At 40.2% G+C, this 64,453-nt stretch overlaps 1 protein-coding gene across 1 annotated transcript; it reads left to right on the top strand.

Moving 5' to 3' along the window:
• Positions 1-6,921: 6,921 nt before the first annotated feature.
• OLFML2B (olfactomedin like 2B) lies at positions 6,922-45,267 on the top strand. Its single transcript, XM_053470184.1, has 8 exons — positions 6,922-7,148; positions 23,276-23,539; positions 25,229-25,336; positions 26,011-26,184; positions 32,533-32,743; positions 35,012-35,539; positions 40,894-41,070; positions 44,183-45,267. The coding sequence occupies exons 1-8, from the start codon at positions 6,954-6,956 to the stop codon at positions 44,782-44,784; spliced, it is 2,259 nt and encodes a 752-aa protein (XP_053326159.1). The 5' UTR covers positions 6,922-6,953; the 3' UTR covers positions 44,785-45,267.
• The last annotated feature ends 19,186 nt before the right edge of the window (positions 45,268-64,453 follow it).

Here is a 64,453-nt window from a genome sequence, read left to right as displayed (position 1 = left end):
AAATATCTTATATTTCTCATACCTAGGATCGGACGGTAGGGTAAATATAGTACTTTCAGTGTTTATCTAAAGTTCTTTGATTTAAAAAAACACATGGAAAACATGAGATCCCTCTGCATTGCACCTTAAAAAGGAAGGTTCTTTACAAAATTATTTAATCAGATGAAAGCCCTCATGGAAAAACCTCTACAGCAAATACTTAAAGTTCGCTTCATTTGCCACTAATCATTATATTACCTGGGGAATGGTAGCTTAAAACAACATGTTTAATGCATTCCCCAAATGTAAAACAGATCCTGATTCTCTGATCTAGAAAAATAACATATTCAGTTTAAATAAAAGCTATTAATAAGCTTGCCTACATTTTGCTGTAAATAATAATTAGATTAAATTACATTGAGATTAGATTACATTTTGATGTTCCTCCATAGATGAAAAAGACCACCAGACTTTTCTATGAAAGGACTTAAAAACAAACACAAGCAACAAGGATTAATGATTCGTATAGGTAATTACACTTGCTCCATATTTTCAAAGAGTACAGTGTTGAATGGTAATAGAGTCACCTAAAATAACATATTGGTTTTAAATTTAAGTAATTTCCTTGTGCTGTAGGGGCTGCACGTGTGAGGTAACAACCCATGCCCAGGCTGTTCTGGCAAATGTTCTATGTATTGGGACTGCCAGTGCCTTAGCATGATGAAAATTGTGCATGCTGAAAAAATGAAGGAGACAGAATGACCCATCGCACACCCAAGCAAGTGTAAGACCAGCAGACTGTCAATTCTATATTTGTCATACCATTTGAATATATCACCTGTAAGAAGTGCTGCCTATATTGTTGGTGCTGTATAAATAAAAGATAATAATAATATTAGAAGACTTCAAATGACCTATTATGTGACTCTTAATATGGCCTAAAGACCATAGGGGCAGTACTTTAAATACTTTGTATAACAGCCAGGAGTCTCTGTTACCAGCCGGAGCCATTATTAATAGACCTGTGTAGACAGATTAATTGAAACGGTTCTCTGTGAAAACACCTGTTACTCAGCAGCTTGAATACCACAACATTTTTTTCAGCTGTTTCATACTCAACAACATTTCCTTCCTGGATCCTGGGATAAAGTTGTCACGGCCTAAAAGAGCAGGGCCATGCACTCTGCATGACCTTGCAGCATTTAGCTCTAGGCTACCCAGTACAGATATAAACTGGGCCAAAATGGAGAAAGAGCAAGGTCCAATAGCGCAACTAAAGGGGGATGGGGGGTGGCGGTCCGCCTCGTGTGCCACTCATCATGATGGCTGCCTAACACAGAGCTGCAGCTTACTGCCGCACACAAAAAAACTCTTGTTGGCACAGATGGGCTGCCTTAGGGGCACAGTTCGCACAGGCAGGCTGCTTCAAAGGCTGAGGTGGCACAGGCAGGTTGCTTTAAGGGCAGAGGTGGCACATGCAGGCTGCTATAGGGGCACAATTGGCACAGGCAGGCTGCTAAAGGGGCAGAGGCCTACCACGTCAATGTGTGGCTAAGCGTATAGTAATAGGGGTTATGCTGCACTACCGCCAATGTCTGGCTCAGTGTATAATAATGGGAGTTATGCTGTACCACCATCAAGGTTGGGCTCAGTATACAGTAATAGGAGTTGCTGTACCATTTTTGTTAAAAAATGTTATTTAATCAAACTAATTTATTCTTAAGTTAATAATGTATTTTTTCAGATTCCCAGTTTTTCCATTTGACATACAGTTTACAAATTTGTAAATTAAATATTCTTGCCAACATTACCGGTATTTTTTTTTTTGGGGGGGGGCACATGCAGAATATGCCTTGAGTGCCAAAACTCAAGGTACGCCCTGGCAATGTCTGTTCCTAGAGACCTCTGTTCTAGGGCTACCTCGCACTTTGCACAAGCTGATGATGTTGTCAAAGCTTTTTGCAACACGAGGAAGCAATGAAGTGAAGGTATATAAGAACAGAAGAACAGACCTCATGCTTCTACCCCTAGGAGTTTTCGGTATAAAACCAATACCCACAGCAGTAGCGTACCTAGCGCGGGGCAGGGGGCGGTCCGCCCCGGGTGCTGATCGTCAGGGGGGTGCCACGGGCTAGGGTGACCACATGTCCGGATCCCCGGCAGCATCGTCATTTATTTATTTTTTACACGGAGGAGAGAGAGGGGTGCCTAGCAACCGCTCGGCGCCCCTCAGTCTCCTTTGTGAGGCCTCTAACTCTGTCACGATGCCAGCATGTCATGTTGAGCGCCGAAATATGACATCATATTTCGGCGCTCAGCAGTGAAGCAGCGCAGCGGCAGAGCAGGAAAATGGAGGCGTTGTGCTCCCACCGCAGGGTGGTAAGTAAAAAAACTTTAATTACAAAGGGGGAGGGGGGTAGATAGGGGGGAGGGGGTAGATAGTGCGGAGGGGGGAGGTAGATAGTGAGAAGGGAGGGAGAGGGGGTAGATAGTGAGAAGGGGTAGAAAAGGGGGAAAGGTAGATAGTGAGAATGAGTGAGAGAATGAATGTGTGGATGAATTGTCTGAATGAGGGAGATAATTAATGAGTTTGTGAGAATGCATTAATGAATGTGTAAATTTGTGTGAATGAGAGAGAATAAATGATTGTGTGAATTAATGTGAATGAAAGTGTGAACTAGTGCTGGTCAGGTTCTATGTGGGCAGTGTGGGCGCCAGGGCTGGATTTGGGTTGTGCAACTATATGCCTGTAGTTTTATCTCTTGCTATGTTTCCATACATTATTATTGTATACCTGCAAATACGGGATTTGTATGTCTGATTCTATGCCTCCAGTGCTGAGTTTACATGTGAACAATAATAATAACAATATATATATAATTGCTAACAGCAATCACACTCCTCTCATGCCAAGTCAGCTAGTACATGCTGGAATCTGGGCATGCCTGGGCATTATAGGAGTGTGATTGCTGTTAACAATCATATATATATATATATATATATATATATTGCTGCGTTACTTGCTTTAAATAAAAGTGTGAGATTTTTTTTATGGTGGGGGGTCATATTTGGTTTCGGACAGGTAAATGCTGGATGTTCGGTTTCAGTCCGGAATTTTCGTTTCGGTTCATCCTTAAGCCAGACAATGAAGTGGTAGGCCTACACCACATCAATGTTTGGCTTAGTATATAGTGATAGGAGTTATGCTGCACTATTATCAGTGTCTGGCTCAATGCATAGTGATAGGGATTACGCTGTACCACCGTCAATGTCTGCCTCAGTATATAGTGTTAGGTGTTATGCTTTACCACCGTCAATGTCTGCCTCAGTATATAGTGGTAGGTGTTATGCTGTACCACCGTCAATGTCTGCCTCAGTATATAATGATAACAGTAATGCTGTACCACCTTCAATGTCTGCGCCAGTATATAACGATAGAAGCTATGCAGTTTTAAAGTGTTTGGGGGGGCCACATACAGGATCCGCCCCAGGTGCCAAATACTCTGGGTACGCCCCTGACCCATAGCCAGCAGCACGGAGGGCAGGGATATGCTGGCCGCTCCAAAACTATTGAAAAAGAACTGGTCCACTCACGGAACCTGGAGCATGAGTGTGTATGTGTAAGTACGTATGTTAGAATGAGCGTGTGTTGTGAACTTGCACATCAATGGACTGCTCCTTCCATTGCCAGAAAGCACAGTCCTCTATGGTATGGTATAGGACAACAATGCGGCTTTATTGGAATTGTGCATAGGTTCCAAACAGCAAGCAGTTACCTCTTGAACCAACCAAGACAGAAAAGAACCTCTACTTAAATATTGGCCCTTTTTTATTCCAGGGTAGTAAACTAACAGACTCACAGGTTTGTGTGCGTCTACTACTGAGAGCTAAGCTCTGTCTGTGTGGCATCTATGCTGATGCTGTGGAGCAGTGAGCACTTGGTGATATGCTAACTGCCAATGAAATTACATACTAAGCGTGTCTTTCAAGTGCACTGGGGGTACCAAATATAGAATCCTACCCCAGATGTCATATACTCTTGGTATACCCTTTTCATATTTATGTAATCTAAAGTCTGCCATGCCAAACAGTTCTGTTTTTCTTGAGAGGTAGCCATATTTGCTTGCATCTTTACCAAAAGGGAAGTCTATGACATGGCTGTGCTGCAAAAAGAAACTAAAACCATGCCTGGGAATTTACCAAGGTTGGATGCCTTGAGCTCCCCATCTCCTGGTGGTGTGGCTATGGTCAGTATGCAGGGCCAGCTGTGTGTGAGGCTGGGTTAGTCCCACGTAAGCTTAAAGGAGACAAGACACAGGAGAGAGTAGACAGAAGCGGGCAGAAATTGGGCAGAACCTGTTTGGGGAGTGGTTGTGACCAAATCCCACTCCCCATTCAGAGATTGAAAATACTAATTAGGAGCCCCAGGAAATCAGATATTCATACTGGGGCTCTGCTAGTTCCCATGTGTGATAAGCCATCATAAATGTATGTGTCTGACTGTGGCTGATGTGTGAATCTGTATGCTTCATGTCATTTTGTTGAGAACACTCAATGTCATTTTGTTGTTTGGCTGTTTTCATTGCCAGTACGGCCCTAAGACACAGACACAAAGACCACTTGCACCCCCATACACAAAAACAAAGTAAAAAGGCTGAGGCAGATAATAGGGAAGGTATTCGAGCGTACATGAAATCGAACAAGAAGGGTGTGTTTTTGTTATTCAGCTTGAATACCGAAGAGACGAACATGGCGGCAGCAAAACGTACACAAAGATGAAGACGCACAACACAAAGAATCTTCGTGTTCATCTTCCCTAATATCTCCTAATTAATCTCCCTGGTGCCTTTTCCCTCTAGCCTACCATGTCTACATAGCATCGCAGGGGCAGGAATCCATAGTATTGCGCAAGGAGTTAAAAGTCCATGCAGGAGACTCTATTGTTCGCCTGCGGTGATGGCCTCCTCTGCCATCACGTTGATAAGGGCGTTTGTTCACGCCGAAACCGGTCAGTGTTTCCAGATATAATGAAAACAAATGCTTTGACTAATATCCTGGCTGATGTTTCTATTTTCTTCTCATTTATGATTGAGGGTGATACATTTGTATCCAGTGAGCTTTTTTTGTATGTTCATTGTTGCTACCTACAGAGAGTGGAGTTCACATTTATAAGCAGGGAGCTCCTCAGGCATCAACTAATGCAGTGCAGCTGCCCTTTATTGGCTGATGCCAAAGGAGGCCCCTGCAGACGACCAATAGAGTCACTTGCACGGACCTTTAACCCCTGGGTCCTTCGCCCTCAGGAGTTAAAGGTCCGTACGAAAGACCAATAGGGGACCTTTAACTCCTGGAGCAGGGAGACCCCAGGCCGAGTTTCGTTGCCAGGAGTTAAAGGTCTGTATGAACTACTCTATTGGTCGCCAGCAGGGAGCTCCTTTGCCAGAAAATCCTGGCGCCCAAGCTGCTGCATACCGTTACCGCAATAACCCTGTATTAACCACTAAAATCCTAAAAAAAACGGCAAAAATGAAGAATGTACACGAATATTCGCCCGAACCGAACACAGGAACGGGGGTATGTTCGTGGTATACAAAGATTTTTTCCCCATGAAGACGAACAAGAGTGTGCCCAAGTCTAGGAATTATTACCTGTGCATGTTATGTGTACATAAAAGTATGCATTACCACCATCAGTCCCACCAGTTTGCCCTTTCACCAGGATCCATAAAAAGAGATTTGGAGATCTGCGCATTACCATCTGCCAAAATCTTTAGTGACTTTTTTTGAAAAATTGCATTGCTTTTAAACCTCTCAGATTATGTGATATGTGGTTGGCTATCAGATGCATTAAAATCCATATATAACCGGCATCTCCCTTTAATATTTATGCCTTCAAGTACTGAAAGAATAAATATATGGCTGCTAAAAGGGCGCTTGGAACTAACTTGGCAGATGTTTCTACAGTATCAACAGGGTCCAAATATTGTCTAAAGCCCTTGTTACCCATAACACCAAATGGTTATACAGAACTGCAAATAAAGCCACACTTAAAAAGAAACCATTTATAATATATCCGAATAAACACACGAAGGAACTTGTACCCACTTCCCAACCCAAAAATTTCTACTTTATTTCTGCTTGTAATCCAATAGTCCACACCAGACTTCTATTGCAAGCAAAAAATTAGTAGAGATCTATTTGGGCTTTTTTTCAGTAAATAGTAGAAACCTAAAGCTCAATGTTTTTTTTTTATTATTTTCTTATACCACTAGTCTAATTAGTGCAATTTGTACTGGAAGGCATTTTGTGGAAAAAATCATGGTATAGAAAAAACACACATGATTTGAAGAGTGATGTTGGCAATCATAATATAGCTGTGTCATATATTGACAAGAGTATCCATTTCTCAGCTGGAAAAGCAGCCAATTTCCTCTAAAACTTCAGTTGAGGATTTGTAAAACCCCTCCCCTACCTTCTACAATTCAAGGCAGTGAACTCTCAGCTGTTCAGAGCTCCTAACCCTCTTCTCCTCAGCACTTTCCCCTTGTCTTTCTGCTGTAATCTGAGAAGGATAAGGGCAGATCTAAAGAAAGAGACCCCTGCCTCTCTTGTCTGGCGTCTTTCATATTAAAGCACTTCAGCAGTCAGTGCAAGCAGAGAACTACAGAGAGGTAGAAGCTCTCTAACAAAGCAACACACATTTGTCATCTAGATGCTGCGTTATACAATATAGAGACAAGAGCAATGGCCCATGTGAACAACAATAATCAGATTTAATGACGTTTGCCTGATGTCAAAACATTTGTGTATTCAATTGCCTTGGATAGCGCCTTTTGTCTGATTGGTGTGAATAAATCAAAGAAGTGGCTTTGGATCTTTACTTCCAGGATTGTCTTCAAACTGGCTTGCGTAGGCTTCCTTCATTCAAGACTCAGGATTTAACTGTATTAATCTCTGCAATAGCAAGCTCCTGCTATGGATGGAAGGATTTCAATATGCATCATCTTCGTTTGCTATGCTCATCTGTTTGAAGGGTCTACTTCTCCTGGAGACACCACGAAAGCTCATAGCAATCCCTTAACAGAGCCAACGGAGCCTCCCTCCCAGAATCCAACATATTCAAGCATCTTGGAAGATGAGGCTGACAATCAGGAAAATATCTTGTCACAGGTACTGTAATATCTCATATACTAAATAGATTGGCATTTATAGTTTTTAAAGAGTTATTGATAAATTGTTATATCATCTATTTAAAATAAAATGTATGTCCTGATGTCAAAGTATGCTTTTATATTATCTTAATATATGATGATATAAGATAAAATACTTGGAAAATGTTAAACAGTGATTCCCCAATGTTTTTTTTATTTGGAAACACATTATGTTTTATGCATCCATACATATTTGATAAAATAACTCACACTCCTTGTCCTATGTGGTTTTTAAGTGTCTTGGAGAAAACTGGAAGCCCATGCTGAAGTTCTTTGTGCAGACAGTTGTAAAATTAGGGGTAGACTGAATATTTACTTTGTAGTATCCTATCTGGTAACAAATTGGGGAGAGAACAGGTACTATATAATAGTCAAGTGGACTTTTGTGTGATTTACAACGTACAAATTATGGGAGTTCTTACCTTGAGTAATTAAGAATTACATAATTCAAAACATGGAAGGTTTGTGTTTATACATCTTGTGTTATTCTACTGTACAGCTGTAAAGAAATAAATTGCAACCAGATCTTCTCAGGGGAATACTGTAGTTTATTTCACTTCTGTTCTCTCCTATGAAGTTTCCACTGACTGGAAAACCTGTGAGCAATCTGGGATATTTGGTAGCACTAGATCTGAGTGCATTGCTAGTAAATTAAAGAATGTTGGTGGTTTGGAAGCTGGTGAGGTCAAACCTTTAAGCAGAAACAGGAATTGGGAAAACAATGACATTCCAGTGTCAGGAACACCTGATGGAAACCTAATAAAATTTAAATTGTGCAGAAGATCTGTCACATAATTCATATTCATTCATTTACAAATCAATTCCGTTTGATGTTTGAATCAGCAGTGCTTTGGGTATCTAGAATTTTGCAAAACTTTGTTCTTCATGATTGACATTTCCTAAATTTTACAGAATTTACATTGAACTGATTTGAAAATATATAGAGGAATAAAGAAGACAAAAAAGAATGAATATAAGCAAATAGATCTTACCTAAATGGTGATATATCTTAAGTGATGGCAGACTTGCTTAAATGCATATTTTATAGACAAAATTGAGTAATAGTGTAAGATAACTTTTTAAGTGGCCATGAAGTGAACTATTCTGAAATCTGAGGAGGAGCTCCAGGTGTGCATGTGTATGGTGTGAACATAGCTACTAACAGTCCCCACTCAGGGATCCTGCATGCTATAAAAGGGAAACGACATGATGTCATGTGAGCCACAATGTTCTGTGCAGGGCATTGCAACACATGTCATTAGAGTGTTTCAATAGAGGAAATAATAGCAAATATATAAAATGATGGTATCTCTAATGTAAAAGTGTAATGGAAGAGTTTCCAGCAGGAACAAGAATGGTCTTAAGAACAATAGTAGATCTTTGTGCATCTGTATATTTACAGGTCTCATGTAAAATTTTCTGCATGCTCTTTAATGTGATGTCATAACTATTCTCTAGTTTTGCCACTGGAGGGGACTATTCATGCAAATTTGATTGTGATTTGTGATTTTGTTTTTATCACAATGGTATTCCTTGTCATTTGCATTAGAGTTTGCTCTCTGTAGGATTTAACTAGAGCTATAAAACTCACATATCCGTTGACCTCTGTCAATGCCTGTTTTCACTTTGGTTTTAATTTCTACTCACATGTGCTTATCTATATTCTTGCATGTAAAGTGATCCTAAATCTTTTTTATGGTATAATAAATAGGGTATAATAAAAACCTTGCTACCAAAGCTGAGGGGTGCCTTTAAAATTTTTGTGGCATTCCTCTTGTAATTGCATCTTGAGGATCAAAATCCCTCCTTATTCAATTAAACCTTTTTTTCTGTGCAGCCAATCATTTACATTAATAGTCAGACCAAGGTTGGGAGGGGAGCTGCATTTTAATGTATTTTTTGTCTTTTTGTTTAACTGAAGCGGTATACAATGTCTGGAATTAAACCTTTATTTTTCCGTGCAGCCAATCAGTTACATTAATAGTCAGACCAAGGACAGAAGGGGAGCTGCCTTTTATTGTATTTTTTTTTTGTCTTTTTGATTCACTGAAGGGGGTAAACAATGTCTGGAATACTATCAAAGCTGATGCTGCTCAATAAATCCAGAGACCCTACACAAGTTATATGTAAAGTGCCACCTCCCCCTTCCCCCTAAGTATACCTCTAGCTATACAAAGTGGTATTCTGCTGACATTTCCCAACATTTTGCACCCCTCCCCAAAAAAAATGGTGGCATGCTACGGGAGTGGGGAAAAAGTGGTAAGTTCTGAGTCCTGGACTTACATTTTTATTTCCCTAATTTGAAGAAAGAGGCAGGTTGAGTGGGGTCACATCATGCTGCATTACCCTGGGGTAGTAGCACAGTTGAACTAAAGACAGAATGAGGCTTTACAGGGTAAGTGAGTTGTGTGAAGTGCGGGTCTGGTTATGTTAGTGTGTGTGGGTATGTGTATGTGTCTGGGTATGTTAGTGTATATCTGGGTATCTTGTGTGTGGGGGGGTATGTTAGTGTGTGTATGTGTATGAGTCAGGGTATGTTAGTGCGAGTGTCTGTGCTTGTGTGTTAGCATATCCAGTATTTTTAACGTTAGTGTCTGGAAGTGTATGTTATGATGCGTGCCTGGGCATGTTGTGTGTATGTAGGTGTTAGTGTGTGTTAGTATTGAATGTCTATTTGTGTTAGTGAGTGTCTGGATGTGAATTAGTGTGAATGTGTGAGCATGTTAGCATGCAAGTCTGGGTTTGTGTATGTGCACGTTTTTTAGTTCAGGGTCTAGATGTGGATGTGTTAAAGTCTGGTTGCATTAGTGTGATTGTCTGGATGTGTTTGTGTTAAAGTGAGTGCCCCTTCCAAGGTCAGGCTCTGGATCTGCCCATGTGATCAGACATATTTACTCTTATATTCCCTTTCTCTGTTGTGCACTGTGCAATACCATACATTCTATATGTTGCTTTATTTTTTACATGACAAGTGCATTGTTTGACATTCATAAATATTAAGCTGCAGCTGTTATACCCTTGCCTTTTCTTTACCTAGGTCACATTTGTCATTTGGCTTATTCCCCTGGGACTGGCCACTCCGTTGTTGATCTTACTGTGATTAAACCATCATTCCAAGACATTTTATAAAAGTATTTCCTAAACTAGTAGAGATCACTGAGACGCACTACTTGAAACTTTAGTATTCTCCATTGCTACCAGGTATTCAGCCACTAACTGGTAAGCCTTCCATATACATTCATTATTGCGGCTGTATGGGGCTTTAGACCCATAAAGGGTCTATTTTATGTCCCAGTCCTGCTTATGAATTTATGGGAATATAAACACTGGTAATGTGCAATGTAGGCTGTGATTAAATGCACAACCAAAAGTATGGACATTTATTAAAAACAGGGGACCTTTCCTTTTTTACTCACACCCTATACTTTGTTGGACAGAGTTACTAGTTACTAGTTGTCACAAACACTTTACATTTCACTATGTATGAATCAGTAGTTTGACTTTCTAGTAGATAACTATTTCTACATATTTGAAATGTGTATCCAAGTAACAAGCAATACCAAAATTACAGTAATTATAGGTATTGTCTGGAACACAAAAATAAACCAAGAGGCTGATGGAAATGATCTCAGATGAGAAATAACTATAATAAGTACATGCTAGGAATTATTGAATTACCAAACTGTAAATCAAAAAATGGAGATGTCATATAAGGAGTTTCTTTAAAAAAACACCAATCCCAAAGTAAAACCAAATGTACTTTTTACATGTTAACAAGAGACTGTAAAATGGATGTATATAAATTTCCTGTGTGGTCATGAAAGAATTGTTAATGTAACTGAACATGCAAGATTTTGAAAAGATATTTAAAATAGAATGTGTTTGTGCTGGAATTATCTCCATATGTGGCTTAAGGTAGTGATCTTTGATAACTGTCTTCATTAGCTGCATGGAAAATAAATATACCACCATATATGGAAATACAGACTAGTTTCATATACATTTCTGAACTCCCAACAGAGACTTAACCCAAAGCATCTGTATCTTATGTTAAAATTTTCAATTATGCATGCAAATTCAGTAATGATTAAGTTCACACTTAAAATCGTGAGTGTATTTTATCAGTAAATGCAAAATACCATAATAAATAATAGTCTACAATACATCGAATTGATGGTTTCATGGAGGATTATAAAATGTATAAAACAGAGAAATCAGAAAATTGAATGTGGGGGAAAACATAGAACTTGTTTTCAAATTTACTATATAAACAAATCTAGATGAGTTATCTTTAGTTTTTTAGCTACATGTTTAAGAATTACTTAGTAGCCAGGCCCAATTCCTGTGAAGGAACATATTCATCAATTACTGGGATATATGAAGATAAGTATAAAACATCAGATGACAACAGTTAAATTAGTTAAATAGTATTTCCCTGGCTCCAGAAATGTATTCACCCATATATCACTCAGAAACATTGTCTTATTGAATTGGACAATAATAAATGCACAGTTTAATACAAGAGAATCTATGAGTTCATATGGACTGGAGCCATACATAAATGGAATCTTAATGTCTACTTTATGGTCCATGTGATTTAATTACTGGCAAAACAGAAAGTAGAGTATCAATTATCATATGGTTCCTGCAGACTGTTTCTTGTGGCTAAAGAAGGTTGTTGTCAGTATGCCACATATGGAACTTCCCCTATGGAATTCTCATGGGATCTGAGGTCTGCTTGGACTTGGTTTTAGGGAAACTGTTTAGTGTTCACAGTGGACTTAAGATTGCCTATTTGCAACTTGATGTCTGTTATTTCAGTGTTGCTGTAGGGTGCTTGAAGGATATCACCAGGTTCTGTTTTGTTCTGGACAACATCCGCTGCTATGCCAGGGCCCTGGTATATGGCTGCAAAACCCTAGGTGCTCAACACACGGGGGAGTGTGGTTACCCAGCACCAGGCCCTGTCCAACTCCACTACTGCGCAATATCTCCTGAACACCATCATTGGGCGCTCTGGGTCTTTATAGTTGTCTGTATTACAAAAATAACAAGTCAACAGACAGATAAATCTGATGTTAAAATAAGGATTCAATGTCTAGATGTTTCAGGTATGCTCATTTATGATTTTGGTTTAGATTGCATGGAAGCTTTTCTCTTTTTAATTAGTAATATATTGCAGTTTAGAAATTATGTAATAAAGTCAAATAACGATGATAGACTGGGGTCGAATGAATCAGTTCATGCAGATTACCGTATTTGCTCGATTATAAGACGAGGTTTTTTCCAGAGCAAGTGTTCTGAAAAATACCCCTCGTCTTTTAATCGGGGTCGTCTTATAATCAGACCTCAAATAGGTCTGACTATGAGACTAAGATCCAGATCCCCCCGCAGCGATGCAGGGGACCTGGATCCTCCTGCCCCCCCCAACTTACCGACGCTTCTGAGTACCGGTAAGTTTGGAGGAGGGAGGGGGAGGGAGTGTTAAATGGGGGGGCATAAGCCATTTCTGGAGGCAGAGTGCTCTGTGAAATGCCTTGTATCCCCCTTAATGCCACTCTGCCTCCAGAAATGCCTTTTAACCCTCTATATGCCACTCTGTCTCCTGAAATGCCTTATACCTCCCTATATGCCACTCTGCCCCATAATATGCCTTTTAACCCCCTAAATGCCAGTGGCATATAGGGGTATAAGGCAATTCTGGAGGCAGAGTGGCACATAGGGGGGTTTAAAAGGCATATCATGGGGCACAGTTGGCATATAGGGGAATAGGGGGTTAAAAGGCTTATCATGGGGCACAGTAGCATTTGGAGGGTTAAAAGGCATATCATGGGGCACAGTGGCATATAGGGGGTATAAGGGATTTCTGGGGCAGAGTTGCAAGCCAGGGGGCAGATGTGCAAAACTGGGGGGCAGGTTGAAAAAAAAGGAAATAAAAACAAAATATTTTTCTCAATCATAGCTTTTAGTAACAAACAATTGTTCACATAGTTTACATGAATTAACATTTACTGGTAAAACCTTTTTCCTATAGGGTCGTCTTATATTCAGGCTTTTTCTTTTTTTCATAAATTAAAATTCAGATTTTGGGGGGTCGTCTTATAATCAGGGTCATCTTATAATCGAGCAAATACGGTATATTGTCGCTATTAATTTCCTCTAATTCCTCTACTTTTCCATTATTTAAGCCCTTAAGGACAGAGCTGTTTTTTAAAATTTTTGTACCCTTTGTAGCTGTAGCAAGTTTGTTTTTTTCAGGACAAGAAGGGCTTTCTTCATGTACCATTATTTTGATCATATGATCTAATCTACTTTAAAACAAAAAAAAATGTGAAGGGACTTTTTCTGGCTATTATTTTGAAAAATCTTTTACCCATCTACAAAAGCTAATGAAAAAACCTGCTGAATAGTTTCTAATACTGTTCCGTTTACAAATACCCAATGTTTTTATGTTTTTTTGCATGTTATAGGGCAATAAATACAAGTAGAATATTGTTATGTCAAAACCTTTTTCAAATCTGGTCATATTGCCCTTATGTCCTATGTAGGACATATTTGAAGCTGGCCAGTTCAATTTATCCCCATCAAACCATATGTTTGAATACTAGACACCCAAGTGTATTTCAAATGCTAGTATTTTAACTTGTTCTATGCACTAATTCCACTGCCAGCTTTTGTCAAAATTTGCAGTAGTATTTTTGGTGTATGAAAAGCATCGCTGGAAACATTTGGACACCAGCCCCATATATTTTATCTCGTGTTTGAGCTCTTCTACCCACACTCACCCCTCATACATACTACGTGCCATCCAAATAACTAAATGATTCTTTTTTATCACATTATTTGTATTAAAATCCCAGAAATTAAAAGTCTTAAAAGAACCAACTAGATTAAGGAGATTAGACATAATGGAATCAAAACATTTGCCACTGCAAAAACCTTTTAGATTAAAAAATTCCAGTTCTGTGTGTGTAAAAGGTTATCCCTTAAGGGGAAAGGACTGTGAACCCAAAGGGAATTGTCCCCTGTGGAGCATAATGAAATCAGGCCTTATAATTAAATTGAGTTTCACATACTCTGAAGATCCCAACCACCATCCAAGTTTCTGCGACTATATCTTTGTGATAAGATCTGCTTACTGAAATTACACAATTTTCTTCTCACTGATTTCTGGGCCTAGAAAGTTTTGTCCTCTGAAGTGACTACACATTCAGGAGGGTGTTTTATCTCTGTAAAGTAAAAATTACATAGTTCAATTTAGTGCCAGGAAACAGATGACCAAACACATACATCAGGACAGGCTCTGCCACACCGACACCCAAACACACATACTAGGACAGTCTGCCACACCAACACCCAAACACACATACACCAGGACAGGCTCTGCCATATCAACAGCCAAACACACACACCAGCACAGGCTGTGCCACATGGACAGCCAAACATATACACCAGGACAAGCTCTGCCACACCCAACACACACCAGGACAGGCTCTGCCACACGGAAAGCCAAACACGCACATACCAGTGCTGTTAGCAATCACACTCCTATCATGCCAAGTCATATTGTTGATTTGTTTTGTCCAATTATGGTGTGTGACTTACTTTTAATAAAAGTGTGGTTAACACACCAAAATTGGACAAAAAATACAATAACAATATTAATTTATATATGATTGTTGACAGCAATCACACTCCTATCATGCCCAGCAAACCAGTACATGCTGTTAACAATCATAATATACAGTATATCGATATATTAACGTTGTTATTAATTTTTTTTTACAATTTGGTGTGCTACTTACTTTTATTAAAATTGTGGGATTTTATTAAAGGCCATATTTTCTCACAGTGAAAAATGAGTGCGGCTCTCGCACATATACAATTCTGATGAAGTGACCCACTGCAGAAAAAACTTGGACACCCCTGCTTTTATATATTAAAAAAAAAAATCAGAGTAGCGGCAGTTCTCAAAATCATGGCGTCCCGCGTTCATCCACTGTGCAGCTGAACATATATCCACAAATAGCAATCACGTCCTCCTTCTCCTCCGCCACCACGTACAACGCGTTTCTATTATTATTATTAGCTTTTCTTGAGATGTTGAAATACATTTTTGAGAGAAACTAGCATATTTGTGAATCTGTTGCCAATTATTTAAACGGACACATGTAAAGAAAGCATTTTTTTGCAACTAGCTGAAAGTTTGGCAAACGTGATCACGTTCTAAGAGAGAACATATGCTTGTCTACAGGAAATATCTGTAGGTTTTATGCAGCTGGCAAAAGGAGCATTTTATGAAAAAAATCAAAAACTATTATGCCTTAAATCTATGATCTTAGAAAATTCAAACATTTATATGCAATGTCTGTTTTCATAGACAGGAAGGTCTGGCAGTCTTTCATTGCAATGAAAAAGATATAATGGCTGAGGTTTTTTTTCAGTTTTATTTTTCCATGTTGCATCTATGAAAACTTTTTGGGTCCAGTACATTAAAGAACACAGTCAGTTGTGCGAGCAGCCTCTCTTTTACCGCCCAGGGGAAGCAGGAACACACCAGGAAGCAGGAACACACCAGGAAGCAGGAAAGCATTCCAGCTTTCCTTGGTCATAAAAAAGAGGTTTCTGTCACAGCGTGTGACCACCACAGAAAAAGCTGCAGGTTAGGTAAAAGCATGAGGAAGTATGAATGAGTGAATGAATGACTGAACGAACGAATAGGTAAATGTATAAGTGTGTGTTAGAATGTATGTATGTGTTTGAGGGAAAATGGTGGCACAGACAGGCTGCTTGGGGGACAGAAATGGTATAGGTAGGCTGTTTGGGGGCGAAATGGCAAAAATATTTCCAGGCCTGACTTTCATTCCCAATTTGACCCAGTACACAGTGGACGATTTAGAAAAAGTTGGGGCAGATCTTTCACAAGTTGCCATCTTTGATAGATTGCTTATATACTGCTGGTAAAAATGAGAAATCCTGGATTGCTTCCTTTCTGGGTATGGTGATTTCTTGGTAGATTTGTTTGGGTTATGTGAGAAAATGGACTCTCTATACCAGCTATTAACCCAGAACTGTGCCTTCTCTTTGGCCTCAAAGAAAGCTAACTACTAAACATTAATGTTAGTGGCCTTTTGAGGCACAGTGTAGTGAGATGGGCAAAACAGCACAATAAAATTCATGGAAACCCATGTGGTTTAAGTTAAAGAGAAATTATGTGGATACATACATCCACAATTTTCATACCATGTGTCATTAGCTGTTAATTTTGTAATGGATATGAAATCGAAATCATACCAATATTTTTATTTTAGTGGTTAGTGAAACAAATTTAGAAGAATTTCTGGATATATTCATGCATTCGAAGCACACATTCATGCATTCCCCGCTCATTTATCCTAACAGACAAATTCATTAATGCTAATAAAAGATTAAGTGGCACTCAAGCCGTAATATCCACTTTATGAGCCTCAATTACATCTATACTAGAATTTGTTTTTACAACACTTTACATTGAGGGTTATCATGTGTAATTGGGTGGGATTGCCTTAAAAGAGTTTGATTGACTAGGGGCCATTAGAGTGTTTAGGTCATGGCAAGGAGACCATGCAGGTGGTGGAGGGTGCTGCTTTGGTATTTGAGGGAGGCACATGGTTGCAAGGGAGGATGGCGACAAAATTCTCTGTCGCCATGGCGACCTGGCGCCTGGGATTCGTCGAGCCCTGAAAGGGAATGAAAAGGACGGTGAAAGGTGTATTTGGAAAGGAGAATAGAGATATAGGTGGAGTTGTTAAGGTCTCTGTAGGTTTGAGTCAAAAGTGAAATTTGATTCTGAAGAGTATGGGGAACCAATGGAGTGAGTGATTGGCATAGTGTTGTTACAGGGTCACTGTACCCAAGGCTGGGCACCCCTGTTTGAGGGCTGAGAAATCACGAGTCAGTCCCTCATACGGAGCTCCTGCTATCCACGGAGCAGTCAGACCACCATTCGTAGTAAAACAAGAACTTCTTTTATTTACAAAAACACAGAATTTATATATCCCCCTAATTCAATGTGCACCGAACCCAACCCCCAATCCCATCAGCCACATCCCATCACAAATCCGATCATTATACAGGGGATGTATCAGGTGCGGGGATTAAGGAATACAATGGCTTTCCCCACCTGTGTTATCCCCCCTGTAGTGCGGGTGCTATCTGGGCAGACAGGGCAGACAGAGCCACAGCCAGGTTACAGGATTGTCTTTTTGAAGGCTGGAGCTGCAGCCACGTTCAGTCTCTGGGCCGGTTATACAATAAAATGTCTTATAAAATATTACCGGGTCACGGTATCACGAACTGGACACAAAAGCCCTCCATGACCCGGCTAAACTTCATATGAACATATGAGCCAACTAGCCTGGCCCTGTCACAAGTGGACCACCAAATGAGGAATGGTGACAGAGAAAGATTAAACTAGCTGCAGTGCTGAGGATGGATTGGAGCGCTAATAGGCGGGAGAGTGGGGGAGACCAGTTAGTAGTGAGTTGCAATAGTCCAGACGGGAGTGGATTAATATTTTTATTGTGTGAGGAATGGACAGATCTGGGAGATGTTTTTCAGGTGAAGTAAATGCTTAAGTAAACTGGATGCATCTCCAGAATTTTGGGTTAAGCCAGCTCAAAATTTTGTACATTCAACACACCATGTGCCAGATACAGATTCTTGGGGTTACCATTTGGCATTGCATCTGCCCCAAAACAAATCACATGCTATACGAACCCATTGAATGTGTGGACATATCTATGGAAGACATATGGGGAACTTATAAAGAACAACATGTTTTTAAATTCTAGCTACTTGAAAAGCAAACTTGAAGCTAAATAAACAAAAATGATAATTAAGAGTAAAAGAGGTAAAATTTGTTGGAGGCATCATCAGTAATGAAGATATCTACAACTGAAAACATGCAAAGACCACATAAAAAGGATGTGCAGAGGTTTATGGACATGGTCAACTACACGGGGAACATTTTTTTGTATAATATTTTATTGTCTTCACAGTACAAAAGAGGAATACAGTGGTACACAATGGTACATATTACAGTTCACATGACCTGAGCCCCGTCAATCAATACCAAAGTTGAATAGCATAATGTAGGTTAAAACTTCAATATGAGGGTCGCCACCTGACAAACAAAGAGCCTGTCATTATGTACAGGCACTCAAAGAGGGCCTCTTATAATAATATATAATAGTTGTTGACAACTCTGTATGTTGGTTATGCTGGTTATGACAATGTGACTGTATAAACAATAAACATTTTAAACAGTAAAAGTTGCATGCCTCTCTGGGTATTGAATAGTTGTACATGGCAAGCAGACACATTTAGGTACCCCCAGAATTGTGTTAAGAGATAGTATATAAGTCTGTGGAAGTTGTCCAGTCTTGGCTGGATCACAATAGGATAATTAAGAACAGTTGAAGAAAAAAGCCACGTCAGTTAATTTGTATAATGCAGATGTTGGAGCTAAAACGTGCAGGAAATTAGAAACATTCTTGAATATCCTGATGGGACGTGTAGGTTATTTCCTGTGATTGGAAAGTCGGTTATGAAGGGCTGTACTTTTTAATAGTTAAAAAGGTTTTATTCATGATGGATGAATTGATCCACTCTTGAAATATAATTACTGTGTGTGTCATATGGCCTTTCCTATTGTCAAAATGATGAGTTTGTAATAGAAACCAGGGAGCGTCCAGGAGGTGGAGCCACTCCTCCAGGGCAAAAGTCTCCCAAAAACCACCAATCATGACACCACACCGGTAAGGATACAACTGACACAACCAAAGAGTGGGCATGGTTTATAAAGCCATATTATCAGGGAAGGGTGTTGACATACAACAGGAAACTGGAACAGATTAACACAATTACACATAACACAATGGCAATAGGTTACACAGGCAGCAGCGACATTGGACTTATCTCCTTACACAAACCATAATGGCGAATACAGAGCAGAGGAAACAGGGTTAGGGAAATGGCACTTAATGCAGACTGCAAAAGTCCTGCGTCTGTTACAGTTGTTTAATGGTGATGTGGCAGTCCTGTGTCCAACAATACCAGCTCCCTGCTCATGGCTTTTTTGATACATATATTTGAAGCTACTTTGCCACTGAGCTGTACAAAGCTGTCAAGCCTATACAGCTTTACTATTTGTACAGTAATACCAGATTTTATTCATGTCTTTTGTAAAGTCCTGACTGGTCATGTGTAATTCAACTTTCAAATTATTTTTTGACTTTGCATTCCGTCAAAATGCACAACATCTGTTACTCTATAGGAATTCCACTTAATATGTTACATAAAAACATACCAGTATGTAATACACTTGAAAGCTAGTGTTTCTGTTGAGTAATATAGAATATGAAACTAGTAGCTAAAAACTAATCCCATCTGAGTATTGTTACTTCACTGCAGAGTTATGCAATGTCTGCCAATAAGATGCAGAACACTACTAACAGTAAACACTTGCTTATGTGAGCATTCTCTGTAAATGGTCCAAATGTAGCATTTGTAATGCATGACGGTCCAAAATAATATTTACACGTTAGCAGGAGGACAACTTTACATGTTCAAAGGATTCTAGGTTGATTGGGTGCCAGTGAATAAGACATTTCCTTGGTGACTCAACCCAGGTCAACATTTGAATGTTGAAATCCAGTTAAAAAAGTAAAACCATATATAATTATGAGGAAGAAGGACTAAAATCAAACCCTACCCACTTTGTGACCCATAATTCCCCTAAGTACCACCACAGAGCTTCAGGACCGACATGGGATGTAAACTGGGCCCTAGAACTTTAAAGCCAGCAGACTGTAAATCAATGCTCCCTGGTAACTCATGCACAAGCATGCACATTTACATGCACACTCACACATTCATGCTAACACATGTACAAACTTACACACACACATACTTACAGAGTCATACACACTAACATACACTCACACATACACATTCATGCAAACACACACATCCATGTTCTTACACACTCACACATACACATTTATGCTAACACACATATAATACACATACATATTCATGCTAAGACACAATTATTCATACACATTCATGCACGCACACACTTACACATATACATTCATGTTAACACACAAGCTATTTTACAGTAACATTTAGTCTCACACACACATTCATGCTAACACACAAACATACAAAGTAATGTTTGCACACACATATACAAATACATTCATATTATCACACACTTATACATTCACTCATTAATACATACATGTATACTCTCTGTTCTAACTTTACCCGTTGCTTTTTGGCTGCTCGCACACTGTTTACAGCCTCACTTTTTTTAACTTTTTTCTCTGGCTCAGTCCAAAATTCTTGAGCAAAGCCCAGCAATTGCTCCCCTGCCACTGGGCCAGCCTAGCCCTGGGTGTGCGGCTGTCTGATAGATACCTGGTGTGGCAGGTGGCTGCATATTGGATGATTACATTGGCTGCCTGAGCAGCCTTGACAGTGGGGCTGGGTTATGGGTCACTGGCTTATGTAGAATGGCTGTTTAGATGCACAGTTTTTTACTTAAGTATGAGATTTATGATATACAGCTTAAGCCTGTAAAATTCAGTGCGACGTGTTTTATATCTGATATGCTGACTTCAGCACTTTTATTTCTTTTGGTTCAGTTAGTTCAGCTCCACAATTAAGCACAATGTGTGGTTAACCACTTTTTCAGCTTTGTCAAGTCTCCAAATAGACAGTCCAATACAAGGAGACTCTGATTTATTGGAGCCAGTGATTATTTTTGGCTAGTACATCTATAAAAATAGTCTGGGAAAAATATTCATTACATTATTGAAAGGGAATTTATGTATGTGATCTTTTTTATCCTGTGAGTGTATGAAAAGATGACTCAAGTTATTTCAAGACAAAGAGTATCCACTAACCAAAATAAAATGTGTGGGTACTACCATTAAGTTAGGATATGGAGTCACAGAAAACATGAGTGGGGCAAGGAATTCTGCCTTTAGTGTGCCATTTCGTGCAAGGTTTCTTAGTGTGTTTATTGCTAAAGTGGCATGTTTAGGACAAGCAGAGGATATTGTCATGTTACAGCAATTAGAATTTAATTTACATGTCATCTTCAAGGAATTTGCACCTAAGGTCATCAATTAACTGTCACAGAGATGGAGAACTATTCTATGCTCATAATGGGTCTAATGGAATTCTTATTGTCAGCACTAGTTAAAATACCATTCCAAAAATACAGAAGCATAAAAATGTTTTTGAGCCAGATAGCTAACATTAACCAACATATTGTCAATCAACAGCAAAGAGACAGTAAAATTACAATTTCATGTGGGGTCCTATTTGACAGACACATAAACAAGCCAATCCAGATTTGCTCATAACAGAAAGATCCATGCGGCTTAATAAAGGGCATGTGCAGTCATTGTGGTAGGTATACATACATAATGATAGGAGAAGCTGTAGGTGTGTTTGTCATTTAGATAGGTGATTCATATAAAATCATATAATCAAAGTATGTTTTTCAAAAAATCAAGATTTTTTCAGATTTTAAGAAATGTTGGTCATTGAAAACTATTTTAAACTTTTGTGTATATAAAAGTTTCTATTACAAAGCATGTACTACTTTTTACAGGAAGCTTTTCCATTATGACAAAGCTTTATGTAGCATATATTGTGCTTTAAAAAAAGTTATTCTTTGTCATATGAAATTCATGAATTCCAACACTGGTAAATTGACTTAATAGAAAATATGAGGCTTGGTCTATCTCATAACCCTACTCTGTATCCTATTCCAAAAGAAAATACCTTGTTTAATGCTGGAGATCCAGCAAATATTTAGGTTTTTTGTATGAAAATGAAACATTGTATGTTGGCATTGACTTTCCTATAAACCAATAAACAGATCTCCCTGCAGACACTAGAGAAGAACCTTTGGGGTTTTCTGTAGCTGTGTTAAAGAAAGTGCTAAGTGTACTTTCTTCACGTCTTTTACATGACTATGGTAAATTAAAAATATATATTAAAAAGACTCTGTAGAAAGAAAGCACATGAAAAAGCATGAATGGATGGGCTACATTTTAAAATTGGCAACGTTCCTTTGTGCAGTCTTTGCCATCATTCCACTTTAGAAACTGTGACATGCTTTGCTATATGCAATTATTGAGCTTTGTTTGGTCACATCATGTTGAGCAACATATCCTGGGACCTCTTTCCTTCTTTTAATAAACATGTACCAATACTAAAGGGGTTTATATATCATATGTATGAGCATGGATTGGCAAGAAATAGGGTTGCCACATCTAAAGCAAGAATTAGGGTTGCTTACAAGAAGCAGCCTTTTAAAATCCTTCCTACGTAGTGCACCATTTCTACCTAACATTCCCTAATGCATCTTAAGTCTTCAGATTTGTGTTGGACAGGTTGCGGACGTAAAGACTCCTTCCTTCAGACATGAGCGTCTTGGATACAGAATCCTCTGTTGAACACAATGGAAAAGATATTTCTATGCTTGCTCCTTGGGAGTCCTTCTAGTGCATCTTGATGTTTAAGCACTGCTACTGTCATGAAATCTAATAGTATCTCCCTGCATTTAAAAAAATATATGATATTAACACAGTATCTGCACAAAAAGGAAAGAAAAAAAAAAAGCAATTGTGATCTCATCCAACACCAGATTAATATCACAAATTTGTAACTAATTTTTAATGTATGTAGATGTGAGCCACACATGGTTTTTTTTCCCCACTAGAGACACTACACATTGGTACATGGAAAGATAGGGTTTCAATGCTATCTTAAAAAATAAAATCAAAAATGTTTGGTGTCATAAGCCCTCTCCTCTAGCAACACCTCTAAACAAATGCCCAAAACAAAAGCATCCCATATGGGGGATGTGAAATGTTAGGAATCACGTTCACAGAAAAGTATATAGAATACAAAAAAAGGTACTATTTGTCCTATATTTGGATTTGGTTTAACCTTTGTTTGGTGCAAGTTAGCTTTTGTTTGTTACTAAATTTCCTAATTACTTTTTTCCATGTTTCTAAATAGTTACTGGGGGACTATGACAAGGTGAAGGCCATATCAGAGGGAACTAACTGCAAGTGCAAATGTGTAGTGAAACCGTTGAATAGAGACTCATGTGAAAGAGCCAGAAATAGCCACTTACCAGCAGATGACTACTATACAGTGGAAACCATCACATCAGGACCAGACTGCAAGTGTGCTTGTGTTGCACCACCATCTGCGCTAAACCCTTGTGAGGGTGATTTCCGCCTGAAGAAACTTAGAGAAACAGAGAATAATGACTTTAAGGTAAGATACACAATAACTTGACCTATTAAAACTTATATGTCAGGGAATTATAACACTTAGGCTGTTATTGACCGAGGAGAACGTGGTTTGGCCAAGAAATGCAACAGAGATGATCATTTCTGAATATGTCAAGTATTTAAATGGGTCTTGTAAAGGAATAAAAATGAGTATGAGTCTCATTTGCTAAATTCAAAGCCACCCTGAAAGCATGGTATGCCGTTACCTGTGCTCCTAAGTTGGCTCTCCAATGAATTTGGTTGATACTTTACCTCAAGGGAACTCATCAAATCTGTTCTGCAAATAGAGAATTCACTGAGCATGCAGTTTGGGAGTTGTTAAAAGCAAAGGTTATATAGTGGCGCAAAGTACTTTTGGGAGATGCAGAGCTTGCAAGTGGTGTAACCCCAAACTGTGTTGATGATGCCTTTTACCTGTATGTGTGCCATGGTGAGGAGTTTAAGTGTTTATCACACAGAACATGACCATGTGTGTGAATTTGGAAATCAAGTTTATTTAAATGACAAATAGTGCCAACTTCAAGTTTTAAAAATCAGTAGCGCCAGCATCACAGAGCACATTGCTGGAAACAAAAACCATCATAAGTGCAGTCCAGCTTTACATCTACATTACATATGACACCAGAGTTTCCAGCTCTAGTACAGTAGCTTTGCACCATGCCACTTAATAAGGGGAAAGCAAATGGCTTTTCAGTTTCCAACAGATGGTGTAAAATTTTCAAAGTTTTCATTGCACTGTTTAGAGGTAGTTAAAGAGAAATATTAAGTTATTCGGCTATAAATTATAATTATAGATGATGTCTGCAGATATTTACAGAGCCCATCAATGTGGCCATATTCCATTTAGGAGCAAATTATGATTTGTATCACAAAAACAAAGACATGTCATGAAACACAAACCTCAATAAAAGGGTAAATATAAACAAACAAAAAAAACCAAATACATAACTACAGGTTCCATCTTTCAGTGCTCTTCAGAACCCAACTTGTACGGCCATTCTTTCTTACAACTTTTTTGTGTTTAACTCATCAACACTTTTTTCAAACTTTTCTGTAAATATATTTAGCATTAGCATTATTTTTGGTGTGTAATAATAGCTCTAGCATAAAATGTAACCAATTATGCCAACTACACTGCTCAAAAAATTAAGTATGAAACATTAAATGGGTAGGAGGATAAGAGGATGCTTGAAACCTAGTTTAAATTGTTAATGTTTATGGTATATGTTTACATTTAAATAGTAGAGTATTGAGTAGCACATTTGACCAATGGGTGGACAATATATGTTGCAATACTTTAGATATATTATAGAAAATGATCATTAATGTAAATTCTGAATGGCATTGTAAATGTAAAACCCTCTAAACCAGTATGGTATACAGCTGAATTAAGTCACATTGATGATAACCCCATCACTGAAATAAGGAGTTGACCTGCACAATATGTAAATAAACTACTTATATTAAAACTAAAAGAATGAACCAATTCAGCTGTATGTCCTTGTAGCAACTTACAAGCATTGGTCCTGCCTAACAATTAAGAAGATTAGATTCAAATTGCCGCTTTTCCCTAACCTGCAACGTACACCACGTATTAGTTGCAAGCAGAATTGTGTTCAATTGTTTTGCAGTCCCCAATATATAACTGGAACACTTTTTTGATTTGTTACAGCTTTCGACCATTATAGAAATGTTGGAAGGAGCTTTTTACGGATTAGATCTCTTGAAGTTGCACACAGTTACAACCAAAATTGTTGGCCGTGTTGAGAAGCTTGAAGAGGTAAGTGGCTAATCTATTAGAAAATTTGTGTTGTGTCTACCGACATACAAAAACTGAGTTTATTTGCATACACCTCATGAGTAAGCAACTATTCTTTATTGAACTAGCCCAAGTTGCACAATAAACCTTATCTTATTCTCAGTTCATCAGAAAAGGTGTTCAATGAGGTTGAGGTCAGGGCTCTGTGTGCGTCAGTCAAGTTCTTTGACACCAAACTCATCCAACCATGTCCTTATAGACCTTGCTTTATGCGCTGGGGCACAGTCATTCTAGAATAGGAAAGAACCTTCCCCACACTGTTCCCACAAAGTTGGAAGCATAGCATTGGCCAAAATGTCTTGGTATGCTGATGGTGACATAACTAGACATTTGGGCTAATGCCTCAACATGTAGCAGTTCTTCATGCAGTTAGACAATCTAATGCAATTCCTAGCCCACAACTACCTTACAATAACTAGCCTATTGTAGAAATGTTTCTTTAAAACAAAAGCCCAATAGGGCATATTTCATGTTTATTGCTTACACAGGAGTGACAATATTGAATTGATAAACCATGAAAGGCTGTCAGCGAAGTTAAACTTCTAAACTAAATGATTCCTTTAAAATAAAAAGAGGACCCTACTGTAAGTATTAGACACGTTGCATTTGATGTTTTTATTGTTTCTGTAATGCAGGTGATTTCAAAGAATCTCACCAAAGAACAAGAGCAAATCAAAGATAGTGTGGATGAAATACTGACTGAGATGAATAAAAAAGAAAAGAATTGCACAAAAACATCCAATGATAACCTTTCTGATCTGGGCAAGATCTTGCAGAGAGATGCAGCGGCAGCCTACGCTCATAAACATGTAAGTTTAAACAGATGGAAATTCCAGTCACACTTTATCTTTATGGTATATTTTTACTATCTTTCCTTAATACTGTGTAAGATCATGACCAAATATCACACACATAGAGATAATTGGATTATATTAGAGTGTTATTGTATCCTAAGCAACCAGCTGTAATTTTTACTGACCGCATGTTTTAACTACCACTTACACACTTTCATGTGTGACGTGTTCCTGCCTAGGCCCAATCCTAGGGTGGCAGCCCCTCTGCCACTAAACCAGGGCAGGTTGCCCTTTTAGGTGATCAGGCTCAGTGGACAGGTTACAGTGGAGACAGACTGTACTATTCAGTACCAGTCTCTGTATGATGTTATATCCTGGCACTAAGCAGTAAGGAAGTTACCAAGGCAGCAGTTGGGGTCTCTTCCTTGGGTCAGGCCTAGGGAACTGCCTTACTTAAATATGTTGCTGACTATGATCCATAGTAAATTAGCAGATACATCTACAAAATATTTTTCCAAGGTTTCATTAGTCCAATCTGGTCCAATCAGTATGCAGCCCTCATTTGAAAGCTGATGATATTGTTATTGTTTGACTTAGGCAGCTGATTTGAATTGTTGGGGTGGATTATGAACATATACTAATGAATGGCCCCATTATCAAATGTATGCATATTTGCTCACAGACATAACAAGCCTACACGTATTGAAGTCCCTGGGACCCATGTGGGGAACAGGCTGTTGCCAGAATTGACTCCTCAGACCAAGAGGCAAGAGGTCACTTTGTCTTTCCCCTGACTTATTTTATGGTGGCTATGATAAAACTGTTGTTCAGTTATCCTTTTCTGTTTAGGACTAGGCTTGTTTTGAACAGTTCAGCAAATGCCTTTTCATGGATAATGGTTTTTATGTACAGATGACTTTGCCACTTTTTCAGCATCCATTAGGAATTCATAAATACCATTTGACTGCTATGAGTAGTCATTACATAAAATCTGTGATTTTTTTTTATCCAGCATAGCTTTACTTACTAATGGTTGGTGAAACTACTGAAACTGCACAATATAAAGATAATTTAAAAAAAAAAATGTATTTCAAGTGTATATAAAGTCCTGTAATATATATGTTTAGAACATTCTCACCTGGAAGCCAGCTGTTCTTTCTATTTTTTTTCAATTATGAAAGCTGGAAGTATAAAATGCAGTAAAATAAGAGGCAAAAATTAATCTCTGTAAATTAAGTGGAAATGGATCTGGGTGCTAAAGTATATGTTAAATACAACTGTTTGGCCTTTTCTACAATCTGGAACTGTTAAGGACTGAATCCAGTCTGGATTAATGAGACAGACTGGTGGCGGCTGGATTCAGTCCCTTACACTACTGGGCCAAATGCTCATGACAAGCCAGTGCTGAAATTATTATCACCTTTAATTTATAGCACCAACAATTTACATAGAGCGTTATACAAGTACATGTATTCATTGGGTATGACAAAACTAGAATTGACAGACTATTAAAGACAAGCCGTTACATTAGGTAATGAGGGCCCAGAAGTAAGCTCTAGGAAAAACATGTTTTATGGGAAATGGAAAGACCAGTTTCTGTGAAGCAAAAACAGATACTAGATACAGATGAGACTAGTGTACCTATATAACGTCCTGATCCAGGTCAGTTGAGGCTCCTGTGGCACACTATATGCATTTATTTGTAAGGATCTTATTTACAGATCACATTATTACAAAACCAACCAAATGTATTGAATTTCCAAAGTACATTGGCAATAATTATTGTAGATTCAAAACAACTTCTATTCCTTAAAACACAAATTAACATCAATGGCCAACAGATGTCGAATCTGACATTTTCATGACTATAACAAATATGGTGTAGATGGCCAAACTGCCTTGCAGTAACAAAATAGCCTCATAAAACATGTGCTTTCTGAAAGAAGAAACCCTAATGAATCTGTAAACTACAATTCTGGCAACAGTTACTAACTTAGTGCATAGTTGTGAGTAGTTTTTTAGCAGTTCCCAGAATTTTACACAATAATCACAGACTAATATGTTAGGGTCTTATGTAACCTTTATTAGATGCAAAGCATATCTGTATAATCAAAGAATAACTGTAAATACTAACACAGCTTTAACCATTTAGTACCATCTAGCCACATTAATTATGTATCAGAAGCTAACACTTTGTCATGCCTATTAGGATGGAGATACTTCACATTCCCACACATGTTACTACTGTTACTATTGCTGCTACTTTTTTGTTTATTCAACAAATGTTTTTTTCTGGTTCCTGGTCCCTAACATCTTTAGAGTCTGAGATGTAGCTCTTGTTTTTTATGTGATTCCTCTGAGCATTGCACGGTCTGACCTTGGGGTGAATTTGCTAGGAAGATTGGCAACTGTCTTGAATGTTTTCCACTTTTGAATAATCATTCTCACTGTAGAATGATTGACTTTAAATTGTTTTGAAATTACCTTATAACCCTTCCCAGATTAATGGGCAGAAATAGTTGTTTTTCTAAGATCATTGCTGATGTCTTTCCTCCTTGGCATTGTGGTAACGCACACCTGAATGCTTTAGACCAGCAAACGGCTAAAACATTAGCTTTTGTAGAATTGGTCACAATTGCTGATGATCAATTAATCAAGAGAATTCCTTCCTATGGAAGCAGTAAGAGTGTTCATAGTTTTTCACACATGGCTTCACTATTTTGGGTTTATTTTGTTAAATCATGTAATATGTCATGTGCTGTTGTTTATCTGAAATTGTATTTACCTAATGTTTAGACCTGCTAAGGAACAACTGATGCTGCTAACCATCCTGTGGTCAAATGGCAGCTTCCCTTTGAGCAAGATTAGGTTAAAACCAAAACAGACAAAAAACAATCCAAGGCAGCCATCAGCCTAATACGGCTGCTTACTACCATGGTAGTCATTGCTGTTACAAAAAGGTTACGCTGCTAGTTGATGTATTGTGATCTGTAATTCTGACATTACAGACACTTCCAACTGAGAACACCCTTTACTCGTAAACAAAATGAAAGAATAAAAAGAATACATGAAGAAAAATTAAATGAGGCTTTTTTTTTTATATCACTGATGTCATTGGAAACACTATTTATCCATGAATTGCATAGCGTGTTCTTAATATTGTATATATAGGTTTCTCTAGGTAACGCATCAGATGTGGGCTAGTGCATCCTAGGTCAGTCTAAATTCTTAAAGCAGAGTTTATAAAAAAAACACAATTGGTCCATCCTGACCAGTCAACACTGCACTGGCCCACCCTAAGGGTGGGTGCAGGTGCTCATTGTGGTTGTAGTGCAAAAGTTATACCAGGCACAAGACAGGATTGTGCAAGCTGTAATTGATTTAGCCTTTCAGCTAGTGTTAACTGATACAGGGTTGGCATATGACCACACTTTGGCCAAGCTTCGGTAAAGCTATACAATTGTCTCTTAAATATAACAATAGCAAAAGTATGACAATTGGAAAGCCTTCCAGGGGAAAAAAGCCCACTTCACTTTGAGCAACTCACCCATCCCTACTGTATTTTGTAGATCATTTCAGTACGTATCCAATCTTTTGAGAAATAGTAATCACAGTATTTTCAGTGCTCTGTTGATGCAACTTTGGAAAAAGTGAAGGGTACCCTTAAAAATATGCGTCATTCAAGCTAAACTATTGCATAATCCATAAATAAAATAGACACACTTCAGAGGTGTTATGTTGTGCAGAGGTGTTATATAAACTATTTTATTTATAGTATGCTAGGTGCAGAATTACAAAATTGCTTTTAAACAACTACATAAAGAACCATTGTGAAAACAAATAAACATGTGTTCAAAGTTGTCTGGTTTGTATACCAAAGTAAATGTATGACCACTACCCCACTTTATGTCCCTAACTCCTCTTTCTGAAAATACCAGCAACACCTAATTTTTTATATTTTCATATTTTTGCCAGGTGCTACAGTTCAAGACTTGTGCAGACTCTTCTAATGTAGTGGCATAATATATTTTTTTCTGTTCCATAATGATGCATTTGTTATTTATTATTTAGTTAAGCAGCTGTTTGGCCACTAATCACTGCCAAAGTTGGTCAGAAATAATGTCCTTTGTCACAGGTTATGTGTTATGGCAGAGAAATCCAGCCTAGATTGTTCATTGCATCTCCAGAAATTCCTCACATGCATAGGTTTGTTGTGGTTTTCTGGACAATGCAGTTCTCACCTTGAACATACGTGTCACTGATTCCAAACTTAAAATTTTCACATTTTGCTGTACTGGCATGTACAGGCCTACTCGTTTGGGCCTTTTTAGCAACCCCCCTAAATGTATATATTTCTGTAAAGCAGACAACTCAGAGTATCTAATTGGGGGCATTTGGACAGTCTTCATGCAGCTGTTTGGACAAAAATCTCTCTCAAAGTTAGCCATAGAAATAATTTCCTGTGTTTTTGTCACCAAGATGTCTGTGTTGCTTAGGGTTTCTTGCACAGGTTATGTGTTATGGTACAGAAATCCAGACTAAATTGTCCAGCTGCATCTGCAGATTGCAGAAATACCCCACATGCATAGGTTTTTGACTTTATGTACATTACAGGTCACAAGTTGGAACACCGGTATATTGGATCAGATTGTTTTGCGTAGGTCCATGCTTTCTATGAAGCAGCTTAGCAATCCTTCAGGATAACATGTTCCCATAAACAGTATTTCATCAGGATAATTTTTCATGCAGCTATTTAGCCATCAGTCACTGCCAAAGTCATACATAGCAATAATTTCCTGTGCTTTTTTCACCAACACTTCTATGTCGCTTATATTTTTTGCACAGGTTATCTGTTATAGCAGAGAAATACAGTCTAAATTGTTCAAACGCATCTCCACATTACAGAAATAACTCACATGCATATGTATTTATTGGGTTTTTCAAATTGGCACATATGGAATTGTGCCAATTAAAAATCATTTTCCGCTTGTGGCTCACCCTAAATGAATGTAAAAAATACATTTTTTGAAGCTTCTGTTTGGCATCAGCAGGAGTGATTTTGCAAGGAAAATGCCTGCCAGTAAGACGCAGGACATTTTCATCTTGCACATTTGGTCCCTAATGTTGGCATCGTCAAAGAGGATATTCCTTGGGATTTTCATTTGGAATTCTAGCAAGGTGTAGATCTTCACAGTTCCACATTTCTTGTGCAGCACATACATGTTGTACATGGCAAACTGAGTGAGGTAGATGGCCACCTTTTTGTACCATGTCTTGGTCGTCTTCAGCATCAGGTACGACTTTAGATACTGGTTGGAAAGATGTACACGATCCATTATAAAAAAAAAAAACTAACCTACACTGACTAGGCCACTCCAGAACTTGTGTGTTGTTTATTTTCGGCCATTTAGAGGTGGACTTGCTTGTGTGCCTCAGATCATTGTCTTGCTGCATAACCAAACTGTGCTTGAGCTTTATGACACAAACTGACACCTAGACATTCTCCTTCAGGATTTTCTGGTAGAGAGCTGAATTCATGGTTCCATCATCCAGTGGGCCAGAATATTCATAGAAGTTTTGGAGTTGCATAAGCTTTCATGACCTTTCATGAGCCTAGAGACGGATCTTTCCTGTTCAGAAAAAAAGGCCAGTGAGAGAGAGTAATGGCGAGATGACCAAAGCCATTACTTTGGTGGAGGAGAAATTTGTTTCAGGAGTGTGTTGTGAGGATGATGGTTTGTTCAATAATTTGAAGTGATTACATCTTCTCTCACTGGTGAATTATTCCAATAGTTTACTTATTTAATTTCCTTTTAGTTTGAAATGCTCAAATATTGCATCATTTTAGTTTACAGAACACTAGGTATAATTATTTCCAACAACATCTAATAATGTAAGAAGCAACTGGCACATCATAATACTGTTTGGAAAACCAGTGACAAATGAACATGCTGTTATTTATGTTTTGAAAATAGTTTTGATCATAGGTCAAATTAGACAGCGTCATAAAATACATGCACATAATTGCTGTATTTATTTGTATAAATCTTTGAAAACCAACCAGTTTATACACCTACAGTGGAAGTAAAATGCTAATTTGGATACATTTATAATTATTAATAATGTGTCTTATAAATTCATGTAGTAATTATTGTGATGAAAGCTGATTGTTTTTGCGTGTGGTGGGGTAAAATATAGAAGAAGTGCAAACAGTGTGTATCAATTTTGCTGTTCTCAGTTCTAAAGATTAGTAAGCATTGCTCATTTATTTCACATGGCATGCTATTCTAAGTAAAATGTTACATTAGTATTTGTGTTGGTTGTCCACTAAACGAATATATTGAAACATTGTTTTCCATAAAGGACAAATATGAGGAAAGATTTTTGAAAGATGAGCAATTAAAAACAGAGAGCACAAAGCCAAGAGCCTATGCACCACCACAGCAAGTAAAGAGGAGGCCACTTTCGCATAGACAGTTTGAGGTGAGGCCAAAGCCTGCTCCAAACCCATCTGTCATTCGGGGACTCACATTTTACAAGGCCAAAGTCCCTGAAGATGACCTAGAAGAACAGCGTAAGTGATTTTATCTTTTCTGTAAACAACAAAATAAAGCACATAATTTCTGTAAATATTGTAAAATATGGGCATTCACCACTTTAAGTTGCACTGTTATATGGTAGGACTTTCATATAATTTCCTGTAACAGTTTGGAACAATGCAGTTGAGTTTTTTAACAGTAAAAGAAGTTGCAGAATAGCATGGAAATATTATGGTTACACTAGAAGATAAATATATCCCATAACCATAGTGGAAAAAAAAAGAAATGTGAAGACCACATGTGACCAAAGTGAAAAGGATAAGATAAGATATACAAAAATAAAATAATGGTATACAAACATGTACATAAAGAAAACATATACTCATAAAAATAGCCATATATGACAATAGAAAAGCAATACCCGTGAAAAGACTGTATCATGGAGATCCCCCAATGTTTCCGCACAATGTGTTTATCAAGGTTGCTCTATTGGCTCTTCATATTGGTGTAAGCCCTGGGATGTTGTACCACAATTGTCTTTTTTATTATCAAATTGGGTGTGTTTCTCTACAATCTCTCCTTTCTCTAAGTGACCGAAATGAATTAGAAATTCCTGAACTGTGTGCAGTAGGCAATGAACTGATTTAGTGCCTAGCCAAAGACATCTTCTTCATATATATATATATATATACAGAATTTGAACAGGAAATTGCTCGGCAGTATCAATAAATCTGTATTAGTGCCACCAGAAAACATTCATTCAGCAATGATGACGCAAAAATCAAGAACATTTTGCAGAACTTCTTACTCAATAACCTTCCATCCAACCATTGAAATTTCAGTTGAAAAACAGTGTGATAAATGAAGAGATCTTTGATTACATCTAGGTTTTTTTGTCACATATTTAAAAAAAATATGACGTACCGTATTTTCCGGCGTATAAGACGACTTTTTAACCCGTGAAAATCTAATCAAAAGTCGGGGGTCGTCTTATACGCCGGGTACTGAAACTTACCGAGCCGGACTGGAGAATCACGAATCTCTAGAGGAGACGCGAGCGGAGAAGCTGCCTCCCCTGGGCCGGTCTTCAGGGCCCCGCCGAGGTAGGTGCAAGATCGTGATCTCCCCAACTAGCCCTGATCAGCGGGCGCCCGATGAGCAGGGCTGGTTGGGGAGATCACGACCTCCCTCTAACTAGCCCAACATTAGGGAGCTCAAGGTCTGGCAGGGTTAGGATACTAATCCCCCGCAACGGTGCAGGGGATCTGCATCCTACTCTCCGATACGCTCAGACAGCCTCCCCTGCCGGCACTTTCCACGTGGAGGTTGTCTAAGCGCATCGCGCAGACGTTCACCGGCAGCGGCGATGCGCGTAAACCCCCGCTGCCGGCACGTCTGCTCGGTGTGCTTTAACAATTGTTAAAGCACATCGTGCAGACGTGCCGGCAGCGGAGGTTGTTTACGCTCGCCGGTGAATGTCTGCGCGGTAAGCTTTAACAATCCTCCTTACCAGTGCAGAACGGTATACCGTTGTATACCGTTCTGTGTAGAATAGATGTCCCCTGCCGGCCCTGCATGACACCCGGGACTCCGGGAGTCTGCACTGGTAAGTCTAGGGGAGGGGGGCACATCTCGGGGGGGACACAGAGTGGCAGTATATCTCGGGGGGACACAGAGTGGCAGCATATCTCGGGGGGAGACACAGAGTGGCAGCATATCTCGGAGGACACACACACAGAGTGACAGTGTGTGTAAAGGCAGGGGTGTGTGGTGAGGGCAGTGTATAAATGTGTATGTATGGACAGGCGTATGTTAGTATGTGTAGATATATATATATATATATATATATATATGTTTGGGTGTGTAAGGGCAGTGTATGTATGTATATGTCTGTGTATGGGCAGTGTATGTGTGTATGTGTGTTTGTAAGCTGGTGTGTACGTGTATATGTGTGTAAAGGAAGGGGTGTGTGAGGGCAGTGTATGTCTATACATGTGTGTGTGTGGTCAGGCATATGTTAGGGAGAGCTGACCCACCCAATCCAAGCAGGCTTTGTATACAACAACCAGCCAATCACCAGTAAGGTACATCGCTTGCTGTGATTGGCTGGTTGTTGTATACTGGGTAGAGGGGTAGTCTTATACGGCGAGTATAGCCCAAACTCTATATTTTAACTGGAAAAGTTGGGGGTCGTCTTATACGCCGGAAAATACGGTACTATATAACTTGTATGGTATCATGCATCGGTGTATTTCTACTGTCTTATGTGGAGATTTAACATTTTAAATCTGCTTCTGTGACAGATGATGACTTTTTCAGTGGAGATAATGCAATAGATATGCTGATTGAAGACCAACTGATAAAACACAAATTCCAGAATCCTAGCACTACTGAAGAACCAATTCCATCAACAATGCCTTTCACGTCAAATGACGTTATAACAGATACCCAAACATCTATACCTGCACTTTCAAGCTTAGGAGCCACAATCCCTGAATCAATTCCTAGCTCAGTATCTACCATAACATCTGATGTGCTGACAGATGCTACAGAAAAAATAATTACATCACAAGTTACTACAGAAGAAGCGACAACTACCCAAATGCCAACAACTACTACGACACTGGTCACAACAACAGGTTCCACTGAGACACTAACAGGGGCCTCATCTACTACGAAGGCAACCACTACTGCATCTGTTAACACAGACACTGTCAATCCAATGAAGTCACATGCTCCCACAACAAGTTTAAAGCTTCAGAAACCAACTAGAGCAACGCCAAATTCTGATGACAACAAAGAAGATGAAGATGATGTCCGAAAAGTTATTGGTAAGCACCAACATTATCTTCTATAGCAAGGATGAGTTTAATTCTATAGCTGTACGATAAAGACACCAGGTTTTAACATAGCATTTACATAATTTTATTGTTACATGTTTAGTGAGGTTGATACAAAAAAAGTTTACCAAGTACAGACATATCCAAGATATTTCTATTGACAATGTTTCAGTTGAAGACTAACAATAATATATAACAGTATTTACAGTTTAATATCATTCATTTGCCTTCAATAATATGTGTTTTATTAAATACTAACTAAGAAAATCCTAAATCTCTGGAAATATATTGGTCTTAGAGGAGTCCTTCTAAGTTTTGTTTTATTTTTTTTTTAACCCCTTAAGGACAATGGGCGGTCCCTAAACCCATTGAAAACAATGCATTTTGATCCCGTACATGTACAGGCTTTGTCATTAAGGGGTTAATTCAATATTTATTTTGTTTTCAGTAAGAGGAGCATACAATTAATATCAGTCAACATTAAAGTACATATACTGATGAAACATGCCATTTATGTGATGTAAAGTGTTGCCAGAACAAGTATTGCATGACACATGCTTACAAACAGGGGCGTAACTAGAAACCACGGGGCCCTGGTGCAAAAATTGCCCTGGGATCGCCAACTTCAACAGCTAGTCTGTGCCATCATTGGCCTCACACAACTGGACTGTGCCTTCTTTGCTTCTTGCCCCTTTCCAACATACAAAAGACAGCTTGCTGAAATTCAAAGCTAGCATCAGAATGGGAAAGAAAGGGCATTTAAGTGACTTTGAAGGTGGCATGGTTGGTGGTGTCAGACGGGCTGGTCTTGGTATTTCAGAAACTGCTGATCTACTGGGATTTACAGAGAATGGTTCTATGATAATAGATGATAAAAAAATTAACTTGACCACAAATTACAGGTTTGGCTGGTACTAGCTTAAATGAGTAATCAATTATTGGGAAATCAACTAAGCTCAGCTCAGGAACAGGGGATTAAATATCTGCTGCAATCCCTGTAATACACTACAGTAGTATATTACAGCTTCTCCAATCAACCCTACAACAGTACATTTTCTGCACACAAATAAACAATTGACTTGCAGTATGGTAAGTGAACAGTGAGCATCAATCTCAGCCTGTTTCACGCTCCAACTCTTATCAGTCTGTAACTACTGTTACTGACAAGTTAAAATCGTGTCGGCACATGATTGGAGGAAAAAAATCCCACAGGTTGTTTGACCCATCAATCACAACCATTACCATCAAAGAGACAACACTCACTCATTTTTTGGGGGCTACTTCTACCTATCAGTCTTTGATATGTACCCTCCTACACACAGTCCCTTCCCACTTTACCTCATCAACAAGTGCCAAAGCAGCTTTTAATGGCGCCAGAACGCCTTGTAATGACGGCTACACGTGGCGCGGAATGGATAAAGCATTACAAATTTTAAGAACTTTTGCAGTTCGTTTTCGCCAGTTTTTTCAGAGGCAATTTTCATTAGAAATAAACTGTATATCATTTATACACTCCACATATGCGTGTGGATGTGCAGATTTCCATCTCAGTGGAATCAAAGGTTTTGCCACGTTCAGTAAATGTATGGTAAATGATTTTTACATTTTGCAATTGACATGCTCGTATGCTCGTCTCTTGCATCTTGGTGGCCCTAGAACTCTGGTGGGTGAGGGTAAAGAGCTTATTCCAGTCCGTGTCCATAAGTCAAACGTCACAGGAGGACTCCCAAGATCGGCAGAATGAGGGCATCGTGGCAGACAGCTGTGACAGTAGCATGTTGTAGAGCAAGGAGATGACCCCAACCGGAAGGCGCGTCTGGGTGCATAATGTCTCAAAGACCGTGAGGTCTCTGTACAGACAGTGTTGATTCGGGAGGGAGGACACATAACGTGACAGTTGATGGTAGGTGAAACGGTCTAACCAGGACGGGGTCTCTTGTGTGTGAAAGTCTGTAAAGGGCAGAATATCCCGCTCCCCCAGAAGTGTATGCAGGCGGACAGGCGGTGGGACCCCCAGGAATGCCAACCTCCCTCTGGCCTGTCCCGGTGCAAAGTCCGGGTTCCGCCAGAGGGGCAACCTGGGAGAGGGTGACGTGGAGAACCGAGTCAGTTGACCCACCCTCCTCCACACCACCAGAGTAGCGGAGATCAAGGGATGCCGCGCCAGTCCACAGCCAATCCTAGGACCCCACAGAGCGTAAAGTACTCTTCCCCTCAACACACCCAGCTCCAGCTTAACCCAGGGCTTCGCAGTCGGGCTCGAGATATTCCATTCAAGAATTCACAGCAAGTGGATAGCCTGGTAATATTTTTGAAAATCAGGGAGAGAAAATTTCTGTCTTGGGCTCTTGTTGCTCCAGATACACTTGGTTACAGTGGAGCAGAGCGTAGCAAAGAATAATCGCGGCAACCGGATCGGCAGGGTTTGGAACAGGTAAAGAGCCCTTGGGAGCAGATTCATTTTGACCAGATTTACCCGACCTATCCAGGAGAGGAAGAGGGGCGCCCATCTGCAGACATCCTCAGTCATGGTAGAAAGCAGTGGCGCAAAGTTTGCCTGATACAGGTACGTAAGATCAGCTGTCAACCAGACCCCCAAATATTGCATCCGGTCCGGGCACCACTTAAAAGGGAAACTAGCCTGAAGCGATGGGACCTGCTCAGGGGGGATGGATACGTTGAGGATCTCGGATTTGGAATAATTAATCTTTAGGTTCAACAGGGCTCCATAAAGTTTAAACTCACTCAAAATGTTTGGCAGGGTGACACTAGGGTTGGTAATAATGAAGAGGAGATCGTCGGCATATGCCGCCACTTTATGTTGTACATCCCCTGTACTAAAACCCTGTATGTCAGCATTAGCTCTGATAGCCTCCAGGAAGGGTTCAAGAGATAGCACGAATAGCATCGGGGACAAGGGGCAGCCCTGCCTAGTGCCATTCCCAATAGTAACCAAATGCGGGCAGTAGGCTTAGTCTATAAAGCCTCGATCCACGTCAACATAGCGGGACCTAGGCCCTGATGTTCCAAGGTGGCCCGCAGGAATGCCCAGTACACCCTGTCAAACGCCTTTTCGGCGCCAGTGGACAGGAGCATGACCCAACGAGTCTCCCTGTGCGCCCTGTGAATAACGTTGGGTATTTTGACCGTGTTGTCACGGGCTTCCCGATGAGGAACAAAGCCCGTCTGGTCGGCCTGAGGGCCATCATCTCCGCGAACAGCTTTAAGTCAGCGTTAAGTAACGATATGGGCCTGTAGCTCTGGCATAAGCTGGGGTCCTTGCCATCTTTAGGTATAACAACAATCGTTGCCGCCAAAGCCTGGGGTGGCAACTGGAAGCCCTCTTGTATGGAATTAAGAGCTCGTATGAGATAAGGAAACAGTCGCTTTGAAAAGGTCTTATAGTACCCTAAGGGCAAGCCATCCAGCCCCGCGCATTTACCCCGTTCGCTAGATCATAGCGCCAGAGTTAGTTCCTCCACAGAGAAAGGGTCCTCCAGGGAGAAAGCCTGTTCAGCGGTAATCTTTCGGTGAACAGTGCGGTCCAGGTACTGAGTGAACCGGGCTCGCACATCAGGTTGGGCATCCCGGGGGTCCCCGGAACGTATATTATAGAGCGAGGAATAGTATGCGTGGAAGGCCTCCGTAATTTTTGCAGGGAAAGGGGATATCTGGCCACCCGCCGTCCGAATCTTGTGTATGTGTGAACGACGGTTAAGTGGGCCGAGCACATTTGTTACCGTGTTCGTGGAAAAAGCGTTGGCTATAAAGGAAAGCCCTTCTGTAATGGGCGAGTAATAAGTCTGAGAGCTTGCCCCGTAGGGCCCTTAGCTCCCGATATGTCTCGGCAGAGAAAGATTGTTTGTGTGTAGTTTCTAAGTGCCTAATCTGCATGGTAAATTGATCGATCTCACGTGTCCGTGCTTTCTTTCGCTGTGCCCCTTTTTGAATGAATGCGAAAACCCCGTATCACCCTATGGAAACAACACAGATGTGGACATGTACTAGGTTGTTTTTGCTCAGTATTGTTATGTGAAGCAGAGATTCAAGAAATGCAATGTGCCACACAGGAGTAAATCTCTTAATCTCCTAAATTCTCAGAGATTCTGCCTTTTACATCGATTTAGCATTAAGTGTCCTCTACCTTGAAAGCATGTTTGTAATAGCCTTACTTCTACTAGCACCCTAACTCCTTGTTTTCCCCTTTTACATACCCTTAATAGTTTAAAGGAGGCTATTTATATCTGTAGCAGACATTTTAATGATTTAATGATGTTCGTGCATTAATAATAACAGTTTCAAAACAACAACGTTGCAGTAGTAAGGACATACTTATATTCCCTTTTTATCGTGCCCTCAATTCTAGCAGTGAGAAGCTTGTCATTGTGGGTCTTTTATCAAGCTGTGAACATTTTTGAAACATGGTGTGCCTTTTTTTCAGAGAAAGCTGAGAATTTGAACAGGACCTTCTTAGTTTGTATAACCTATACATTTGTAGATAGAAAGTGAAAAAAGCTGAAAAAAATATTTAATCCCAAACTAATAAAGAGAAAATATCTAAGTACCTAAGTGACTACTTTCTGAAGTCATAGACAAGTTAATTTATTTTTATATTGGTACAAGTTTACTCAAAACATTACTTGTGTTTACATGTCTTATCCCCACTACATACCATAAATATCTCTTATAGTTTCAGATTACCTCAATTTAATCTTAATTTTAAAGCAAACTGCTAAATCACCAGTACATGTTACTTTTGCATCATAACAGCTCATTGATAAACATGGCTATATGAATACAATGCTTTTAGAAAGGACAATTTCTATCAATTTCAATCTCACATTTCAACAAATGTACCAATTATCTTGCAGCCATATTGTTTTTACATACACATGTATTTGGATGTCCAAAACTGTAAGTGAATTAGATACAATGATATCCAAGTTGTGGGTGCTTTGTTTGAGGTTTATAGTATCATATCTCCATATGTGTGCCTTACAATCTTTTTGCAATGATCTTTAATGGCTTAGCCAGCTGTCTGCATTTCATTTTCCCATGGCTTGCTTTTGTTTGGAATTCACTATCCATTTGAAGTTAAATAGGTTAAATCAAATCTAAACAGATTAACAGATTGTCTTTAACAGGAAATATAGTAAAACTTACAATCAAAACAGTTCTAAAACCATTACCCAGTAAAGTGATCCTGTGAAAGGCAGGAAGAAGGATCTTTAAACAGCATCATAAAAAAAATTAATGTATGTTGCAGATGCCAAAACCCAGCATGAAATGAATTTTAAAAGGCTGACGTAACTGTATCATGTTTTTCCTTTCTTAAAAAACTTTAGGGCGATGCAAAGATACTCTGTCTACTATTTCTGGACCCACAACCCAAAACACCTATGGACGTAATGAAGGAGCATGGATGAAGGATCCGCTAGCAAAGGATGACAAAATTTATGTTACCAACTACTACTATGGTAACACTTTGGTGGAATTTCGTAACTTGGACAGCTTTAAACAAGGTAAAACTGAGGTGTAACGTCTTTATTTTTCATGCAAGAAAGTCAGTGATCTTTATGAAATGACTAAAGAGTTAGACTAAAGAGTAAAGGTACGGTAAGACATAATAGGTGCTGTGATTTTGGAGAAACTACATATGAATCTCCTATAATAGTTGACAAACTCCAAACGGCTTATCCAGGTACTTATAGTTGCCATACCGCGTCTTTAATCTGAACGGGATTATATGATCCACAAATATCAAATTTAGTGAAATAGTTGGATCCTTGGAGTTGGTTGTATAACTCAGATATGAGTGGTAGTAGATATGTATTCTTAACAGTGATCTTGCTGAGATGATAAAAACTCATCCTGAGAAGAGGAGGGTTGAATGAATCCCCTGTATTGATTGTCCTGGATGTTTTATGAGAGGGCTTCATTCTTAGGTATGAATAGAGAATATACTTTTCCTTTAGGAGGCAAAATAGCCATCAGAAATTCAATTGCACAATTGTAAGGCCAATGTGGAGGCAATGTCTCTGTTTCTTTGATGCCCTATGTCTCAATCTGACCTGACTGCCAGGGATGTAGGGATTATGGATACAGAGCTAGGGAAGTCCCAAAATGATGGGTACTGTAGGACTGCTGATGACTTTGAGGATGATATATTCCTGATGCAACTGAGAGACACGTGAGACATGTGACATTGATTGGTCCTCTCCCCGTAATCTTTCCCTGAGTGCCTTTGTCCACACGTTCACTAAGCCACACCTCTATTTTACTAACTCCCTGTAGTTCAGGTATAGATCAAATAAACAACACATGTAAACAGCATGTGCACGTATAGCTAAACTGAATAAGACACAAAAACCCTGTATTTTCAGGTAGACAATAATAATGTATGAAAACATAGCATTGCAGGTATAGATCAACAGAACACACAAACCCAGCATTGCAGGTATAGATCAACTGGAAATCACATGAAAACTCAGCACTGAAGGTATAGATTTTAAAAAAACACATAGAAACAGCACTGTAGGTATTGATCAACTGAATAAGACATACAAAAACTGTATTTGCAGGTATACATAAATAATTAGCATAGTAGATTTTATTGACTGGGCTATTTTATGTGCTTTGGAAGCTCACATAACTTGATTTGCCTCTTTATGTATAATCTTATAGATCTGTCTATGTTTCTCACTCTGGGCTTTTTATAATTACTAAATGCTGATGCCTAATAATGAGTAATTGTAGAGAAGTTGTTTTTTTCTATACTTTCACCCACAGTAAAATCTGATACCAAATCTCGATTTGTGAATAATAAAACTAATATGGCCTCCTTACAAGTTGGCTCCTCAACTTGTTTAAAGATAATTCCAGTAAGGAGTTTAGAATTTCTGTACTCCTGGCACAACCAGCTACTTTGATTTTCCAATTCATACATAATTATAACTTCCCCCTTCAATGTCACTTTTACTATTTCCTTAATTAGTAGATTAAATAACTCCTCTGCTTGTCCAGGTGGTCTATAAATCACATCTACACAAGTCATTGTGTGAATTCTTAAGTAAACCAAACAAACTAACTCACTAATTTGTGTTAGATTATACACATACAGGGCCACCCCTCCCCTTCCTTGCAATCTCTGTCTTTTCTAAATAAAGGAAATAACAAGGAATAACACCCATAGACTAAAGAAAGCTCTTGCATGGGAAAGGGCTACAAGGAAAGTGAGGATATATACATAGGTATAAGGGGAAGGAAGTGCAGGTAACAAACTGAGATTAGGAACATCCTCTTAAAGGGAGTGCTCATAATCTCAGTTTGTTACCTGTATAAAAGACACCTGGGAGCAGAAGCAATCAATCAGATTCCAAACTCTCCACCATGGCCAAGACCAAAGAGCTGTCCAAGGATGTCAGGGACAAGATTGTAGACCTACACAAAGCTGGAATGGGCTAGAAGACCATCGCCAAGCAGCTTGGTGAGAAGGTGACAACAGTTGGTGCGATTATTTGCAAATGCAAGAAACACAAATTAACTGTCAATCTCCCTCGGCCTGGGGCTCCATGCAAGATCTCACCTCATGGAGTTTCAATTATCATGAGAATGGTGAGGAATCAGCCCACACAGGAGGATCTTGATAATGATCTCAAGGCAACATAGTCACCAAGAAAACAATTGGTAACACACTACGTCGTGAAGGACTGAAATCCTGCAGTGCCAGCAAGGTCCCCCTGCTCAAGAAAGCAAATGTACAGGCCCGTCTGAAGTTTGCCAATGAACGATTCAGATGAGACCAAAATCAAGCTATTCGGCATCAACTCGCCGTGTTTGGAGGAGGAGGAATGCTGCCTATGACCCCAAGAACACCATCACTACCATCAAACATGGAGGAGGAAACATTATGCTTTGGGGGTGTTTTTTTGCTAAGAGGACAGGACAACTTCACCGTATCTAAGGGGTTATGGATGGGGCCATGTACCGTCAAATGTTGGGTGAGAACTTCCTTCCCTCAGCCAGAGCATTGAAAATGGGCCATGGATATTCCAGCACGACAATGACCCAAAACATATGGCCAAAGCAACAAAGGAGTGTCTCAAGAAGAAGCACATTAAGGTCCTGAAGTGGCCTAGCCAGCCTCCAAACCTTAATCCCATAGATAATCTGTGGAGGTTGCTGAAGGTTTGAGTTGCCAAACGTCAGCCTTGAAACCTTAATGAATTGGAGAGGATCTGCAAAGAGGAGTGGGACAAAATCCCTCCTGAGATGTGTGCAAACCTGGTAACCAACTACAAGAAACGTCTGACCTCTGTAATTTCCAACAAGGGTTTTACCAACAAGTACTAAGTCATGTTTTGCAAAGGGGTCAAATACTTATTTCACTGAGTAAAATGCAAATCAATTTATAACTTATTTGAAATGCGTGATTCTGGATTTCTTTTGTTGTTGTTCTGTCTTTCACTGTTCAAATAAACCTATCATTAAAATTACAAAATCAGGGAGATCAAATAACTTTTTCCTTAACTGTAATGCTGCATGTTTGTTTTTGCAACAGAAATCCTTGATTTGACAAGGGATATTTAATTTATATTAATTTAATATATAATGTAAAAATTATTATTTTTTCAGGTAGATGGAGCAATTCCTACAAGCTTCCATACAGTTGGATTGGCACTGGTCACGTGGTGTACAATGGTTCTTTCTACTACAACAGGGCATTCACCCGCAATATTATTAAATATGATTTGAAACACAGGTATGTAGCAGCGTGGTCCCTGCTCCATGATGTGGTATATGAAGAGGCTACTCCATGGCGATGGAGAGGACATTCAGACATAGACTTTGCTGTTGATGAAAATGGATTGTGGGTAATTTACCCAGCTATCGATGATGAAGGATTCCAACAAGAAGTGATTGTTCTTAGTAAACTGAACTCGGTGGACCTCACCACACAAAAAGAGACAACGTGGCGAACCGGTCTAAGAAAGGATTTTTTTGGCAACTGCTTTGTCATCTGTGGGGTACTTTATGCAGTAGACAGCTACAATAAAAGGAATGCTAACATATCATATGCTTTTGATACACATACAAACACTCAAATTGTTCCAAGATTGCTTTTTGAGAATGAATACTCCTATACCACTCAAATAGATTACAACCCAAAGGATCGTTTACTCTACGCCTGGGATAATGGACATCAGGTTACCTACTATGTGATCTTTGCTTATTGAGCAGAAAAAGTCAGACCTTTGCCAGCAGCATAAAGGGCATTGCAGTGTCTATGTAGCCTGTACTTTAAAGACACAAACTTGAATTTTCTTATCTGGATATTTCAATCAAGAACATCTAAAATTAGTACATTTTTATATCATCACATTCCGAAAATAAAGGGATTTTGTATTTAAATGCAAATGTGGTCATGCAAAAGTGGAATGATCTTTGAAACTCTCATTGCACTTTATGCATGGGTATCAACAAGGTGAGCAAAGGGAGGATTCTCACCACCACCTGAAATCTACCCCCAAGGCCCCAACGCCCTGCAGTGCAATTGGGAGTTCTGTCACTGATCTAGAGTCTGTAATATAATAACTGCCCCATGGTATGCAATGCTGTGTTACTCTGGATGTGATGTTATATCCCCGAGCTTAGCAGTAAGGACAGCAGCCATGGAGGTGAGCCCCAGGGGTATATACATGGTTGATTCCAAAGAATAATTAACTAATTTGATCAGGCAGATACATCTATTTCATGTGAACATACTTTAATATAATGCACAATATAAAACTATATAGGAAATTGTATATGACATGACAGTAAATAACACACTCTACACTACATAAGCCTGCAATCTTAGATTTAGTCTCTACTTTTTGCACAGTTTTGGTTTAAGGCTATGACTGCTTGCAAATGACAGGACTATGTTGCCCAACATTTTCAGGAATATTATTAAGACTTCTTTAAAACCATTTGGAAGTAAATAAATACAAATGAGCCCTATGGTTACCATGCTGATATTTTATGTGGTAGGCAAAAGGTCTTTTATGCACAACTTTTAGTGGCTGGCACCTATTTTTTTAAAAAAATTAATATAACTTGGATTCCATGGGCCATGGAATGATTCTTATGAAAATCTTAAATTGATTAAATTACTTTTTTATAAATTGAAGAATTGTTGCCCAAAATAATTACTATACATCTAGACACATTATAATAAAGTAAATGGGACGACCTGCCTAAATCTGGCAAGATTTCAGTAATAAAGGAGAATCACTTTAATGTCAATAGTTTAAGCCTTTTAAATAGGAAAAGTATGTATCTAGTTAAATACCCTTACTTTTACCAAGAAGCAGTATGCAATTTTAACGTGCCCTAACCATGTATTTGAGGATATTAGAGGTTCTGTTTAAATGCTGACCACATGAAATGTATACTACAAATGTTTTGATTTGGTATGGATAATGTCACATTATTTTCATACAGAGATCAAGGAGTCTCAAATCCCATTGTTGAGGCTATGTAAAGATGAATACCGTATTTGCTCGATTATAAGACAAGGTTTTTTTCAGAGCAAATGCCCTGAAAAATGCCCCTTGTCTTATAATCAGACCTCAAATAGAGGTCTGACTATGAGACTAAGATCTCCTCTCTGGCAGCCGGGGAAGGTGTAGACACATCGTGTAGACAACCTCCGCTGCTACCGGTACTTTTGCTGGTGCTTCAATGATAGAGGACCGGCTGCAGCGGAAGTTGCCTATGAAAATCGCACAGACATCCACCCGCTGCCCCCACTAGACACCAGGGAGTCAGAAGCACTGGTAAGTGTTAAATGGGGGCAGAGTGCCCCATGATATGCATTTTAACCCCCTTAGTGCCACTCTACCTCCAGAATGCCTTTTAACCCTCTGTATGCCACTCTGCCTTCTGAAATGCTTTATACCCCCCTATTTGCTACTCTGCCCCATGATATGCATTTTAACCCCCTATATGCCAGAGTGGCATTTAGGTGTATAAGGCATATCTGGAAGCAGATTGGCACATAGGGGGTAAAAGGCATATCATGGGGCACGGTGGCATATAGAGGGTTAAAAGGAATATCATGGGGTACAGTGGCATATAGGGGGGTATAAGGCATATCAGGGAGGCAGAGTGGAATATAGGGGGGTATAAGACATATCTGGGGGCAAATGTGCATAACTGGGGGCAGGTTGGCAAATAAAATGAAATAAAAACAAAATCTTTTTCTCTCAATCATAGCTTTTATTAAAGATGGAAAACTAGTTTACATGAATTAATATTTACTAGTAAAACTTTTTTCCTATAGGGTCGTCTTATATTCAGGCTTTTTCTTTTTTTCCTAAATTAATATTCAGATTTTGGGGGGTCGTCTTATAATCAGGGTCGTCTTATAATCAAGCAAATACGGTAATACATAACAGAGTGACACTAAAATTTAATAAGCATTAACAAGTGTTGGGTAATGGAAGTGGGGCTAACAGCTGGGAATTTCATTGTACTGTGTTATTTTTGTTCAAACTGTTATAATAGGTATGTGATGTTTTTTCTGCTGTTGCTTTAAGAAAAAGCTTTGTCAGGTTATCTCACCAAAGCTAGATGATTGTTCTGCAACTCAGATTGATGTAATTAGCATTTGAAGCATTCAACATACAACATAGATACTTAACACTTAAAGAACCATATTTATATTTATTAATAACAATAATGAAACAACTACTAAAGCACCATCGATATGCAGAATTGTGTTACTTTGCACCTTTGAACAGAATTGACAGTATGTTAACATTATCATCCATCGGGGGAATTTTTGTGAGGGAGAGCAGTTCTAAACATATCTTGTCTCAATCACAGCATTGGACAATGCATTTTTTTCTACAAATACAAGTGGAATAGGAATATTTCTGCTTATTACTCCAAATGTGCTTCTCACTTTTTGGTGCAATATTGGTCTTAAAACTCAGAGAATATTACTCATTTTAGTAATTAGGAGCTCATCCATGCTTGACCTTGGTAAATGGCTTTTCAAATAACGTTTTACCAAATATACCATTTTCCAAATTAGTAAAGAACTAACATAATATTGAAATTTCTGGAGTTGAAAGACAAAATAGTGAAAATATATTGGAGAATAGTGGAGAGATACTATGTGGCTGGTTTCATCATGGGAAGGAAACATTTCAGCAAAGTAATGGACAATACCCAAGTGCCCTTAGTACTTTTTTACTGTTGATTTTGTTAAAAAAAAAAAATACACGTGAAAATGTATTTTATTGATATTTACTTGCAGATTGTGGATCAGTCTGTTATTTTGCTTGTGAGTTTTATGTAACCTGCTTAAGATGTATAAAAATGCATTTGTGACAGTTTATATTTTTTATTGTGTTTTGTTTTGTGATCCATATTTAAAAAATATATAAGCAAAATATATTAAGTGTTTGAGAAAATTATACTTCTATTTGAAAGTAAGACATTGGCTGCTGCGCATATACAGTATCTCACAAAAGTGAGTACACCCCTCACATTTTTGTAAATATTTTATTATAACTTTTCATGTGACTTTTCAACACTGAAGAAATGTCACTCTGCTATAATGTAAAGTAGTATGCAGCCTGTATAACAGTGTAAATTTGCTGTCCCCTCAAATATAATTCAGTACACAGCCATTAATGTCTAAACCTTGGCAACAAAAGTGAGTACACCCCCTAAGTGGACATGTCCAAATTGGGCCCAAAGTGTCAATATTTTGTGTGGCCACCATTATTTTTCCAGCACTTCCTTAACCCTCCAATGGCAACCTGTGAAGCTCATGGAGTTCACCAGAGCTTCACAGGTTGCCATCGGAGTCCTCTTCCACTCCTCCATGACGACATCACGGAGCTGGTGGATGGTGGAGACCTTGTGCTCCCCCACCTTGTGTTTGAGGATGCCCCACAGATGCTCAATAGGGTTTAGGTCTGGAGATATGCTTGGCCAGTCAATCACCTTTACCCTCAGCTACTTTAGCAAAGCAGTGGTCATCTTGGAGGTGTGTTTGTGGTCGTTATCATGTTGGAATAGCCAGTCTCCTTAGGGAGGGGATCATGCTCTGCTTCAGTATGTCACAGTACATGTTGACATTCATGGTTCCCTCAATGAACTGTAGCTCCCCAGTGCCATCATGTCTTATTTCCCAAAGACAACTTCCAGATATGATGCTGAGCATGTGCACTCAACTTCTTTGGTCGACCATAGCGAGGCCTGTCCTGAGTGGAACCTGTCCTGTGAAACCGCTGGATGGTCTTGCCCACTGTGCTGCAGCTCAGTTCCAGGGTCTTGCAATCTTCTTATAGCCTAGGCCATCTTTATATAGAGCATCAATTCTTTTTTTTAGACCCTTAGATAGTTCTTTGCCATGAGGTGCTATGTTGAACTTCCAGTGACCAGTATGAGAGAGTGTATGAGCGATAACACCAAATTTAACACACCTGCTCCCCATTCAGACCTGAGACCTTGTAACGAGTCACATGACACTGGGTAGGGGAAATGGCTTATTGGGCCCAATTTGGACATTTCTACTTAAGAAAATCTTGTTGCCAAGGTTTAGACATCAATGGCTGTGTGCTGAGTTATATTTGAGGGGACAGCAAATTTACACTGTTAGACAGGCTGTACACTCACTACAATGCAGCAGAGTGTCATTTTTCATTGTTGTCACATGAAAACATAAAGTAAAACATTTACAAAAATGTGAGGGTTATACTCACTTTGGTGACATACTGTAGATTACCCAATATCATGTAACCGATTCCAGTATACCTATCTCTGTACTGTAGTTCCACTCATGTACTCAGGGGTGAGCCAAAGGTGTTAACTTGAGTGCAGGCATATATGACTCCTTCAAATCATATTACTGTTATTATTCTGTGTATACTAAACACATGCACTCGTTTGTGTGTGAGAATGTTTGTTTAAGTCACGTAAGACGGAATGTGTTAGCGTGAGTGTGAAAGGTTTTGTGATAGCATGGATGTGTATGTGTTAGAATGAGTGTGTACATGTGTGTTAGTGAGTATGAGTAAGTGTATGTCTGTTAGCATGTGTAAATTTGTGGGTAAAAAGTTTGTTTACGTTTACTATGTGTTCCATAATGTATACTGCAAGGAAGAAGGCACAAAAAGCTGTTTGGGGGCAATGATGGCACAGACAAGCTGTTTGAGGCCAATGATGACACAGACAATCTGTTAGGGGACAAAGATGGCATAAACAGACTGTCTTGGAGTTAGGAGGGCACTGATAATCTGCTTGGAGCAAAGGCACTTACAAGGTGTTTGGGGCAAAGATGGAGCTCACAAGCTGTTTAGCATGTGGTTTCTAGTTACGCCCCTGATACAGCGCCTTTTACTCCATTTAGCATGACTGCGGAGGGGATGACTGGGGGCCCTGCCCTGATTAGGGCCTAAGGCAGCACTAAAGTTAATTGCACCACTGATCAGAACATCATTCTCCTTATGTAGTAGAGAAGAGTGTTCTATTCCCAAGACTCTTTTATGTTTTGGATGCCTATTTGAATAGTGCTTCTTTTTAAATTATTCTTTTAAAATGTTAACCTTGTTTTTGAACTGCATTTCCTCATAGAGGTGAAGATACTGTCTGACTGCTGCATGGTAGCCCCTTTTTTTTTTAAAGGGGTAGAGTGAGTGTCTATATGTTAACATGTGTGTGTATGTGTGTGTTAGAGGAAGTGTATGTGGCATGAGTGTGGATATGTAAGCGTGTGTTTGCATGAATGTAAAAGTATGTCTTAGAGGGATTGTGTGTTAACATAAGTGTGTATGTGTAAGTGGGTTAGCACAAGTGTGTGTGTGTGTTAGAGGTAGTGAGTTAGCATGAGAAAGCATGTGCAAGTTTGTGTGTTAGTGTGTTAGAATGTGTTAACGTGAGGGTGAGTATGTGTGTCAGTGTAAGTATGTGTGCTTTAGCATGCATGTGTGCGTTAGTGTGAGAGTATGTGTGTAAATATGTGTGTGATTGTGTTTGTGGTCTGGGCAAGTTAATATAATTAGTGGAACGGAGACATAATGATGAAAGGGCCATTCAGTCTAAGGGTATGTCAAAACCGACGTACCAGGTAAGCCTAGAAGAGGGCCACCCCAAGTAGAGAAATAAAAAAAGAAAGGACAGATGAAGGAAGAGGTGGGGAACAAGGAAGCGCAAACGTGAGACGCTGGTAATGAAATACACATTGGGGGAGAGGAAGAACAATTACCAAACAGGGACCAGGCACTATTGTATGATTTCGTAGAGTTGCTAAATAACGCCCTAGTTATAATATGTGGGGCTGTGTTCAGATGCTGTTCTAGGCTAAATAGGCTCATTGAAAACCGGAACAGCAGGTGGCATTGCTGCCGCTGTTGGGTGGATTTCGAAAACCTCTGAAAATTAAAGAGAGATAGAGCGTCAGCCGCTATATACTGCACACCCGGCACATGACAACATACAATGGATAATTTGTTATATACAGATAACCAGGTAAGTTTACGCATGAACCACATAATGGGCACTGAAGATGGCTTGCCTTTATTGACAATCTCAGCAGTGGCCATGTGATCTGTAAAAAAAAAGTGACTATATCACCTTGTGCTACCCCAGACTACAGCAACACTAGAATATATATCATCTAAGTAATGAATAACCATGGGGCCGTGGCAGGAATACAGCAGGAGCCAACACAAGGTCTCAGCTAATGTGTCAAAGAGTTTCGGACTACTCTGAGAACCAAAAGTTAAACAGGTTGCAAAGTAGTATTTCTCCCTTCATATGATTGCACGCAGATGCCACTAATCCTGATGAATAGGTAAAAAGTTAAAAGTATCCCTCATATCTGCTTTCAATGATCAAGAGTCTCTCCCTGCATGGACTATGGCCTGAATAGCATCAGGGCCGGACTGGCCCACCGGGATACCGGGAAATTTCCCGGTGGGCCGGAAGGTCCGTGGGCTGGGCGGCCGGCAGACTAACCATGAAGACAGCCGCTGAGCGGCTGCAAATGCATTGAACGCCTCCCTCGGTGCCAGGGGCGGGCTGGGCAGGGGGGCAATTGCCCCCCAGGCTGCCCGAAATCTAATCAAAGCAGCCGCTTTGTGCTGATGCGGCCGGCCGGCATCAGCACCCAGCAGCCGTGTGCGATGGCCGTCTAGTGATGGGAGCAGTGTGAGGGGTAAAAGCTCCGCCCCCTCGCACTGACCTTTCAACCCTCACGCTGCTTCCATCACAATGCGGCCATCAGACTGCTGGGAATGTAATCTAAATGGCCGGTGCGTGCTGATGCCGCCAGCCGCCTCTGCTTTAATACTTTTTTTTTTTACTTTATATGGCAAGCCGATCGAGCTTACCATATAAATAAAAAAAAAAGTGTTAAAGTAGCTCCGGCCGGCGGCATCAGCACGCACCGGCCGTTTAGATTACATTCCCAGCGATGGGAGCAGCGTGAGGTGGAAGCTCCGCCCCCTCGCACTCAGACTGCTGCAGCACCGGATGTCAGGTCAGTGGCATCCTGTCAGCATAGAGGAGAACAGTGTGCAGCTACCAGGAAGTCAAGAGAAGTAGAAGGTGAGTAAAATAATGTATTTTTTGTACTGTATAATGTTTTTTGTATTTGTTAAAAACAAAAAAAATCGGCATGTGTCTGCATGTAAGTGTGTCCCCCTATATGCCACTCTGCCTCCAGAAATGCCTTATACCCCCCTATATGCCACTCTGTCCCATGATATGCCTTTTAACCCCCTATATGCCAGAGTTGCATATAGGGGTATAAGGCATTTCTGGATGCAGAGTGACATATAGGGGGTCAAAAGGCATATCTGGAGGCAGAGTAGCATAAAGGGGGTTAAAAGGTATATCATGGGGCAGAGGAGCATATAGGAGGATATAAAGCATATCAGGGAGGCAGAGTGGCATATAGAGGGCATAAGGCTTTTCTGGAGGCAGAGTGCCCCATGATATGCCTTTTAACCCCCTTCATGCCACTCTGCCTCCAGGAATGCCTTATACCCACTATATGCCACTCTGTCCCATGATATGCATTTTAACCCCCTATATGGCAGAATGGCATATAGGGGGTTAGAAGTCATATCATGGGACAGAGTGGCATATAGGGGGTATAAGGCATTTCTGGAGGCAGAGTGGCATATAGAGGGACAAAAATTAGCTGAGTGAGCCGTGGGCTGGGAAGTATGGCAAGCAGGAGTTTTGAGTCAAGCAAAATGTCTACAAAATAACGCTGTATCCTCCTGTCACGATCCGGGACGTTCCCGTCCCGAACCGCATCGCAGCCAATCACCCGAGTACCCACGGATAGCTGGTACTCGCTACCTACCTTCCCCGGTGCCCAATCTTCCGTGCCCGCGTCCGACGGGCACCCGTGGTTTGCTGCTCCCCATGCTTCCTCTCCAGGGTATGGAGGACGTGCGCGTCCAGAAAACTAGGACCCAGGTTCGTGGGGCCCTACACAATCCTACGAATAATCTCTCCTGTGGCGATTGAACTAGCGCTACCTCCTTCTATGCGGATTCACCCTGTATTTCACGTATCCCTATTAAAACCATGGATTGAGAATCCTTTTTTCCGGGTAGACACCCAGATCCTCCTGCTCCTATCGTCATTGACGAGTCTGATGAATATGAGATAGAGCAGATAATGGACTCCAGAAGATACAGGGGTCGTCTCCAGTACCTCATAAAATGGAACGGATACGAGGTGAAGGAAAATTCTTGGGAGGATGCCAGGGAAGTACATGCTGATGAGTTGGTACAGGACTTTCATTCCCTTCATCCTCAAAAACCAGGTCCCATGAGAGCCCGGAGGTCTCTCCTTAGGGGAGGAGACTGTCACGATCCGGGACGTTCCCGTCCCGTACCGCGGATAGCGTGTACTCGCTACCTACCTTCCCCGGTGCCCAATCCTCGGTGCCCGTGTTCCTCTCCAGAGTGCTCGGTTGTTGTTTCCGGCTGAGCTATTACCTGTACTGCATTATTCTCGTTGCTGATTCGGTTTGTTCCTGGTTATCCTGATATCTCCACTCCTGACCCGGCTTGTCTGATTACCCTCTTGTTGCTGACTCGGCTTGTTCCTGTTTATTCTGTTATCTCCATTCCTGACCCGGCTTGTCTGAGTACCCTCTTGTTGCTGAACTATTTGCTTGCTCCTGACTACGTTGACTTCTCCATTCCGGACCCGACTTGCTTGACTATTCTTTGGATTCTGTCCGAACCGTTCCTGCTGCTACCTTTTCTGCATACTGGATTCCTTACCTGTATTTACCTTCAGAAACGTTACACCTCCTGACTGCAGTCTGTAATATAATTATACTGAGCAAGTGTCAGGGCAAGCAGGTCGGGTAGGAGCCCAGTTGCAGGGGACAGAAAAGCAGGACTGGAATCAAAGAATAAAGGGGAACTGTAGTGAGGACAGGGGAAACAAGAGTGGCAAGGCACATGGCTTGGAAGCCCTCAGGCAGGGCACACGGCTTGGAAGGTAGGTAAGCCTGGGACACGCCAGGGTCTGCTACACAAATCAGGATCGAGAACGTAGCCAATGTCATACACAGGAAATCAGAACAAGTAAACAGATCTTTAGCTGAAAGCAGACTAACAGGGACCCAAGCCAAACAAATGCAGAGGCCCAGTCTGTAGGGCAGAACAGGTATATAAGGGCAGGGATAAACTAACATGGCTCAGCTGTCCCAAATAATTACAAAGGAGTGCTCCAGAGAGGAAAGGGTGGCCATTAGTGGCAGCAGGTAGACATGAGAATGAATAATTATCACATGGTCCAGGCTGGTAGCTGCCTTAGCGGAAAACGATCTGTGGTAATCATAAAAGGCATGACGCCCATATCTGCAACCCAGGTTGGGCTTCCAAATTGGCCAAGTTCTCATGAGCCAGGTCCACAGAACTAGATTGTCAAGGGCTGGACCTAGGAGGAGGAGACTGAGGACTAAACAGTAGGCAAAAAAGCTTCTCCTTGTTAATTCAGCCGTCAATTTGGGAAGCGCCCAAGCGCGTAGGGAAGGTGAGGCAGCAACCTCTGACCCTGGCGTGGGTGAGCGGGGAATGGAGTACCTATCCTCTTGTTTGATTGACTTTCAATAAATATATAAAAGGAGCCTAGTCAGATACCACAGGCCCTAGGACTTATCTAAAACTAACTCTAAACGAGCTCTGCGATAGAGCAGGATGAAAAATGTAGGGGGAGGCCGAACTAACTAGCTCGAGTGACGTAACCTTCAAACGAGGAGGGGATATTGCCTCAGGGTTTGGGGGGGTGGTCAACTGACTAGTTCAAGGAGGCAGACTAACTATGTGGTGATGTAACGAGATGTCAGGATTGCCTCCTAACTCACTAAACCTAAGGTTAAAAATCCTACAGAATTACCTGTTCCTATGTTTGGAAGAGGGTCCGGGCTTTAATGACAGGAAGCGACCAGCCAACAATGTAAATTTTTTATTATTATTGTTATTTACTTATTTAATTATTTTTGCAGAGAGTGAGAAAAAACCAGAGTACCTAAATTAGCAACAAGAAGATAAAACCAAAACTATTCTTCACCATTGGCTTGACCCCACTCTTCTTGTTTCATTCTAAGCTATGTCGTGGCTCACAGCTCAGACGGTGAAATTGACACGGACTGGGAAGTTGAACTTCAGATGATGGCACTATATAAAACAATAAATAATAATAATAGTAGTACTGAGAGACCTAACGCAACAAATACACAACCACATGACCTGGGAACTTAACCTAAATAAAGCACACCTGACAAAGGGTTAACCGCCTCATCAAAACCCCCCAAAACCTAAATAACATGAAACAATCGCACGGACAAGCTGTAACGTATAGTGAGTAACGTGAAGACAGACATAGCGAGGGAATGTAAACACGCTTAGGATAGGCAAATGAACCTCCATAAAAATGCAGACATTAAGCTAACAGTAGAATTCATATAACATAAAGATGTATTGCCAATGATATATTGTAATATAAGTGCATAAAGGCGAGTGAGCATGCTTAATAATGTGTAGTGCAAGACTAGTGGTACATAACATGTATCAGAATTGAAAGAGTTAAACAGGCTTGGGAAGGATTATGTTTGCACCTATGTAGCACCATGCATACACAAAGCAGTCTGTACCAACAACAGATCCCCATATAGACTCCCTAAATGAGTCAACAAACAAACAAGCAACAAGAAAACAAAGTATAACACGAAGGAGGGCGCCCCCCCCCTGAATAACCCGAAAAACCTGATTTGCAGGAGTCATTTGGCTTGTAATGGCTCGTGGAATGCAGAACTGCCACACTACCAATACTAGCCAAAAACCATGATGTCACTTCCGGAACTTCAGTGACATCACTTCCTGGACAGCATCAGCAAATGTGAGATGCTTCAACATAGCTGTGGGAGGAATTAATGTATAGTTCTAAAGTGTGATTATGTTGTCCTGTTACACTTCAGATGTTATTTGATCATGCTAGATGGCATCCAATTTCTATTGTAACTCTCTATGCAAAGCAGTGACACAGTATATGAGCATATGTAACTTGTCAAAAATTAGAAACATATTAAGTAACATTTTTAATGACACCCTTGAGGATTTTAAACAGCTGTTTGGATAAATGACTAGCAAAGATTCAACATATTTTTACATATATTTATTACAGCTGCTTGGATGCAGCAGTTGTATTACACAAGCCTAAATGTAAGAACTCAAAGCAATTCAAACATTAAAGATAATTCACACCGTTGTATAGTATAGTGTGTGTCTCAGCAAAAAATGAAAATGTAACATTTTTATTTGGGGCATTTTTGTACAAAAACAGCAAAACATGTCCCCATAATTAATAATTGGCAGGTTATTTGAAAAACCAAAAAAATATTTTAGGTCTTATGCAGAGGGCCCTGAGACAAGGGCTAATGCAATTTCTAAAGGAAAAAAAGAGCATCCATACAAAGAAAAGAGACAATTTAAGAAATTTCTTTTCATCTCTAACCACCTTAGTCTTCTAGCACTCACCGAAACATGGCTGACACACTCACACATTACCTCTCCTGCTGCTCTCTCTTATGGTGGCCTTCACTTCTACCACACTCCCAGACCAGGACACAAACAGGGAGGTGGTGTTGGCATAGTCCTCTCTCCTTGCTGCACCTTTGAACGTCTACCACCAATTCCCTCTCTCTCTTGTCTTTCGAAGTACACTCTGTCCGTCTTTTCTCCCCGATTGCTCTTCGCGTTGCAGTGATCTACCAGCCTCCTGGCCCCACCTCACATTTTTTTGATCACTTTGCTGCTTGGCTTTCTCACTTTCTTTCTTCCACCATGCCTACACTAATCCCAGGGGGCTTCAATATACCTATTGATGACCCATCCTTACCTGCCGCTTTCAAACTACTTTCACTCTCCTCCTCTCTTGGGCTCTCACAATGGACTAACTCCTAGTCATTCCTGAAGCATTGTGGCGGTCATCAAATCGATCTAGTGTTCTCCCACCTTTGTTCCACATCTCATTTCTCCAACTCTCCCATCTGTCTGTCTGATCACAGCCTGCTTATATTTAATCTTGACATATCACACACACCTTCTCTACTCAAGAAACCACCACAAACCTACCGTAACCTCTGCAACCTCAAAACTCCACAGCTTACAGATACACTACCGCCACTCCTCTCAACTATATCCTCCTCCTCCTGTCCTGACACAGCTACAGCTCAGTATAACCATACACTAGCCTCAGCCATAGATCACCTCTCTTTCCCATAACCCTAAACATCTATTCTCCACTTTTAACACCCTTCTCAAGCCTACAGCACCTCCCTTGCCCTCAGATTCTCTGCCCAAGAGTTTGCCACCTACTTCAAAAACTAAATTTACACCATCAGGGAAAACATCCTCCCCCATAGTGTAAATCATATGGTACCTCAACCTTCCTCCTCACCTCAATCCATGCTCACCATGTCCAGTTACACCCTTTGAGGTTTCCAAGGTCCTGTTGTCCTCCCACCTCAGCACCTGTCCCCTCGATCCTGCACCTTCACATCTCCTATCCCCCCTCTCTAGTGTCCTTACTAGACTTGGGCACCAGGGGGCTCTTCGTATTCGTCTTCGTGCTCGTCTTCGGCAAAAAAAAATCTTCGTATTCCGCGAATATCCGCCCTTTCCTGTCTTCTCTTCGGGCGAATAATCGTGGACATTGTTCGTGTTTGTTTTTTCCGTTTTTATAAGGGGTTAATACGGGGTTAACGCGTACTGCAGCAGCTCTGGTTGATGGCAGATGAGAACCCTGCTGGCGACCAATAGAGTCGCTCATACAGACTTTTAAACTCCTGGTGCCGTAACTTGGCCAGGAGAGACCGCTGGTCTCCCTGCTCTATCACTTAAATGTCCATACGAACGACCAGTAAAGTCGCTTGTACGGACATTTAACTGATAGAGCAGGGAGACCAGTGGTCTCTGCCAGACAAGTTGCTGCATTAGGATTTTAAAAGTCTGTACGAGCGACTCTATTGGTTGCTCGTACAGACTTTTAAAATCCTGGTGCTGTAACTTAACTGTTGCAGCAGGGAGACCAGTGGTTAAGGTGCTAAAGGAGTTAAGGGGCAGTGCGAGCGAGCCTATGGGTTGCTTGCACGGCCCTTTAACCTGCGGTAGGCTAGATGGGGAAGGGACCAGGGAGATTAGTAGACGAAGACGATCACGAAGATTCTTCGTGTTGTGTGTCTTCGTCTATGTTTTACCGCCGCTGTCTTCTCTTCTTCATGTCTTCGGAACAAAAACGCACTCTTCGTGTTCGTTTTCATGTTTGCCCGAAGACGAATGCTCAAGTCTAGTCCTTTCCCCAACCCTAACCCACATCTTTAATCCCTCCTTTTCCTCTGGTGTATTCCCATCCTCATTCAAACATGCCATCATCTCCCCCGTTCTAAAGAAACCTTCCCTTGATCCCACATCCCCATCAAACTTCCAAACTGCTGGAACGATTAACTTACAAACTTTCAAACTGCTGGAATGATTAACTTACAAACTTTTCAAAGAAACTAACAAACTTTCTCTCTTCAAACTCTCTACTTGACCTTCTACAATCCACTTTCTGTCCACAGCATTCAACCGAGACTGCACTCACTAAAATTACTAATGACTTCCTCGCAGCTAAAACAAAAGGTCTTTGACAAAACAGCCTTTGACACAGTCGACCACCCCCTCTTCCTACAAACCCTCCATGCTCATGGCATCCGTGTCACAGCTCTTTCATGAATAAAACAGAAAGGGTAAAAGTGCTAGAAAGATAAAACAATTAGTAGTAAAATAAGTCTTTAAATCTTGGTTTGAATAGTCTTTCTTTTGTAAAAAGTTTTGTAAATGTACAGCCGCAGACTGTGCAGTGCACAGGGGGGTAGTGGTTGCACTTCGCACGGTTTTATGATCCCCACCAAGGATATAATGGTAGTAGATGGTTTTTCGGGATAAAAAATATATAAAAGAGTAAAAACAGGCCCAGGAGCAAGAATAACTGGAAGCTGCTGTTCACCCTTGTATCAGAGTCATACTACATGCCTTTGTAAAACATTGTATCCCACCAAGAACCTACAACTGGTTAAGGGAATAAGAGCAGGAATCCTTTATCAGAGGAAAAATATTATTTTATTTAGTTTGCGGTGGGCAACAATTCACTAATGACTGAGGGCATTCAGACAAACCACCCAATAAAGCGTGACGAATAGATAATATTAGGGCTGCAACAACTAATCGATTATTATCGATTATAAAATGAGGGTTTTTTCAGAGCAAACGCTCTGAAAAATCCCCCTCATTATATAACCCGTTGAGTCTGACTCACCGTCTCACAGCAGCAGCTCCTACTTACTCCCCCTCCCTGTAATCACTGTGACAACTGGCCCCGCCCCTTCCTTCTCCAGGCCAGAACCACATGGCTGTGACACTCATCTAACTGTAAGTATATGTGTATATATATATATATATATATGTATATATGTATGTAATATATATATATATATTTGGGCTACTGAAAGTTAGGGGAGGTGGGGGTTAATTTAGGGGCAGTTATGGTTAGTGGGGTGTTTAGGGTTAATTTAGGGGCAGTTATGGTTAATTGGGTGTTTAGGGTTAATTTAAGGGCAGTTATGTTAATAGGGTGTTTAGGGTTAATTTAGGAGCAGCTGTGGTTAATGGGGTGTTTGGGGTTAATTTGAGGCAGTTGTGGTTAATGGTGTGTTTAGGGTTAATTTAGGGGATGCTGTGGTTGATGGGGTCTTTAGGGTTAATTTAGGGGATGCTGTGGTTAAGGGGGTGTTAAGGGTTAATTTAGGGGCAGTTATGGTTAATGGGGAGTTTAGGGTTAATTTAGGGGAATCTAAATCCTGGGGGCAGTGAAGTGACATATCTGGGGGTATAAGGCATATACAGTATATAAGGCATATGTGGGGAGGGCAGTGTGGCATGTCTGGGGAGGACGGAGTGGTGTATCAGGTTGTATATGGCATATCTGGGGGTAGAGAAGTGGCATGTCTGGGAGGCAGGGCGGCATGTCTGGGGAGGATGGAGTGGGGTATCAGGGGATATCAGGCACAGTGGCAGATGTGGGAGGCAGCGTGGAGTGGCAGATGTGGGAGGCAGCGTGGCATATGTGGGAGGCAGCATGGCGTGGCATATGTGGGGAGGGCAGGGTGGCATGTCTGGGGAGGATGGAGTGGTGTTTCAGGGGGTATAAGGTGTATCAGGCACAGTGGCATGTGGGAGGCAGCGTGGCGTGGCAGATGTGGGAGGCAGCGTGGCGTGGCAGATGTGGGAGGCAGCGTGGCGTGGCAGATGTGGGAGGCAGCGTGGCGTGGCAGATGTGGGAGGCAGCGTGGAGTGGCAGATGTGGGAGGCAGCGTGGAGTGGCAGATGTGGGAGGCAGCGTGGAGTGCTGTGGTAGGCAGCGTGGCATATGTGGGGGGGCAGCGTGGCATGTCTGGGAGGCAGCGTAGCAAGCCTGGGCTCAAATGTGCATATATTGGGGGGCTGGTTGGGAAATAAAGACAAGAAATTTATTATCAAAGTTTTTTATTCTGCTGTTTGTATTTAACATCATTTGTTTATTAAATTATTTTAAATAAATGAAAAATTTACATTCATTTTTTTTTATCCGATTAATCGATTAATCGAAAAAATAATCGGCCAACTAATCGATTATTAAAATAATCGTTAGTTGCAGCCCTAGATAATATACAACCCTGGGGACAGAAATCAAAGCACAATGCCAGGGCAGGGCCAAGGGGAGAAGAAGTGCCCACTTTCTCTTTATTACTCTATGGGAAATGGTGATCAATGATAGAAGAGCTATGAGTAATGAGACCAAGGAGAGGAAATCCTACATGCTTCATGTTGATTTATGTGGAAGGTTTAATCTCCAAAACATATTGGGATGGAGGGTCTTCAAACATCTCCCAAATATTTTATCCCAGGACTCTTGGATGGTTATGATTGACCTCTGGGATGTTTTCCAGTTTATCCTCAATGGAGATTACTAATACTGCAATGAGGTGGCTCACCTAGACTGAAAGTGATATGCTGCATCATTTACTTAGACACCTCCTGGTCATCAACCCATCCAGGAAGATTGTCTCTGTTTCGTTGTAAACTTTGTTGAAAAATCAATTTTTACACCTTCTCAGTTGATCCATTTTTGGAGTTGATTCCCTGGGTTTTACCTTAGGGATCAATCCACAAAAATGATCCTGAATTAAATTGGAGATCTCGAGGCTGCTCATGGTTCCCAAGCGTTCTCTTCTATTAGAGGTTGGATCATATTTGTCATGTCCTCAGCTGGAGTTAATTGGGACATTGTTGAACCTGGCCAATTCAATGTACCCCATCAAATCATACATTTTTAAAAAGTAGACACATCTTGGGCGTTTAACAAGCGAGAATTGTTTAAAGATATAGCGCTAATTTTAGGACTTGCTCATAAAAATATTATATATATATATTATTTTTTGTACATTTTTTTTATGTATTTTACTAATCACTTTGTGATTAGAAAGGTGGGCTCCATTGACTTGCATGGTTGAATGCAGTACCATGGTTGTATATATAAGGATAAGGGGGAGGTTTTTTATTTCCCATGATATCTGGACAGGCGGAGCCATCTCTTACGCTACCGGAAAGTGAATACATTCTCAAGTCAAAATGTTACTTCTAAAAATAGTGAAATGCTCTACTCACTTATAAGATACTAGGTTAGGAATACTCCTGTAAGTATACTAGTCTCCTGTTTGGTGTCTGGGAGATTTGATTAACTAAAGTGTGTACAGCCCTATGCATGGAATTATTCTATAAGTAGACAATGGGTTTTTGTAGAATACAATATATATGGATACATATGAGACAGGTCCAATGCAAACACTCTATATTTAAAGTGTCCAGGCACTGCACACAGTACATTGTGATGGAGGAGACTTCACTACAGCTGTTCTGGCAGTGTGCTTTTGCACAGTTTTTGTTGCGATCTTTGGAAAACAAACTGAAAGACTCAGTGGAGAGGAAGTTTCCCTCCTACCTCTATTGGTCGCTCGTATGGACCTTTAACTCCTGGAACAGGGATACCCCAGGCCAAGTTCCGCCGTATAGAGCCGCTTTTACAGAACTTTAACTGCTGACGGCTAAACTCCGCCTGGGGTGACCACTGGCTCCCTGCTGGCGACCGCTTTTGTCGCTCATACAAACTTTTAACTCCTGAGCGCTGAACTTGACCTGGGGAGGTTCCAGGAGTTCAAGGTCTGTGCGAGCGACTCTATTGGTCTCCGGCAGGGAGCTCCTCTGGTGACACAATTGGCAGCTCACACGTACCCTTAACTCCAGCATTCTTGCTTCTCTGTGCACATCCACAAAAGGGCGGAGCCACATTGACAGCCTCTATCCTGTTCTCAGTGGAGAGGGTGTGGCTGGTGGCGCCAAACTTTTGGGAAAGTTTACCAGGAGACCATATCCACAAAGAAGCGGATGAAGAAAGAAGACACAAAGAGTAGCGGATGGAAAAAATAATAAAGAAACCAGAAGAACGAGAAAATGTAAGAGAAGAAGTGGAGCTGTACAGAAAGCAGACAGGGACATGGAAGCAGCTGGCTGAAAATATAGGGAGGCATTTAGAGAGAACATGATGAGAATGAATGAGACTGTGAGACAATGTGAGTGTAAGAGAGAGTAGATGAGAGTGTGAGAGAAAGTAAGTATGTGTGATAGAACCAACAAAATTCTAACGAAAATTCTAAGCTCTTTACTCCATTTTCTTTTGTTTTGTTTGGGGGTCCCTTCTCATTTTATGGGATTTGTATGGATGGACGAAATTATCAAATTTCGTTAAAATTGGAATTCGTAAAAATCTAGTATAGTGTACTTTGAAGTTTTATCTAGAGTTCCCATACGTGCAGAGATGTCATCAAATACAATGGGACAGGTTCCCTACCACCCACCTCATATCTTAGTGGAGCTGGTAGCTGCACCGATTTTTCCAGTAGCTCCACCTCCGTGCTCTGTATGTCATCTGCTACTAGGTGCCAGCACATGACATCATTCCCTGGTGGAACTCAATAGGAGTGGTTGCACAAGATGCAATTTAGGAAGTGTTAAGTGAGGCTGTGTCAACAGCTCCACACTCCTCCACTGGACTAAGGTGAGTGTTGAGGGGACCTAAAGGACAGTTGCCATGGAGCCCAAAGGTACATCTGGACCTAGGGCAACTGTCCCTTTTGCCCATATGAAAAACAAACCTATATGTATATTATGATAAATTACAAGGTCCTGCTGAAGCTGCTCATACCCCTGGATCTTGTAAAAGGAAAGGTAAAAAAAAAAATCTGATTTGACATTTAAGGGGAGAGTAAATGTAAAAATGAGTAGTCAATGTATTATAAAACCATATGAACAAAAGATTTATCTGAACACGTTGTGTACAATATGAATGTTTTTTTATTTATTTTTTAAAAGAACATTCACTCTGTAAAAGGATAATCAGCTTAGATTAAGCACGATAAAGACTTTGATAACTTTGGTAACTTCCTGTATTCCATTATCCAAACACTACAGGCCCTCATCTCAATATCAAGTATTTTGTGAATAATGGTTGTGTTATTAGTCACAAACAATCGCTCAGTGAGTTCAGCCAAGGTAATGCTATTATTGGCTGTCTTTTTTTTTTTTTTTTTTTAAGTATGTTTCCCAGCTTAAGAAATAACTAAAGCTGTGCCTGGTCAGTGATAAATAGTACTCAAACAGACTTTATTATTTCAATTTTCTATGATACTATTCAGCTCTTTTCTGTCTAAAAAGAAGGGTATACGATTATAAGTTAAAGACACATGGCTTTAAACGACAGTGAAAGTCCCATTTTTAAATAAAAAGCACCACTCTCTAACAATTAAAAAAATACATTATATTTCTTAGGAACTAAGGACATCACAGCAAGCATTGCCATGTGGCAATGATTTTAAGGAGTGTATGAGAGTGAGAGTGAATGTCGGAGGTCTGGCTTGTTTTCTGAGATTTGTACGAATCACCAAATTTACCAATATTCAGTAAACAGTATTGCAGCTGAATAAGTAGAACAATATCCAAGAAATGTCCCTGGCCACCACCAACATTCCTTAATTATGTTTTCCTGTTGGTGAAAATAGTTAGAAGCAAGACATTGGAGACAAAATAACAGACTAAGGCGGCAGGAAGTTGTGAAAGACGTTTTATTTATAAAATATATGGAATACACAACTTGCTCAATCAATCGCACAATGCAATCTTTGGATACAATTTGGTCAGTGTAGTCATTGGCAGAAACAGAACATTGAATAGGGATTAT

The sequence above is a fragment of the Spea bombifrons genome, chromosome 6 (genome assembly GCF_027358695.1).
Source record: "Spea bombifrons isolate aSpeBom1 chromosome 6, aSpeBom1.2.pri, whole genome shotgun sequence".
In the NCBI taxonomy this organism is placed as follows: domain Eukaryota; kingdom Metazoa; phylum Chordata; class Amphibia; order Anura; family Pelobatidae; genus Spea; species Spea bombifrons.
The sequence above is the reverse complement of the archived record's forward strand: the minus strand, read 5'-3'. Positions and strand labels throughout refer to the sequence as shown.

Excerpts from the sequence above, each read along its gene's own strand:
- OLFML2B (XM_053470184.1), top strand. The coding sequence starts at position 6,954 with ATGGATGGAAGGATTTCAATATGCATCATCTTCGTTTGCTATGCTCAT. Across the intron at positions 25,337-26,010 it reads GTGTTGAGAAGCTTGAAGAG|GTGATTTCAAAGAATCTCAC; the intron begins GTAAGTGGCTAA and ends TCTGTAATGCAG. Across the intron at positions 26,185-32,532 it reads CAGCCTACGCTCATAAACAT|GACAAATATGAGGAAAGATT; the intron begins GTAAGTTTAAAC and ends TTTTCCATAAAG.